Source organism: Oncorhynchus nerka, linkage group LG27 (assembly GCF_034236695.1).
Source record: "Oncorhynchus nerka isolate Pitt River linkage group LG27, Oner_Uvic_2.0, whole genome shotgun sequence".
Taxonomy (NCBI): Eukaryota; Metazoa; Chordata; class Actinopteri; order Salmoniformes; family Salmonidae; genus Oncorhynchus; species Oncorhynchus nerka.
In genome coordinates this window covers 78,689,656-78,761,744 of record NC_088422.1, presented here as the reverse complement: position 1 = coordinate 78,761,744, position 72,089 = coordinate 78,689,656, and the positions used below count along the sequence as shown (strand labels likewise).

Below are 72,089 nucleotides of genomic sequence, written 5' to 3'. Positions count from 1 at the left end.
ATGGGTAGGAAGGAGCACAGCAGATAATCCACACAAGGGCGGCGAGAGAAGAGCACGGACACACGACACAACCTCAGGGAAGTAACAACGATCTGACAACAAGAAACACTGGTTACAGAACATATAAAGGGAAGATAAGTGATTCCAGCTGGCGCAGACAATCAGGCCGAGATTGGGAACCACGCCCACACAAACACGGGAGAGAGAGAGAGAGAGAGAGAGAGAGAGAGAGAGAGAAAGAGAAAGAGAGAAGGAGGCAGTGAATTCATGAACCGTGACATGGTCTGTGTCCTTTTGGTACCTTTTGGCAAACTCCAAGTGGGCTGTCATGGGCCTTTTTACTTAGGATTGGCTTCTGTCTGGCCACCATAAAGGCCTGATTGTTGGTGTGATACAGAGATAGTTGTCCTTCTGGAAGGTTCTACCATCTTCACAGAGGAACTCTGGAGCTCTATCAGAGTGACCATCGCGTTCTTGGTCACCTCCCTGACCAAGGCCCTTCTCCCCCGATTGTTCAGTTTGGCCGGATGGCCAGCTCAAGGAAAAGCCTTGGTGGTTCCAAACTTATTTCATTTAAGAATGGAGGCCACTGTGTTCTTGGGGACCTTCAATTCTGCAGAAATGTTTTGGTACCCTGCCCCAGATCTGTGCCTCGACACAATCCTGTCTCAGAGCTCTACGGACAATTCCTTCGCCCTCATGGCTTGGTTTTTGCTCTGACATGAACTGTAAACTGTGGGACCTTATATATGATTTGGAAAGTGTGTGCGCTATTTCGGCCACACCTGTTGCTGACAGCTGTAGAAAATCGAGCACACCGCCATGCAATCTCCATAGACAAACATTGACAGTAGAATGGCCTTATTGAAGAGCTCACTGACTTTCAACGTTGCATCGTCATATGATTCCACTTTCGAAGTCAGTTCGTCTAATTTTCGGCCCTGTTTGAGCTGTCCGTCAACAGTAAGTGATGTTAATTTGAAGTGGAAATATCTAGGAGCAACAACGGCTCAGCCGCAAAGTGGTAGGCTACACAAGCTCACAGAATGGGACCGCCAAGTGATGAAGCACGCAGTGGGTAAAAAAATAATCTGTCCACAGTTGCAACACTCACTGCAGAGTTCCAAACTGCCTCTAGAATCAACATCAGCACGAGAACTGTTCATCGTGCTGACGAGCATCCGCACACAAGCCTAAGATCGCGACGTACAATGCCAAGCGTCGGCTGGAGTGGTTAAAGCTCACTGCCGTTGGACTCTGGAGCAGTGGAAACGCGTTCTCTTGAGTGATGAATCACACTTCACCATCTGGCAGTCCGACGAACGAATTTGGGTTTGGTGGATGCCAGGAGAATGCTACCTGCCCCAATGCATAGTGTAATGTTTAGTGGAGGAGGAATAATGGTCTGGGTCTGTTTTTCATTGTTTGGGCTAGGCCTCTTAGTTCCAGTGAAGGGACATTTAACACTATAGAATACAATTACATTCTAGACTAATCTGTTCGTCTAACTTTGTGGCATAAGTTTGGGGAAAGCCCTTTTCTGTTTCAGGATGACAATGCCCCCATGCACAAAGCAAGGTCCATACAGAAGTGGTTTGTCGAGATCGGTGTGGAAGAACTTTATTGGCCTGCAAAGAGCCCTGACCTCAACCCCATCGAACTCCTTTGGGATGAATTGGAATGCCAACTGCAAGTCAGGTCTAATCTCCTAACATCAGTGCCCAACCTCACTAATGCTCTTGTGGTTGAATGGATGCAAGTCCCCGCAGCAATGTTCCAACATCTAGTTGAAAGCCTTCCCAGAAGAGTGGAGGCTGTTATAGCAGCAAAGGGTGACCAACTCCATATTAATGCCTATGATTTTGGAATGAGATGTTCGACGAGCAGATATCCACATACTTTTGGTCATGTAGTGCATGTCGTACAATGGGGAAAAAAACATAAAAGAAAGTACACAATGCTCCAATTCTTGTCAACAGAATTCTGCTACTCATTACTTTGCTGAGTTGATCCTGATACAAACTGCTCTCATCGCTATCTCTGTCACGCTGGCTGCCTACTGCTGTAAGGTGGTCAACTGCTGCTCCCCGGGACCACGAATGGTGAGTCAGTGTGGAAATGGAACCTCTAGAATCAGAATAAAACTGTCCATAGTCAGATCTGGCAAATGCCAGACGAGTCCATTGGCAAATGGTCCAGTCTAAATTGGGATTTTAGTGCAGAATTATCATAATTTGGCTAATGATGAGGATAACAAGGGGAAGAAATTGTCCAATTTCATGCAGTCCATCCCTGCCTACAACAGACATCAACTTGAAATGCAAAGTTAGGTTGGAGGCCTACCAATACTATGCCTGTGGTGTGTCTAGAATGGGCTGAGTGGCCTGTTCTCATCATTGAAATATTGTATTTGACCAGATAATCTGTGTTGTTATAACATGACTGTTATAACGTCTTAATTGAGTGTGTGAGTTCTCTCTTCTAGCCGGTGATCACAGTCCAAGTCCCTACTGCTCAGCAATGAGGAGAGATACCGTGTGAGGACCTGTCGAGACAAGCAATCCAACCCCTTAATCAACCAGCAAAAACATTCTTCCATCAACTGACATATTATAGGCTTATATGCCTACACGTATGTCAGACCGATGGATTAAATAAAAAACTGCTTGGCATGATGTAACCTAATGTGAGTTATATTTTATTAGGGGTCCTAGCAGGTTGGTAGAACTGTGATGGAAAACATTTTGTTGGTGCTTTTCTATTTACCAATTTCTGTGTTCTATGTTCGTGCTTTTCTATAAACTCATTTCTATGTTCATGCAAGTGACTGATTAAACGAATCCTCACTGTCAGTATCTGCAATTTGGCAGTATGCCCAGATCATTGTTTAGGGAAAGGGATATCTCAGTGTCAAGGTCTCGTGAGGTATTGGTCTGTCACATGCATGACCCAGTTTTGGTTGTCACATGAATGAAGCAAACATTAATTAAACATTAATTATGAATGATGAATAAGCTAAATCATGCAAATCTAACTTTTCAGTATATAAGGGAACTAACGGGACTGCCCGTTAGAGCTCACTTCAGACCGGTACTTTATGCATCTAAGTTTGACTGTGACCTCTCCAGCTTGCTGACAATAAAGAGTGATTCATTGATAATTGACTTTGAGTGTCCCTGTGTAAGAATTTACACAACAGAACTTATACATTATGATCTATGGAGGGTTTCTAAATGGCTTACAAGTTCTAAATAAAGGATATCCTATAGGGGGTTTGAACAGGCTATGTGCGTGAGAGCATGGTGCTGGCAACACTAGGGGGTTGCAGTTGATTCCCACATGGGCCACATATTGAATGTATGTATCACTGGCAATTGTAATATAAGTAGCTTTAGATACAGTGCCTTCAGAAAGTATTCAGACTCCTTGACTTTTTCTGCATTTTGCATGACATATCATTGCCTTATTCTAAAAAACGAATTAGCAGAAATGTCTAATAACCTGTTTTTGCTTTGTCATGAGGATGATTTTTCTTATTTGATCTATTTTAGAATAAGGCTGTAATGTAATGAAATGTGGAAAACATCAAGGGGTCTAAATACTTTCTAAAGACACTGTATGTGTCACTGGCAATTGTAATATAAGTAGTTTTAGATGAAAGCGTCTACCAATGACCATATCATTATCATATGGTATCACAATGTAAAGAACCCAATTCAATATCATTCCCATTATTTCAATGTGCAAATACAGTGGAAAAAGTAGAAGTAGCTGGAACGTGAAAGTTATTGTATTGTTTCTATTCAGTGAGCAACTAGCTGTCACAGTCCATGTTTCTCAAACTTCCAATTTAAAAGTTGCTGAAAATGTCAAATGTATAAGTATTTAAGGTTAAATTGAGCCATTAACTCTGAATTTTTAAGGTTAGGTATCAGGTTTCAGGTAAGACCAAAGTGCAGACTGTGTTGAAGTAACAATGTTTATTGCAGGCAAACGACAGGTCAAGGCAGGCAGGGGTCGATAATCCAGAGGAGTGGCAAAGGTACAGGACGGCAGGAAGCAGGTGGGCTCAGAGTTAGGCCAGGCAAGGTTCAACACCAGGAGGATGAGAAAAGAGAGACTGGGAAAAAACAGGAGCTGAGAAAACTCTGGTTGACTTGAACAAACAAGATGAACTCGCACAGACAGAGAGAACACAGGTTTGAATTCCCCATGGGATAAGTGGGGAAGATGGGCGACACCTGGAAGGGGGTGGAGACAAGCAGAAGGACAGGTGAAACAGATCAGGGTGTGACAGTACCCACCCTCTAGGAACACCACCTGGCGTCCTACCTGGGCGCATTCCTGGTTGAGCGGGGTGCCAGCGCTGGAAGTCAGAGATGACGCCTGGTTCCAGGATGTCCCCAGCACCTCCCCTCCGGGCCTTAACCCTCCCAGTCAACCAGGTATTGGAATCCCCTGTCCCGAGGTCGAACCTTCAGGAGGCGTCTCACCATGTACGCCGGTCGGCCATTGATGAGACGGGGGAGAGGGGAAACAGGAGACAAGGGGCAGTCAGACATGGTTTTAATTCTAGACACAGAAAAGGTAGGAAAAATATGGAAGTTACTAGGCAACAGAGGGGCTAATGATCTTGGAGCGGGGGGGGGTCTCAGCTTCCGGGGTAGTAGCCGCGGCACTATAATGGTGTGCCAGCGCCTCGGGCTTGACCTTTTTAGATACCAGTCGGTGCTGCGGAAGCGAAGAGGCCCGGGCCTTACTAAACCCCTCCCGGAGGTCCTGGTACTCTGCGGAGCTGGCGGAGAGGTCCGGGGCAATTTCCAAGCCCCCAGGAAGATGTCCCAGGGCAGGCAGAGCTGATTCTAAGAAATCAGTGTGGCAGGACAGGCTCCAGCCCACGTTGGCGCCAGTAGCCCAGTCAATGGAGGGATTGTGTTGCTGGAGCCAAGAGAATGCCAATACCACGGGAACCTGCGGAGACTCAACCAGCAGAAATGTGATAATCTCGCTGTGGTTCCCCGACACTCGTAGGTTGATGGGTGTGGTCTGGTGGGTGACCTGTCCTACAGTGCACCAGTCCCACGCTCTAACATCCATGGGAATGGAAAGGGATTGAGTAGGGATGCCCAGCTTGGACGCCAGGGTAACGTCCATGAGACTCAAATCGGCCCCCGAGTCGATGAGTACCTGGAGAGACTTAGACTGGTCGCCCCACCACAGGATGGCACGGAGAGAGGGGCGAGCAAGAGGCGACAAAAAATATATATTTAAGGCCCACCAGAGTACTCACTCCAACGAATGAGCTAGGTCTCTTGAATCAAATCAAATCAGATTTATTTATATAGCCCTACGTACATCAGCTGATATCTCAAAGTAATGTACAGAAACCCAGCCTAAAACCCCAAACAGCAAGAAATGCAGGTGTAGAAGCACGGTGGCTAGGAAAAACTCCCTAGAAAGGCCAAAACCTAGGAAGAAACCTAGAGAGGAACCAGGCTATGTGGGGTGGCCAATCCTCTTCTGGCTGTGCCGGGTGGAGATTATAACAGAACATGGCCAAGATGTTCAAATGTTCATAAATGACCAGCATGGTCAAATAATAATAATCACAGGCAGAACAGTTAAAACTGGAGCAGCAGCACGGCCAGGTGGACTGGGGACAGCAAGGAGTCATCATGTCAGGTAGTCCTGAGACATGGTCCTAGTGTTATGCAGGTGAGTGAGGACCCAAAAGCGGTTTAACAGAAACAGAGTCTTTTAATGTCAAAACACAGGGAAGACATAGATCCTCTTCAGATGTATCGATTGACAAAATAGACAACCCGCAGAGAGGGCGACAAATAAATCATAAAGTCCTCTGATCTTTACAGGAGAGTCCCCTTCTTGCAGCAGAGGAGAATAGCAGGGTTAGCGGCGACAGACTGCTGGTCTCTTCGGGTAGGCGCGGGTTGTAGAGGACAGAGGTACCTGATCACACGTAGCATCTGATGAAGAGGCAGATTACGACAGGACGGGACAAGGGTGAAGCAAACGAGAATCTGACAAAGACAGAAGCAGAAACAGAGAGAGAAATAGAGACCTAATCAGAGGGAAAAAAGGAACAGGTGGGAGAGGGTAAACGAGGTAGTTAGAGGAGATGAGGAACAGCTGGGGGAAGGAAAGGAAGAGAAGGTAACCTAATACGACCAGCAGGGGGAAACGGAGTGAAGAGAAAGAACAGGAACAAGACATAACATGACAATACATGACACCTAGGGCTCAGGTCCTCCGAGAGAGAGAAAGAACGAGAGAATTAGAGAGAGCATACTTAAATTCACACAGGACACCGGATAGGACAGGAGAAGTACTCCAGATATATTTCAAACTGACCCTAGCCCCCCGACACATAAACTACTGCAGCATAAAGGGGACAGGTAGACACATAATGACTGGCAGTACCGCAATACAGACAACTCTGGGTCTCAAGTCTGCGTATGCGTACGGCTGGAGACAGCCTAGCTCTGCCGAGCTGCATCGGCTCGGGAAGAGGGGGAACGGCAGTCTCCGGAGGCTCTTGGAGGGACTTGGCTAAGCTCGGGGACGTAGACGCTGGGGACTTCTGGAGTTAATCAGATGCAAGGTGGGATCCCTGAGTGAACGATTGGGACCGCATTTGGACCTCTTTTCCCTCCTACATTCCTGTAGACGGCCATCAATCCGGATGGTTAATGTTGTAAATGACTATTGTAGCTGGAAACGGCAGATTTTTTTATGGAATATCTACATAGGCGTACATAGGCCAATTATCAGCAACCATCACAATTGATCATTAGAAAACCCTTTTGCAATTATGTTAGCACAGCTGAAAACTGTTGTGCTAATTAAAAAAGCAATAAAACTTTCCTTCTTTAGACTAGTTGAGTATCTGGAACATCAGCATTTGTGGATTCGATTACAGGCTCAAAATGTCCAGAAACAAAGTATTTTCTTCTGAAACTCATCAGTCTATTCTTGTTCTGAGGAATGAATGAAGGCTATTCCACGCAAGAAATTGCCAAGAAACTGAAGATCTCATACACCGCTGTGTACTACTCCCTTCACAGAACAGCCCAAATTGGCTCTAACCATAATAGAAAGAGGAGTGGGAGGCCCCGGTGCACAATTGAGCAAGAGGACAAGTACATTAGTGTCTAGTTTGAGAAACAGACGCCTCACAAGTCCTGGCAGCTTTATTAAATAGTACCCGCAAAACACCAGTCTCAACGTCAACAGTGAAGAGGCCACTCCGGGATGCTGGTAGATTTGGAGTAATGATAAATGGATAACTGTAGTGTTATGAGCAGGGGTTAGAGGTAAGCCTAAAGAGCTGTCATTAAGTCCACAAGCGGCTCCCATTGTTGTGACACTGATGGTTTCTCGAAATGGATGTTTTCTACAGTTGTGGCTAAATGAAGTACATCATTTTAGCTTGGCCTAACCCTTTTCCTAACCTTAACCTAATTCTCCTAACATGCCACTATAATCGAGCCACAACCGTAGACTTCATCAGTTCCGAGAAACCATCAGTGTCAACACACCGCCAAAACATCAGCAATGAGGGTGTCGGCTTGCGAGGGTTTACACTTGATCTGATGGAATCTAGGCCTTAACTGCTGTACATTTGATTTGACAGGTGAGCATTGCTCATTCAAGAGACTGGCCTACAGTTTCAAGTTTGATTTAAAGCTTGCTTGTTTCAGTCTTTGCTGACATTGATTCAATACATTTTTGTGAGTTCCCCTCATACTGAATGCCCCATACTGTAAGAGGACATCACTGCTGGTATTCTGAACCATGCATATAGGAAAGGCATTAGCTCAGACTAGAGGCCACATCCTCTTTGAAGGTCGTTTTGGGAATGTGTTCCTCAAAAAAGAGCTGTTATGAAGAGGAAATGTCTAACAATAAAAACAGAGTTAGTACCCAAATGATCATTGAGTAGCTAAAGTAGTTTTGAAATGCATAATGTGAAGGACCTCACATAATTCTGCTAGGTCCTGGGAAATGTGTAGCACAGATAAGGGCGCCAGTCAAATTGTCATACACAAAAATATATGCTGTAGTGGTCTAATGCAACCACTTGAGGGAACTGTTGTGTAAATTAGAGCATGCTATCTGTTGACGAGACTGGACTGTGGGGCCCCATCTCTTACCGTTTTCCTATGACACATTTGCTTTAGATTCCCCTGACACTAACCTTTCATCCATCACTTTCATCTCAGTTTTCCAAGACGGCGCAGCAGTAAGACGTGTTTTTTTTGTCCCATGTAAATATTCAGTCTTTTTCAGTTTTTTTGTATACATTTAATTATATTTCAATCTCTTTTTTCCTTTTTCGAATTAAATATACCTTCCTGTGGTACGGATCTGCTATTTTTAGACCTTATAACTGGAACCTCCATCAGAATCTAGCCAGCTAATTAGCTACTAGCTATTTAGTCATTGTTAGCGGTCTTTACCTTTAGCTCAGACACCAGCCGATTTAGTCCGGATAGCCCAGATAATACCTGCCGGTCTGCACGACTCTGTCAATCACCGTATTCTTATCGGCAGACTCAATAGCCTTGGTTTTTCTAATGACTGCCTCGCCTGGTTCACCAACTACTTTGCAGACAGAGTTCAGTGTGTCAAATAGGAGGGCATGTTGTCCGGACATCTGGCAGTCTCTATGGGGGTACCACAGGGTTCAATTCTCGGGCCAACTCTTTTCTCTGTATACATCAAGGATGTCGCTCTTGCTGCGGGCGATTCCCTGATCCACCTCTACGCAGACAATACCATTCTGTATACTTCTGGCCCTTCCTTGGACACTGTGCTAACTAACCTCCAAACAAGCTTCAATGCCATACAACACTCCTTCCGTGGCCTCCAACTGCTCTTAAACGCTAGTAAAATCAAATGCATGCTTTTCAACCGTTCGCTGCCCGACTAGCATCACCACCCTGGAAGTTCCGACCTAGAATATGTGGACAACTTTAAATACCTAGGTGTCTGGTTAGACTGTAAACTCTCCTTCCAGACTCATATTAAACATCTCCAATGAAAAATCAAATCTAGAATCGGCTTCCTATTTCGCAAAAACAAAGCCTCTTCACTTATGCTGCCAAACATACCCTCGTAAAACTGACTATCCTACCGATCCTCGACTTCGGCGATGTCATTTACAAAATAGCCTCCAACACTCCACTCAGCAGATTGGATGCAGTCTATCACAGTGCCATCCGTTTTGTCACCTAAGCTACAAGACCATGGTGCTTGCCTACGGAGCTGTGAGGGGAACGGCACCTCAGTACCTCCAGGCTCTGATCAGGCCCTACACCCAAACAAGGGCACTGCGTTCATCCACCTCTGGCCTGCTCGCCTCCCTACCACTGAGGAAGTACAGTTCCCGCTCAGCCCAGTCAAAACTGTTCGCTGCTCTGGCCCCCCAATGGTGGAACAAACTCCCTCACGACGCCAGGACAGCGGAGTCAATCACCACCTTCCGGAGACACCTGAAACCCCACCTCTTTAAGGAATACCTAGGATAGGATAAAGTAATCCCTCTCACCCCCTCCCCTGAAAAGATTTAGATGCACTACTGTTCCACTGGAGGTCATAAGGTGAATGCACCAATTTGTAAGTCGCTCTGGATAAGAGCGTCTGCTAAATGACTTAAATGTAAATGTAAATGTAAGCCCCATATACTACCCACCACTGCAACCTGTATGATCTAGTCGGCTAGCCCTCGCTACATATTCGTCGCCAGACCCACTGGCTCCAGGTCATCTATAATTCTTTGCTAGGTAAAGCTCCGCCTTATCTCAGCTCACTGGTCACCATAGCAACACCCACCCGTAGCATGCGCTACAGCAGGTATATTTCACTGGTCATCCCCAAAGCCAAAATTTCTTTGGCCGCCTTTCCTTCCAGGTCTCTGCTGCCAATGACTGGAGTGAATTGAAAAAAATCACTGAAGTTGGAGACTTATATCTCCCTCACTTACTTTAAGCGTCAGCTGTCAGAGCAGCTTACCGATCGCTGCAGCTGTACACAGCCCATCTGTAAGTAGCCCATCCAATCAACTACCTACCTCATCCCCATTCCTAGGCCGTCATTGAAAATAAGAATTTGTTCTTAACTGACTTGCCTGGTAAAATAAAGGTCACTCTAGTGTAAATGGCTAAATTGTAATTACTTTGCCACTATTGGTCTATTTATTGCCTTACCTCCTTACTAAATTTAGCACACACTGTATACAGATTTCTTTATTGTGTTATTGACTATATGTTTGTTTATTCCATGTGTAACTCTGTGTTGTTGTTTTTGCCGCACTGATTTGCTTTATCTTGGCCAGGTCGCAGTTGTAAATGAGAACTGGCCTACCTGGTTAAATAAAGGTGAAATATATATTTTTTTATCTATAAGCTTTAAACATTCTACAGAACTCAATCACAGAAATGACTGATGCACAAACTACCAGAAATAGGGATGATTTTTTCACCCACATCACAACTGTCTGCAGCATGCGCTGTTATCATTTACCAAGACATTTAGCCAGTTAATTGCCATTCATCTAAATTGGGAAATCATTTGACTTGAGACAATGATTAATTGACTTTGTTTTGACAACTCATTCTAAATAAAACAGCTCAGGTAGACATTTTAATGCTGTTTCCTCCAACAACAATAAAATACTACAATTCTTATGAATACTAACAGTATGCAGTGGAGGTGTGGGAGAAATAAATAGTTTAGCCATTGGGAGCATGTATCTATTCATCATGCTCACATGCTGTGTTTCTGATGTAATCTCATAAAAACACAACCATGGAAACAGCAGCATTCTGATTGCCATCTACTCCTCATGCATTCTTTTATCTTAGAAATAAAATATCAGCGGAACATTTTTTGGGGGGAATGTATGTTGTTTTATTATTATTATATTATTATTGTTTCCTCCTGTGTGCCATGATTAGTTCATTGTCTTTTTCATTATGTTCTGAGGGCGAGATCTTCAAAAGTCAGACAAAGGAAGTATGTAATGAAAGGCAGACTGGGTGATTTTAAAGTCAGTTTCTTCCTAAATATGACAAGGAGGCAATCCTACCACAGGGAGTAGCAGTGTCACACATGCATTGTCACACAATTGTCTTTATCCAACCAGCACAGCATAGTTATTGCTCTATTTAATGTTCTGTGATATGAACTAGGGGTTGTGGCCTGGTCTGAGTCTATTTCAATTCAATTTTACACTGTGCTTTTGTAGCCATTCATTTAACCCCGTCTGACCATGGGCATGAATATCTTTGACCATTTAATGAGAAGTTGTTTATTGTGAATTCCTGGATGTGGTACGTACAGATGTTACTGTGTTGTTCATACACAGTCTTTGCATTTTCTAAATGATGCACTGTGACTGTAGACACAGCTTTATGATTTGTGTCAAATTTAGAATTTATAAAGCAGACAAAATACATATTGTAGAGTAATATACAGCATTTGGCAGACATCACTGATTTATTTCTTCTTTTCTCATAGCTGAAACCATAACCATTCCAGGTGCAATGATGCGAGCCAAGTCTCTACAGAGTACAGACCATTCCTACTAATTTCCTACCCCAGTGATGAGGTGATTCTTGGGTCTATATGGGTCTCCAACAGTGCGGGACAACTTCTTGAATCTTGCTCAGACGTATAATAATGTATTTCACAGATATGTTACAGAAGGTTTGGCTGCATTGTGTGTCTGATGCTTATGGGGTAGGGGAAAAAAATCCCAAAATTGTTTGCAATGGAGGGTAATATATCTTGTTAACTCCTGGAGTCTATACAGTCCTGCTGATATCATCTAGGAGCTAATTGTATCTCTCATGCCAATTACAAATCTCTGAACAAACAAACAGGGAGTCAGATGACAGAAGAGCTAGGATCAAGCGGTCACTGTTATGCTTGTACTTTAGTGTAAAAAGATAGTAGGGACTAGTGTCTGGGTGCAAATGTCTTGACACACCAGCCACCACCAAGCTCCTATGCTCTGGGTCATTGGTTGAAATGAAAGGTTGATTGGTTGATCTGACAATGTGGTGCAGGCCTGTGAGCTCTGCAACCACACTGTCTATGTATCCAGCTACGTACAGATCCCTGGACCTGAGCAATGGACCAGTAAAGGGGAATCAAGACAGCGATGGGACTCCAAGTTTCTATGGTCCTCCAGATCACCCTGTGAAAGAGAAGGAGAGAGAGGAAGAGGGGGATTTTAGAGGGAGATAATGTTCATTTCTCCACAATACCCACAGAGAGCCCCAGCCAAACCCGACATGGCGGAAATGTTCATCAGCATGTGGTTTATTGGACATTAAAGTAAGGTCCTGCTCCATATGGACTCAATTCAGCTCCCCGAGCTGCACTAAAGCAGCTGCAAAGCACTAAATAACTTAACTCCACACAGCCATTTGAACCTGATGGCTATGAATAATATAGCCCAGCCCAGCCATTGCAGGCCTATGGCAGGGAATAATGTAGTTCAGCACAGTCGTTTCATCATCATGCATTTTTCTGCTCTTAAGATATCAAAAACATGTGGTGAGCTTGACGTTAGGCCAGGTGCATCGAGTGTGCATGTAATGTGGAAGAGAAAATGTAGGCTAGGAGTTGTTTTCAATACTAAGATACTGTAATGCAAGATGTATGATTGTGAATGTGCCTTCAAAATACATCTGGACCGCTCTTGCTTTGTGCTTGGTGTTAGATCAGTCAAACAAGGATAGGGCTGGAAGGGTAGAGTAGGTCCATCCAGAACCTGATAGGATCAGTCACAGAGACATTCTCTATTTCCTTATCAGTGTTTGGACAGGAATGTACTGTAGGCTATCTCTGACTGGTACCTATTACTACCGGTCTGTAAATTGGTTCCATGGTTCCTTAGCCATCATCAGTAGCTGTAAATGTCAAGCGGCCATCTTTCTTTTATTTTCTTTCTCCCCAGACATACAATAAAACCGAGTGCACTGTCAGGTCAGAGTATGCATCATCATTTTAAACTTTATGGACTGCTGAAATTCATTGGTTCTTTAAATCACTGCACTGAGAACTTGTGGTGCGTTGATAAAAATTAAATCATTAAATGCAGTGTAGAGGTTCCTCACTCAAAAAATAAAGTTCATGGACATCTGGAAGATTAAATCCAAAGTGTATGTGTTAATCAAAATGATAACAGCTTCCCTAAACAGACTAACTAAGCCACTCTAATGAGAGTGAATGGGGGGATGGAAGATACAGGTGGGTACATTAATCTGCCACTTAAATTATGGAGAGGTTAATTGGCAACAGGCTTTGCTGTCATAATGGTAAGAATGGGAGACTGGTTTTATGTCTCTTATTGACTCATATGTCCAATTAGTCAGTTTTCTCCAAGGCCGGTGAGCGAGGAACTTAAAAGAAGAACTGGATAAAACGTATTTTAAAGGGAACAGAGCAAGGATGTGTGTGTGGCCGCAAGTGTGGGTGTCAATTGGGATTTAATTGACAGGAAGATTAAAGCTCACATCTGAGAGACGAAGGAGCTTTTTTCGGGTGCCAGCAAAGTCGAAAACAGAAGGAGAGTCTGGTCTCCTCTCCAGTGCCTGCCTGCCTGGCCGAGGTTTGGGGTGCGGAGGGCACGGCCGCTCAAGGTTAGCGCTGGGGACCCCGCTGAGCGCGTGCTGTCTGAGATGGGTCCTACTTGTTGGACATTCATTATCAAACTCTGTTTGCTCCTTTCATCTGCAGCACTCAACGTAAACTACAGAGGCACCTTGCAGCTTGACATCTCTCCATTCATGCTGTACCTTTAACAGCATGCTGCCACTTCAAAGAGGAAGAACTGCCTTTGATGTTACAAAAAGAAAGAACCTCAATGATCTACTAAAACCAATGCAGCAACTTTTTGGAGGGAGCAGGCTGGCTGCTATTCATCTCCAAGTAGCTCACTGTCTTTGAGTTTGAGAAGGGTTCTTCTTCTTAATGTCCAACCTCTGTTCTGTTCTTCCTGTCCATGGCAAGTCCTTCCTTTGCAAATCCAGCAAACACAGAAAACCCAAGTTAACATTCTTTAGAGACAAGACACCAGAGCAGGTGGTTAATTCAATGCAAAGGGCTTTATTGGCATGGGAAACATATATTTACATTGCCAAAGCAAGTGAAATGGATAATGAAATATCAAAAATAAACAGTAAACATCAGACTCACAAAAGATCCAAAGTAATAGAGACATTTCAAATGTCATAGTGTCTATGTACAGTGTCTCTGTCTGTTCCTCCCATAATCGAAGCTCTTTCCTCGTCACGCTGCTGTAATGAGATTGGTGTCTCCCCTACAACTTAACCTACACAATTTGATCGTTTCATTTTATTCAAACTTAAACAAACAGTCACAAAGCAGACTATTTCAATCATCATACTCAGTCATAAAATAGTTACATGCAATGCCAGCTTGCGGTATATAATATGTGGCTCCAGAATCCAGTAATGATGCCATGTAACAGGAAATACACATGGCGTGCACAGACACACACACTCGTCCATCTGGGACCAATCTAAACCAGTTGTTTCCTTTGACTCCAATGTTGCAGTAATTTGCAGTTTTTTCAAAGGATCTGTAAGCTTGTGGAAATGACAAATGTGTTTTTGTTTTTCCTGTTTGTGACAGAGGAGGAGCCTTTAAATCTGGTGCAGAAATCACAGATATAAAAGGAGAAAGTAGGCGTTCTTCTTGACTGGCTTGGCCATCTTTAATCTAAAACATTGCTGGGAAATTGGCAAAAGGCCAGTTTGTTGACCATGTGTGTAGACTGCAGACCCTCACTCCTTGGGAAGATGGAGCAGGGAGGCAGGGCAGGCTGGATTACTAGAGGCTGGGGTTGTGAAGGCTAGGCCGCCCCTCCACCCCTCCCACCAGCCAACCACACCTCAACACACAGACAACAAGTGCATCTACATTGATTTTCCGCTTTGATCTGTGTGCTGAGATCTGTTGATTTTTTTCCTTTTCAAATCAAGAGTAATTTCCAATCTAAAAGCGGCAATTACAGTCTGTTGGATATAAAAGGCCTGAAGCTACTGGCACCCTTCATCCTCCATCCACCCAGACACTGAATAATTCACCACAGCAGAGTTCATTAGCAATCAGGCTTCCTCCATTACAAACATATCCTTAGTGGCTGGAAAATCCAATGGCAAGCAAACCTGTGGAAATGTTGTTATTACTGTACTGACTCACTGACAGTCTCCTGGCAAGAGAACACCTGGACCATTTAGTTAGTACTGTGACGATTGGGCGCTTAATTTTCATACTGATTAAACATCCATCATCCTCTTGCATCAACATTTTATGAATTTAGAGAAAAGTGTATTCTGATTGTTTAAAGGTGTAAAACTCATTGTGATTTGTAAACGTTCACATACTGCACCTTTGGTCCAAAGACATTAAGAAATGACTTCACCTCCCTTTCTGAGTGACAGCTAAGCGTGTGCTCGGAGCAGGAGAACAGGTCCCGGCTAACCTTGTCCCTGGCTAATTGCTAACGAGCCGGCTGGTGGATGAGGCTAGGTCAGGGCTAACAGTGATGACCCACGATCAACACTGTAGGATCAGAGATGAGGGGGCGATGCCGCTTCTTTACCACACACATACACACCACCCACCGAGTGATTACAGGGACGGCTGTTTAATCCATCCAATTGTCATCTCATCAAATTTTTAACAAGCGAGTCCCCTTGCAAATGTCAACAGACAGCGAAAAGTGATATTCAGTGCCAGTGACTGATTACAGGGGCAGACGGATTTAACTTTAGCACTTTGTCAGCTCCTTAATTCAATGAACTTGACAATTATTGAAGTGACTTTATTTTTACCCTTTCTTTTCTACACATGAAAGGCTGCCACACTAATTAGCTTTCATTCTTTTTTCTCTCTTTTTTCATGCTCTTGAATCGGCAGACATCGGCGTATTCCAATAATTTGCATTATCCTGTGAATCTGGGCTTTGAAGTTCTGATATGCTGTAAGAAATAGGGGCCCACTTATCCCGCATGAAAAACATTTCAAAGCCCATAAATACGCTGGAACAGATGTACATTATCATTGGATTAGCTTTTTTCTCTTTGCTCCTGTATTGGTAATAGACTACCTCGTGTCCTTCTCATCCTTAGCGTTTAGCATCTCGTCTCTACAGAAGCTAGCACCCCACTGGGCCAATCCGCACTTCAAAGCTCTCACTGCCTATCTGCTGGAGACAAAGAGAACACATATGGCAGCCTCTCATTTTCCACAATATCATTGCTCTCCTGATTTTGGCAACAACAAGACAGGGTTCATCTCCACCCTCTCCCCAACACCCCCACCACCTCTCACCCGACTGCCACTCCTATCGCTCAACAACACACAATCTAAGGGTGTTCTCACATAGTGTCATCTTTAAAATAACTGATCTCAGTACTTTTTCAATTGCACTCTGGGGTCAAAAAAAGCAAGAGAGGTTTTCTTTGTATTCACACTGCTCTTGGATTTGAATGAGGACTCTTTTGCAGGTTCACTTCACCTATTTTGTGGTCCGAGTCCCCTAAGCATATCATTCACATTGCTATGTTTAGAAAGGAACTAAGATATTTTTCCAACATTCACTCAATGCATTCTGGGTTTTTACAAAGTGCAGGACAAGCATGTGTTAATCAGACAGCTAGATATACATACCTACTTATATTTTGGAAGCTAACGGATTGCATTTAGTTGAAAGATGACAATTATAATCAGAAAATAATAACAGAATAAATAGCAGAAGAATACTTGCAGTTTGTAACTAAATGTAATCTATGTAATCCTCCAAAGTAATTATTTATCATGAGAGCATACTAATGCTGCATATCTAAGAAAGGTTCAAATCTGACTTCTCTGGTAGCAAATAGGTGTGAATAGCTGAGGTGGAATCACTTGAGGACACAAGCTCAAGTACACAGTACAAATATGATACAAATATGAAATATGTTATGATGTATTTCCTATTCAACAAAACTGTATGAATAAAGCTTGACATAACTTACATGCTTTCTAAATATAGTATAATCAAATTATACAATGACTAACTATAAGAGTTCACCTTCCTTATTACTGTAAAATACATAAAAATGTGCATATTTTCTAAAGGTCTCTCGATCAAAACATCTGCCCCCATCCCTGTGAACGTCTCACAGAGCTTTAGTTTGACTTCCTGACAAAGTGTTTTTTGTTTCAAATCTATTCATTATTTTAGATTACTGGCTATAAATCAATCTCTGAATGTGATACAGTGACGGAACCACTCTCACCTGCTGTGCTACAATGTAAGGATTCCAGGCATATGCGTTGTTAGTGGCTGTGATGTACGGTTCAGCCAGGAACCCTACATCACAGACTGTCGGACGATCGTAAAACCAAATTAAATGGTAGGAGGGACATCACAGCTTCAAGTGGTGTCAGATTTGACACCCTGCTTTACACAGGCAAGAGAGACATACTCCTGTGTCTGTGACAATCAGGGCTACCGCTTAATGCAAGCCATTTCCATCAACAGTATGGTGTCAACAGATCGATTTATAAGCGAAAATGTTGGTCGGAACCATTACCAGAAGGACACAGGTCCCCAAAACAGGGGACTTTACATTTAAGAGGTATAATGCTGTAAATTAAAATTGTACACCCAATGTAGGCTAGTGCCCCATTGAGATAGGATACAAAATAAAATCCAATGTTGTGATTCTCATCACGTTGTCTTCTCACACTATTTAAACCCCACAATCGAATAAACAGCATATGAAGCTCTTAGACTAATAGATCATATATTTCAAACAAACGATCTGTATTAAAAACTACACATATTTTGGAATTTCTGTGACCAATTGATAATCAATATCCGAAAACAGCACACGTTTCTTCTGCAAACCTGCACATCATCATCTTCTCTCATTTGTGGCACCACTGTAGTCTAGCATGAGGGATTATAGGAGGGAAAACGGTGTTGCAGTAGTCTAGTGTGAGGGATTTAGAAGGGGAAACAGTGTTTCTGTAGTCTAGTGTGAGGGGTTATAGGAGGGAAAACGGTGTTGCAAGTAGTCTAGTGTGGGATTATAGGAGGGAAAACGGTGTTGCAGTAGTCTAGTGTGGGATTATAGGAGGTAAAACGGTGTTGCAGTCGTCTAGTGTGAGGGATTATGGGAGGGGAAATTGTGTTGCAGTAGTCTAGTGAGAGGGGTTATGGCATGGAAAACATTTTTGCAGTAGTCTAGTGAGGGGTTATGGCAGGGGAAACATTTTTGCAGTAGTGTGAGGGATTATGGCAGGGGAAACGGTGTTGCAGTAGTCTACTGTGAGGTTTACAGGAGGGGAAACGGTGTTGCTGTAGTCTAGTGTGAGGGGTTATGGCAGGAGAAACTGTGTTGCAGTAGTCTAGTGTGGGATTATAGGAGGGGAAACGGTGTTGCTGTAGTCTAGTGTGAGGGGTTATGGCAGGGGAAACTGTGTTGCAGCCGTCTAGTGTGAGGGATTATGAGAGGGGAAATTGTGTTGCAGTAGTCTAGTGAGGGGTTATGGCGTGGGAAACGGTATTGCAGTAGTCTAGTGTGAGGGGTTATGGCGTGGGAAACTGTGTTGCAGTAGTCTAGTGTGAGGGGTTATGGCAGGGGAAACGGTGTTGCAGTAGTCTAGTGTGAGGGGTTATGGCAGGGGAAACGGTGTTGCAGTAGTCTAGTGTGAGGGGTTATGGCAGGGGAAACGGTGTTGCAGTAGTCTAGTGTGAGGGGTTATGGCAGGGGAAACGGTGTTGCAGTAGTCTAGTGTGAGGGGTTATGGCAGGGGAAACAGTGTTGCAGTAGTCTAGTGTGAGGGGTTATGGCGTGGGAAACGGTGTTGCAGTAGTCTAGTATGAGGGATTATGGCAGGGGAAACGGTGTTGCAGTCGTCTAGTGTGAGGGATTATGGGAGGGGAAATTGTGTTGCAGTAGTCTAGTGAGAGGGGTTATGGCATGGAAAACATTTTTGCAGTAGTCTAGTGAGGGGTTATGGCAGGGGAAACATTTTTGCAGTAGTCTAGTGAGGGATTATGGCAGGGGAAACGGTGTTGCAGTAGTCTACTGTGAGGTTTACAGGAGGGGAAACGGTGTTGCTGTAGTCTAGTGTGAGGGGTTATGGCAGGAGAAACGTTTTTTCAGTAGTCTAGTGTGAGGGGTTATGGCAGGGGAAACGGTGTTGCAGTAGTCTAGTATGGGATTATGGAGGGAAACGGTGTTGCAGTAGTCTAGTGTGAGGGGTTATGGCATGGGAAACGGTGTTGCAGTGTGAGGGATTATAGGGGGAAATTGTGTTGCAGTAGTCTAGTGTGAGGGGTTATGGCGTGGGAAACGGTGTTGCAGTAGTCTAGTGTGAGGGGTTATGGCGTGGGAAACTGAAAGTCTAGTGTGTTGCAGTAGTCTAGTGTGAGGGGTTATGGCAGGGGAAACGGTGTTGCAGTAGTCTAGTGTGAGGGGTTATGGCAGGGGAAACGGTGTTGCAGTAGTCTAGTGTGAGGGGTTATGGCAGGGGAAACAGTGTTGCAGTAGTCTAGTGTGAGGGGTTATGGCGTGGGAAACGGTGTTGCAGTAGTCTAGTATGAGGGATTATGGCAGGGGAAACGGTGTTGCAGTAGTCTAGTGTGAGGGGTTGCAGTAGTCTAGTGTGAGGGGTTATGGCATGGGAAACGGTGTTGTCAGTAGTCTAGTGTGAGGGGTTATGGCAGGGGAAACGGTGTTGCAGTAGTCTAGGGGTGTGAGGGGTTATGGCAGGGGAAACGGTGTTGCAGTAGTCTAGTGTGAGGGGTTATGGCAGGGGAAACGGTGTTGCAGTAGTCTAGTGTGAGGGGTTATGGCAGGGAAACGGTGTTGCAGTAGTCTAGTGTGAGGGGTTATGGCAGGGGAAACGGTGTTGCAGTAGTCTAGTGTGAGGGGTTATGGCAGGGGAAGTAGTCTAGTGTGAGGGGTTATGGCAGGGGAAACGGTGTTGCAGTAGTCTAGTGTGAGGGGTTATGGCAGGGGAAACGGTGTTGCAGTAGTCTAGTGTGAGGGGTTATGGCAGGGGAAACGGTGTTGCAGTAGTCTAGTGTGAGGGGTTATGGCAGGGGAAACGGTGTTGCAGTAGTCTAGTGTGAGGGGTTATGGCAGGGAAACGGTGGCAGAGTGTGAGGGGTTATGGCAGGGGAAACGGTGTTGCAGTAGTCTAGTGTGAGGGGTTATGGCAGGGGAAACGGTGTTGCAGTAGTCTAGTGTGTGGTGTGGGAATAATGACAAGCGAACCTGATGAGCTTTTTGTTCATATTGCCCTAAAAAGGGAACCGAACTACAGTATTCAAGCGAACCGAACTCAGACCACCTCTCAAGATGGTCTCAGTTCGGTTAGTTTCTGAGCTCTTTGAGGGGTTTGGGGGGTTTGAGGGGTTTGGGGGTTTGAGGGGTTTGGGGGTTTGAGGGGTTTGAGGGGTTTGGGGGTTTGGGGGTTTGGGGTGTTTGAGGGGTTTGTTTGAGGGGTTTGGGGGTTTGAGGGTTTGGGGGTTTGAGGGGTTTGGGGGGTTTGAGGGGTTTGGGGGGTTTGGGGGGTTTGAGGGGATTTGAGGGGTTTGGAATGTTCACACTGCACAAGAAATTAAGCAAACTGCACTGAGTTCACAAAAATATATTATAAAATATTTTTTCCACAAATTAGTATTTTGACAAATTGCATCAGATCTTTTCTCCTCAGATCTTTTTCAGGGCTAATCTGATTGGTCAAAAAACCAATTAGTTAAAAAAAACATTTGAATTTGGCTTCCTGTAAAAACGCAGCCTTAGAGTAACCAGAGGTGTATATATGAATGAGTAATGATTTGATATTGTAGCTTTAAATATCCACTGTGTGATGGGAATGGAGCTCTTCCTCAGCTGAGTGAACAGAGCACCATCCTAACTGCCTTCTTTCCAACGTGTTCTCCCCATGTCTCTCAGGGGCCATCACAGAGTAATGGCTGTATTACAGTGGAGTTTGGGCTCATCTATAAATGACCAGGGCTCTATAATAACCCTCTGACCTGGGTTCATCTGAATGCTCACACACAGAGACAGACAGAGAAAGAGCCAAAGCAAGCAACTGAGCCAGATATTGATCTGAGGTCAGTCTAATTATTCCTGTGGTGATATCTCTCTTGTGCTCATCATGCTAAACCAACCTGCCTGCTCCACTCTGCTTTGCTCTGAGAGGATTAACAGGACAGGACACATACATTAGACGGCAAAAAGGAGAACAGAAATTCAGCAGAGCAGATACTTAGACAGTACAGGGCAAATCAAACACCTTAGAAATTATAGCAGTGCAATTTCCAATTTCTGCATTAGTTAATGAACATAATACCAGTGAGTTCAAAAAGACATGTCAAAATCAAACGATTCCAGAAATCAAAGAATTACTTTGAAAGACTGATCTTAGGTATTGCTGTGGTTTCTATACCCACTCCTGGCTAACATATATCTATGTAGACCCTGCAGTGGGCTGAGAATACAATTGATGTACTAAAAGATTAAATGAAGAAATGGAGCTTTGGAAATGGCTTGATGTGTCAGTGTCGGAGGGATAGATACTGTTTATCATGATGGCGACTTCTCCGGACACACAAACGTGGCTGATTTAAATGGGCTGTATTTGGGAGAGAATGGCAGGTCAGGTTGCCGAGAGACACGTTGCCGTGGACACTCTGTGCTCGTCCCAATGAGAGATAAGAGCTTAAGCTGCATATCAAAGGGTGTGCATGTAGAGAGGGTGGCACGGAGGACAGCTGTTGGCAGCCAGATCTGGGAGCCCACAGAGGCTCCATGGGGTGGGATGGAAAGGATCCTCCCCCCTCCCCTGCCCTGCCCTCTGACTCTCTCATCCCCACATGTTCCCACATACAGCCACATCAAACAAACACATACACGGCACATCAAAACACACACACACACACACACAGCGGATAAAACGACCCGCAATAAACCCAAATGCACAAACACCACAATGAGGAAATGTGTGCATACAAAACACCACAGGAACAGAGGTCCAGCAGAAACAGATTCCAAGACACACAGATAGACCTGTGGTGGTTTAGATCTCTCTCACACACATTCCCTCCCTCATCCAACACATATACGCACAGCACAAAGCCACACAAAGGAGTCAGCAGACGTATTCTAGGGAACAGGTTCATACTTTAATGAAAGGGTTTCTCCCTTGGCACAGTTCTGTTATCAAATAAATAAAGCAATTAATCAAAAACCGTCTATATAAACTAAACAAAGTCATGAAAAAGCCATTAGGGAAAAGAGAGAAAGGGTCTGGTCTGCTATTGAGGAACTGAACAGCAAGTTTTAGACATGTTTCATTTACAACAGCCACCAAGAAGAAGTGAAGGAAGTGAGAAAAAGAGAGAACTATCCTTCCCTGCTAGCACTGATTGGCACAGCAGACTCTGTAGAGAAGTGACAAAATAGCAGGCAAGTGTGATAGCTTGGCAGAAATACTGTATATTCGCTCAGTCATTCAATTATTATAAATACGTTTATTCCTTCTACACGATACTGGTATAACCTTTCTGCAGTCCATATACTATTTACATTAGTTTAACATGTAGATACATTAATTTGACAAAACATAACTTAGTGATGGAATACAATGAGAACATTTCATTCAGTCTTGTCTGTAAATACCAAAACTGAATACATTTACAGATGAAGATACAGTGGAGCATTCTGGAGCAGAACTTTAGATGCCGGTGAAGCTGGAGAGTCCCTTTAAAGAGGCACAGTGCACTACTTTTGACCAGACCCTGGGCCCTGTTCAGAAGTTGTACATTATATAGGGAATAGGGCTCCATTTCAGACACACCACAGAGATATCTGTTCCAGCGGCTGCCCCACTAATACCACAGTACTCTAGAGGCACATGGCACCATTCATCTAGTGTCTGTGGTGTTGGGGGGAGGGAGTTTAACTGAGGATGAGAACCCAAGCAGATCCCTGCCTATTACCCACAGTGTCTGTCTGAGGGGATCACTGCAGACACCTTCTCTCTCTCTCACACACACACACACTGTTTAGCTGTGGTGTGAAGACTACAACATGAGTTATAGTGTTGAGATGGGCCCTGTCAGATAGGGTGCTGCCATGCTAGGCCAGACAGATGCCAGCGCCAAGCAGATCGCAGAGCGGGGCTGAGGATTGGGGTGCAGCTGCGTTCCCCTTGGGGGTGGCTGAGGTGGGTGACTGTGTCCCGTGGTGAGGCCAGCTTGACTGGTGCCTCTGCTAATGGACAGTCTGCAGCTATGTGAGAGAAGGAAGCACTGGAGCTCAGGACAAGACTGGAATGCACCAGATTCCCTCAACTGACCCAAAACACACACTAACAGAAACTTGTAGTAAAAGCTCTAAACCTAGACATGACCCAGAGTGGAAAGTTGGCTTTGATGTCTACACACCTGGTGTGAGGTTCAACACACCTGTAGGGGAATTCATGAACTCTTCACACCTGCTCACAACGCATAGCCAGTAGCGAGGTCTATTAGCTCATACCGACTACCAATGTTCCCTCTAAGATGTGCGAGAGAGCGGGCGTACAGCTCCCCCAGGACTGCCATGCAGAAGAAATATCTGCCCACACAGAGAAGCACAAACTTTCTAGAGTTTTCCCCATTAGTTAACGTTTCTGTTTACTGTGGGAATTGTGATCGAATCAACGCAATATTAGCTACATGTAGCAACGCGTGTACGTGTTCATATCCTTCGCTAGTTAGTCAGTTATTAGCCCAGTTATAGATCATTTGTAGTCAGTAATGGGGGAGTGATTGCTTCCTACAAGGGCACAAAACGTGTGGATTTCTAGACATATTTGACAAGTCCGGTAAATTGCTTATTTGTCTTAAAGGAGCAGTGTAGCCAATAGGCAGAGGGTAGCATATTTTGCCGGATTCCCTGTAATAATGGTATGTGAATAACGATGCCTCAGTGTTCACATTAAACACGCTTAGAATGTTGTGCTCAGCAGACCTGAAATGTGCTCAGTAATGAAAAAAATAGAGGGAACATTGCTGATTACAGTATTGTCCTCTTTACCCTGACCAGATGATACTCAGTCAGGAGCTCCTGGACTAGATGCAGGCATACCATAGTAACCTGTCCTAAACAGTGGTGTAGGGCTCTGATGGTTCACCTAGGGTGGGAGAGGATCTGAGAGGTCTTGCATGGTTTGAGCTGCCTACCCGACAGCAGGCCTTCAGCAGGGTGAGTTATGGTCATGGTGGAGCCTTGGGGCTGGGCCTGGTGTCACCTCTCACCAGAGGAATGAGACAGACAGCTGAGAGCCTCCACCCCGGCCCAGCCCACCCAGCCAGCATCATAAACAGAGCCTTGTTGCCTGAGTGCTGGGGACACATGGCGTGAGGGCGGCCTGGTGAAACAGGTGCTGACAGCTGGGGACAGGGGGATGCCTCATGAGGGGACAGCGGTTAGGGTCATGTGTTATGATCAGACCTGGAGGATCATGGGACTGCTGTGGATTGTCAACCACCACATACTTATGATTCAGCTAATGAGAAAGAGCCTTACTGTGAACTGCTGACCACAACGATTAGACAGACACTGTTCAGAAGGCAGAGATGTACTTGAGAAGGTGTACACTGACCATTGGTGTGAAAGAACTGTGTGTGGTGATATTAGGGGGAGTCAGAGTTGTATCTTTGATGGTCTAAATTGTATATATAGTGGGCATTCAACAGGGTACATCGGGAAAATGGGGTTGAGTGAGAAATAAATGTAGATTGTTGATACAAACATCACATTATAAATAAAGATTATAATGTTGATAATATATGTCCATACAATATGTAGGTAAAACATGTAGGAGCGTTTCAACACTACATTACTGCAGATTGTATCATCTTTAAAAAATACAACAAAATGTAACTGAAAAATAGCATCTGATTAATAACAATAATAATAACACCATTAATAACACTAGAGGTAGCAGCTGATTACAGTCTTCTATTCTCACTGAACATTTCAACATCGTTCTCTCAGGGAGGGTCCTGTATTGCATGTGAGATTCAGGAGCTGGATGATCTTGTCTTCATCATATCCAGCCGATGCCTGTCAGCCCTCTGTTCTGACAGCCCAAAGTGTCTCCAATGCAACTGCACCCACAAGTGCTTTTCAAGTGGTTTTCAGTGGCGACAGGGGTGTCACAGCAGACAGGTAATACATGCACACAGACACACACACACACACACACACACACACACACAAATATTCATATGAACCAATGCACACATGCTCACACACACACTGTATATTCAGACACACAAATGTGTGTACATTTTTTTCTTTCGCACACACACACACGCGCGCACACACACGCAGTCTCTCCCTCGAACACAAACTCACTGGACACTGAGCATCATATATTTGATCTTTTTACATCAGTCTTTCCATCCAAACCAGCCCTTCACCTCCGAATCCCCTTCCCCAAAACGTAGAGGTCTGTGAGGATGGCAGTGCCTGTGTGGCTTCGTAAAGTCACCTAGTCCATCAGAGTAGGGGGTTTCAGAGAACCAGACAGACAGAGAGGGATGAGAGGAGTCCTCTGGAGGACTACAGCCAAGTCTCGTTTCTCCTTCTGTTCCTCTCAGGCTCCCCTGTTACATCCCTCTGCCGTGTCCTGCTCCTGGTTCCTGGCACACCTGAAGACCAAGACACTGTCCCGCTGCCTCACAGGGACTCTTTATGCCTGGACAGCCCCATAATAACCCTCTTCACCCCGCACCTCTCCCTGTCTGTCCAACTCCTCTTGATGTCCTGTCCTCTTAGCCCACAGGGCCATTTAAGACCCAACTCCCCCTGACAGTGACACACTTCTAGCTGTGCTGCTGCTGTGCTGTGTGGGAGGGGCCTGTCTATCTGTAGAGTACTGGGCTGGCAGTGGAGCCAGGTTGAGGTGGGACTGTGAGAAGGTGCTCAGGGGCCAGGGGCAGCAGGGCAGGGAGCTGGCTGGCTCAGGACTGGTAGAAGTGGTGGTAGTGGTGGTGGTGTTCATGGTGGTGATGATGCTCGTGCCTCTGAACCATCGGGGCCAGTCCTCCTTCATAGAGGAGCACACTGGGTAGGACCCTCACCTGCTCCTTCTCCACCACAGGCCCCACTGGAGCCCCCAGGGCCCGGGACTGCTGCTGGCCCTCCTTGGCCCTCTGCTTGTGCCTGCGGTAGGGGGCTGAGGACTGGTGAGGGGGGGCCTGGCTGGGTAGGGCCGGGGGAGGTGGGGCCCCTCTGCTCCTCATCACCCTGCCCGTGGTGGTCTGTGTGGGGTGTGTCCGGCTGTGGGTCTTGGGGGAGCGCAGGGCGTGTTTACCTGAGTCTTTACTCGGTCGTGGGGGACAAAGGGTGTCAGGGCCTGGGGCGGCGCTGCTCTCCATGGCCACCTGTGAGCGACGGTGGTGGGAGTAGGTGTGGCCATTCTCTGGTTCATGAGAGCGAGACCTGGTCTGGTTCGATGGTCGGGTCTGTGGCTCTGCTTTCACAGGCTCTGTGGTGGGGGCTGGAGAGGGGAGAAATATAAGTCAGGATAAATAACCCATAATGGGTCAATTGATACATCAATAACTTCACTGAAAGACAGAGGTTTGTAACTCATAAACGTTAAAATTACCAGTTCCAATACTTTTGTAATACCTCTTCATTTTTTTCTGCTTTCTTTTTTTCACAGGACAAAGTGTATTTTTCTAGAGGGGGGGGGGGGGGGGGGGTCACACTAAAAAATAATCCCGTCAACACAGACATTTAAACAAAAGCAGCCCCATATTAAACATAATTGAATTCACTTCATGATGAGGCTTGGCCCCTAAAGACATCGCATTGTGCCCTGGTGGGTCCAGATGTTTTACTGGCCAAGCAGGTGCTGGGGTAATGAAGACCTCTATGTTTTACTGGCCAGACCTATCTGCCTGCCTCCAAGCGGGTGCTGGGGTAATGAAGGCCTCTATGTTTTACTGGCCAGACCTACCTGCCTGCCTCCAAGCGGGTGCTGGGGTAATGAAGACCTCTATGTTTTACTGGCCAGACCTACCTGCCTGCCTCCAAGCAGGTGCTGGGGTAATGAAGACCTCTATGTTTTACTGGCCAGACCTACCTGCCTGCCTCCAAGCAGGTGCTGGGGTAATGAAGGCCTCTATCTGGACACAGCTTCAAAGTACCGCGGTGCTGTGATCAGTCAGTGCCTCTAGTCTCCAATCTCTCCATCATCGCCCCCGGCCCTAGCCCCACCTCCCCCATCCTTCTGGCTTTGTACCCCCCCCCGGACCAGCCCACCTGCGCCAGCTCACCTGCTCCAAAGCGGGATGTGTAATTCTCGATGCCGGCCAGGTCTAGGTAGTGGTTCCTGCGCTCCAGGTTCTCATCCACACAGTGGCGCTGGCAGCCCTGACTCTGACCCTGCTGGATCAGAACCTGGTGCTGGATAGTGTGGTGGTCACTGTGATGGCGCCTGGAGGGGAGAGAGATTGTTATTAGTGTCAAAGATGTACAGATGTACATTATTGTCTTGTAAAACCTTAATGCAGGCTGTAGAACATATGTTACCTGAGGAGGGCTCGAGACTTCTTCTCTGCACTTTTAAGGTCTTCAATGCACTTGTCAGTCTTCGTTCTGGGGTGGGGCATGTCTGTGAGAGAGCAGGACATTATCAAAAAGAGCAGCCACACACACACACACACACAATTTCTCTCAGAAGAAAGAAACCTTTGTTCACTGCCTTTTACTTTGAAGATCTATAAAAGACAAAAAAACAACAATGCTTCATTTATTTACTCCAGGTCTCATAAGACACAAAGAAAAAATATATACAGTACCAGTCAAAAGTTTGGACACATCTACTCATTCAAGGGTTTTTCTTAATTTGTACTATTTTCTACATTGTAGAATAATAGTGAAGACATTTTAAAACTATGAAATAACACATATGGAATCATATAGTAACCAAAAAAAAGTGTTAAACAAATCTAAATATATTTGAGATTCTTCAAAGTGGCAACCCTTTGCTTTGATGACAGCTTTGCACATCCCTGGCATTCTCTCAACCAGCTTCACCTGGAATGCTTTTCCAACAGTCTTGACGGAGTTCCCACATATGCTGAGCACTTGTTGGCTGCTTTTCCTTCACTCTGCAGTCCAACTCATCCCAAACCATCTCAATTAGGTCAGGTGATTGTGGAGGCCAGGTCATCTGATGCAGCACTCCATCACTCTCCTTCTTGGACAAATGGCCCTTACACAGCCTGGAGGTGTGTTGGGTCATTGTCCTGTTGAAAAACAAATGATAGTCCCACTAAGCGCAAACCAGATGGGATGGTGTAATGCTGCAGAATACTATGGTAGCCATGCTGGTTAAGTGTGCCTTGAATTCAAAATAAATCACAGACAGTGTCACCAACATAGCACCCCCACACATCTTCCTCCATGCTTCACGGTGGGAACCACACATGCAGAGATAATCTGTTCACTCTGCATCTCACAAAGACATGGCGGTTGGAACCAAAAATCTAAAATTTGGACTCATCAGACCAAAGGACATGTTTCCACCAGTTTAATGTCAATTGCTCATTTTTCTTTGACCAAGCAAGCCTCTTGTTCTTATTGGTGTCCTTTATTAGTGGTTTCTTTGCAACAATTCAACCAAGATGACCTGATTCACGCAGTCTCCTCTGAACAGTTGATGTTGAGATGTGTCTGTTACTTGAACTCTTTCTGAAGCTGGTAACTCTAAATGAACTTATCCTCTGCAGCTGAGGTAACTCTGCGTCTTCCATTCCTGTGGCGGTCCTCATGAGAGCCAGTTTCATCATAGCGCTTGATGTTTTTTGCGACTGCACTTAAAGAAACTTTCTTGACATTTTCCCGGGTTGACTGACCTTCATGTCCTAAAGTAATGATGGACTGTTGTTTCTCTTTCCTTATTTGTAGTTAACCTGCTAGACAGATTCTAACAGCCTTTTCTCATTCGCTCCAACTTCCGGGTTGGAGCGAGCGGTCGCATCTGCACTCGGTCCGCAGGTAGTATTACATTTCATTACATTTCATTATAGTACAACGGTTTGATTTGTCTAATCTTAGCAATTTCTTCTTAGCTAGCTACATAGCCGGCTTTGTATCATAGATAATTGCGTAATTATCGTATTTCGTCGTCCTAACGCAGTCTACACTGCCCTGCAGCTAGCCAGCTAGCTAACGTCCACCGTTAGCTAGTCCACCGTCTACCGATTAGCAGCACAACTATTACACTCAACTGAACGACTTGATTAGTGTAGTGCTAGCTAGCTACATAGTTGTCTTTGCTGTCTTCGTATCCAAGATAATTGTGTAGTTTAGAGTGTGTAGTTTTAGAGTGATTATCTTAATTTACCGAGGTTAGCTAGCCAGCTATTTGTCGTCCTTAACGTAGGAGACACTGCTAGCTAGCCAACAGCTAGCCAACGTCTACCGAACAGAACTTCCGCACTCAACAATCCGGTCGCATTTCGCTTCGCTCCACAGGTAGTATCACATTTTTCATTTCATTTCATTACAGTACAACGGCTTGATTTGTTTGATCGTAGCTAGCTACATAGCCGTCTTTGTATCAAAGATAATTGTGTAGTCTAGAGCGATTTCCTAGGTTAGCTAGCCAGCTATTGTCGTTCTTTTAACGCAACGTAACGTAATCAACACTGATAGCTAGCCAGCTAGCCCCGAATAGCAGCACAGTAGAAACTATTACACTCAACGGAACGACTTGATTAGTGTAGTGTCAACAACGCAGCCACTGCCAGCTAGCCTACATAGTCAACAACGCAGCCTCTGCCAGCTAGCCTACTTCAGCAGTACTGTATCATTTTAATCATTTTAGTCAATAAGATTCTTGCTACGTAAGCTTAACTTTCTGAACACTCGAGACGTGTAGTCCACTTGTCATTCCAATCTCCTTTGCATTAGCGTAGCCTCTTGTGTAGCCTGTCAACTATGTGTCTGTCTATCCCTGTTCTCTCCTCTCTGCACAGACCATACAAACACTCCACACCGCGTGGCCGCGGCCACCCTAATCTGGTGGTCCCAGCGCGCACGACCCACGTGGAGTTCCAGGTCTCCGGTAGCCTCTGGAACTGCCGATCTGCGGCCAACAAGGCAGAGTTCATCTCAGCCTATGCCTCCCTCCAGTCCCTCAACTTCTTGGCACTGACGGAAACATGGATCACCACAGACAACACTGCTACTCCTACTGCTCTCTCTTCGTCTGCCCACGTGTTCTCGCACACCCCGAGAGCTTCTGGTCAGCGGGGTGGTGGCACCGGGATCCTCATCTCTCTCAAGTGGTCATTCTCTCTTTCTCCCCTTACCCATCTGTCTATCGCCTCCTTTGAATTCCATGCTGTCACAGTTACCAGCCCTTTCAAGCTTAACATCCTTATCATTTATCGCCCTCCAGGTTCCCTCGGAGAGTTCATCAATGAGCTTGATGCCTTGATAAGCTCCTTTCCTGAGGACGGCTCACCTCTCACAGTTCTGGGCGACTTTAACCTCCCCACGTCTACCTTTGACTCATTCCTCTCTGCCTCCTTCTTTCCACTCCTCTCCTCTTTTGACCTCACCCTCTCACCTTCCCCCCTACTCACAAGGCAGGAAATACGCTCGACCTCATCTTTACTAGATGCTGTTCTTCCACAAACCTCATTGCAACTCCCCTCCAAGTCTCCGACCACTACCTTGTATCCTTTTCCCTCTCGCTCTCATCCAACACTTCCCACACTGCCCCTACTCGGATGGTATCGCGCCGTCCCAACCTTCGCTCTCTCTCCCCGCTACTCTCTCCTCTTCCATCCTATCATCTCTTCCCTCTGCTCAAATCTTCTCCAACCTATCTCCTGATTCTGCCTCCTCAACCCTCCTCTCCTCCCTTTCTGCATCCTTTGACTCTCTATGTCCCCTATCCTCCAGGCCGGCTCAGTCCTCCCCTCCCGCTCCGTGGCTCGACGACTCATTGCGAGCTCACAGAACAGGGCTCCGGGCAGCCGAGCGGAAATGGAGGAAAACTCGCCTCCCTGCGGACCTGGCATCCTTTCACTCCCTCCTCTCTACATTTTCCTCTTCTCTCTCTGCTGCTAAAGCCACTTTCTACCACTCTAAATTCCAAGCATCTGCCTCTAACCCTAGGAAGCTCTCCCTTGCAACCTTCTCCCTCCCCCTCCTCCCTCTCTGCAGATGACTTCGTCAACCATTTTGAAAAGAAGGTCGACGACATCCGATCCTCGTTTGCTAAGTCAAACGACACCGCTGGTTCTGCTCACACTGCCCTACCCTGTGCTCTGACCTCTTTCTCCCTCTCTCTCCAGATGAAATCTCGCGTCTTGTGACGGCCGGCCGCCCAACAACCTGCCCGCTTGACCCTATCCCCTCCTCTCTTCTCCAGACCATTTCCGGAGACCTTCTCCCTTACCTCACCTCACTCATCAACTCATCCCTGACCGCTGGCTACGTCCCTTCCGTCTTCAAGAGAGCGAGAGTTGCACCCCTTCTGAAAAAACCTACACTCGATCCCTCCGATGTCAACAACTACAGACCAGTATCCCTTCTTTCTTTTCTCTCCAAAACTCTTGAACGTGCCGTCCTTGGCCAGCTCTCCCGCTATCTCTCTCAGAATGACCTTCTTGATCCAAATCAGTCAGGTTTCAAGACTAGTCATTCAACTGAGACTGCTCTTCTCTGTATCACGGAGGCGCTCCGCACTGCTAAAGCTAACTCTCTCTCCTCTGCTCTCATCCTTCTAGACCTATCGTCTGCCTTCGATACTGTGAACCATCAGATCCTCCTCTCCACCCTCTCCGAGTTGGGCATCTCCGGCGCGGCCCACGCTTGGATTGCGTCCTACCTGACAGGTCGCTCCTACCAGGTGGCGTGGCGAGAATCCGTCTCCACACCACGTGCTCTCACCACTGGTGTCCCCCAGGGCTCTGTTCTAGGCCCTCTCCTATTCTCGCTATACACCAAGTCACTTGGCTCTGTCATAACCTCACATGGTCTCTCCTATCATTGCTATGCAGATGACACACAATTAATCTTCTCCTTTCCCCCTTCTGATGACCAGGTGGCGAATCGCATGTCTGCATGTCTGGCAGACATATCAGTGTGGATGACGGATCACCACCTCAAGCTGAACCTCGGCAAGACGGAGCTGCTCTTCCTCCCGGGGAAGGACTGCCCGTTCCATGATCTCGCCATCACGGTTGACAACTCCATTGTGTCCTCCTCCCAGAGCGCTAAGAACCTTGGCGTGATCCTGGACAACACCCTGTCGTTCTCAAATAACATCAAGGCGGTGGCCCGTTCCTGTAGGTTCATGCTCTACAACATCCGCAGAGTACGACCCTGCCTCACACAGGAAGCGGCGCAGGTCCTAATCCAGGCACTTGTCATCTCCCGTCTGGATTACTGCAACTCGCTGTTGGCTGGGCTCCCTGCCTGTGCCATTAAACCCCTACAACTCATCCAGAACGTCGCAGCCCGTCTGGTGTTCAACCTTCCCAAGTTCTCTCACGTCACCCCGCTCCTCCGCTCTCTCCACTGGCTTCCAGTTGAAGCTCGCATCCGCTACAAGACCATGGTGCTTGCCTACGGAGCTGTGAGGGGAACGGCACCTCAGTACCTCCAGGCTCTGATCAGGCCCTACACCCAAACAAGGGCACTGCGTTCATCCACCTCTGGCCTGCTCGCCTCCCTACCACTGAGGAAGTACAGTTCCCGCTCAGCCCAGTCAAAACTGTTCGCTGCTCTGGCCCCCCAATGGTGGAACAAACTCCCTCACGACGCCAGGACAGCGGAGTCAATCACCACCTTCCGGAGACACCTGAAACCCCACCTCTTTAAGGAATACCTAGGATAGGATAAAGTAATCCCTCTCACCCCCCCCCCCCCTTAAAAGATTTAGATGCACTACTGTTCCACTGGATGTCATAAGGTGAACGCACCAATTTGTAAGTCGCTCTGGATAAGAGCGTCTGCTAAATGACTTAAATGTAATGTAAATGTATTTGAGCTGTTCTTGCCATAATTTGGACTTGGTCTTTTACCAAATAGGGCTATCTTCTGCTTACCACCCCACCCCTACCTTGTCACAACACAACTGATTGGCTCAAACGCATTAATTAAGGAAAGAAATTCCACAAATTAACTTTTAACAAGGCACACCTGTTAATTGAAAAGCATTCCAGGTGACTACCTCATGAAGCTGGTTGAGAGAATGTGCAAAGCTGTCAAGGCAAAGGGTGGCTATTTGAAGAATCTCAAATATAAACTATATTTAGATTTGTTTAACACTTTTTTGGTGACTACATGATTCCATATGTTATTTCATAGTTTTGATGTCTTCGCTATTATTCTACAATGTAGAAATAGTCAAAAGAAAGAAAAAGAAAGAAAGAAAAACCCTGGAATGAGTAGTTGTGTCCAAACTTTTGACTGGTACTGTATATATAACCCAGAGTTTATTAATGAAGTAAGATATGTTGTGGTTTGACATTAGCATGAAGACAGCCAGCTAATGGTTCGTTTTCAAAGCCTGCTTCTTTTGAATCACTTGACGTTATAAATAGCCCCAACAACAGGAAGTAAACAAACAGGGCATCATATTTTGTAGCAATTTTTTATTTATTCTCAATACTTGTTTACCAGTCGTCAGTTAGAAAAGTTACATTGAATGTAGCTATATTTTACCGACAGCTCTGAGAAGTGGGGGGTGAGGGAGAAGAAGAAACACTTTGGAGAAAAATAAAATGGTTGTGGTTATCAAGAGGAGTTGGTGCATCTCTTAAGGTTTCTTTCAGAGTATTTGAAGGCACTGGGGGGTTCTCAGCTCTGTCACTACTCCCATCATTAAAAATGAACCCCATTGTGCCGGAGAGATGGAGAGACAGGCAGAGAGAGAGAGAGAGAGAGAGAGAGTGAGAGAGAGGAGTCTGACATGCCTGAAGCAGGTGCCTTTCCGCATGACAATAAACAAGACTCTGGATGTGCTGACAGCAGAACAGTCAAGTAGGGGAGCTCAAAGAACACCGCTCTCTCTCCTCCCCCTCCATCTCCCCCTTCTGGTCCCCCGTCTGCCCCATCCTCCCTCCCTCCCAGCCCTGTGATCCTCCCCCAGACTGGTGGTTACCTGCGGGGCCCTGAGTGCAGCTCCGCCAGCGCTGGCTGGAGTCGGGGGCCACGGAGAGCTTGACCCGCAGTGTCTTGCTGCTGCTGGGGGAATGGTTGACCGATGTGTCCACCACCTCATAGATGGTGTGGAGCAGGCTGGTGATGTCCTGAGGGGAGGGGGGGGGGGGGTGTCTGAGTTAGTGCACAGCCAACAACTCAGTTACTGTAGTCTGTCTAACATGTTACAGGAAAACAGGAGAGATGAAGAGAACACGCAGAGTTGTCAGTTGTTTTATTTCAGTGTTCCACCTGTAAAGTGATCAGGCAGGGAGAACAAAGATGGGATAAATGCATGACAAGATATGTCTGGGAGGTGGGAGGAGAAGTGCTAAAAGATGAACTGATGCACAACCCACTCTATAGCAGCTCTGCTCTTAATAGATAGAGCCTTCATAACCCTTTCTCTCTGTAGGCTTTTAATGGTGGTTAGTGTAACTTTGGCAGTGGTTCAATTAAGAGCTTTTAAAAGTATTATCTCCCTCTCAGTATCTCTCTCTTTCTCGCTCTTTGAAAGAGTTGAGTAGCTGAAGGCCATAGCACAGACCTTTGCCCCAGGGCTAAGAGTCAGACATAGACAGAATAAGAAAGAAAGAAAATAAGAGGGAAAGTCCTGTAGGAGAGACAGAAAGGCCGAATAACATCCATACACAAAGTCAGTGAGCAGAGCAGACATCTGAAATCTGCACTCGCGTAAGTCTTTCTCTCTTGCCTGTTTGGGAAGAGAGCAACATGAACATCCACAGATGGATCAATAGCATAGTATGTTTAATTATACATATTTCAAGTCTTGTTAGCATTTTCCCTCTGAAGGTAATTACTGCATTTCTACTATTGTTCCATGGACTGTCACTGCTGAGAAAAGGGGCTTACAAAACCACTCAGAAATAGGGACCTTTTTGGGCCTGTTAGCCTAGCTTCTGCTCTCGCTCCTCTAAAACGTCCAAATGCCTGCATTCCTATTGCCTTGCCTCTCTCTCAATGCAACATAAAGGCCTATTATGAGCTCTTTGGGGACTGGCTCCAGATACCGTTTCAAACGCTAAGACATTTAAAAAAAAGCCTCCTATGTCATTTTTAGTTTTCCATTTTTTCATATGTCTGAAGAAATAAAGAAAGGGAGCTGGAGAAGAAAGCTATTTCCTTCTTCTTTTTGTGTGAGCTGCCGCCTGCCGTCTCATGTGCCGCGGGGCCATGGGCGATGCCAGAGAAACTGGAGATCCAACCATCCCACCACACAGAGGACGGCTTCTGTCTCTTCACACCGTTTCAACTCAGCTCTCCAAAAATACAGGCCTCTCTGACTGCACTGCTCAGATCTTTACAAGGCAGCAGCCAGCCACTAGGTATCTATCGCTGGGAAGGAAAAGGTCTCTTTGGTTCCTAGTGGCTGTATTATTGAAATGGATGAATGTAACTTCATCTGGTTGTGTCTCCCTTAGTCTATGTATGTGTGTGTGTGTGTGTGTGTGTGTGTGTGTGTGTGTGTGTGTGTGTGTGTTAGTTTGAAAGAGGAAAAGATCATGGGCGGGGAAAGGAAAGTGCCCTGTTATGTGTTAGAGTCTGTTTGAATATAAAATGTGTTTGAACCCTCACCTCTCTGGTGACCTTGCCATTGTTGTCAAAATCATACAGCGTGAATGTCCACTCCTGTCTGTTGTCTTCCTCTACAGAGACGGCACACTCAAGCTCCTGAAACGAATCGCATTGCCATATAAGTATCAATACATTCACGACTGTGTGCAAGTGTGCCTCCTTCCATCCCCGAAAGAGTATTATATTGTCGCTCTAGTTCTTCCCAGAAGCACTAATAAATGGTCCATGTTGGTGGTTCACAGTTCAACTTCACACTCACTTCAAACTGGAGCTGTTTCTGTGTGCCTGTGGGCGCCTGGTTCGCTCTCCCCTGCATCTTCTCCTCCACACAGCAACTGTCCACCGTCTTCTCCGGGGGCAGAGCCACTGTAAGAACAGACACGCAACCAAATGATCAAATACAAGTTTACTGATGTTGTAGCAGGTGCAGCAAAATGCTAATGCTACTAGCTCCTAACAATGCAGTAAAATGTTAAAAAAAATGTAAGGAAAGAAAATACAAAAAAGACAAATCATTAACGGCGGGGCGAATCTGATTAACAACCCAAATAGCACTGTAGCAGTAATCAAATGCAAACTATAGGTATGTACACCGGGAGAATGTACACAAGATCAACTAAGAATGATATGTACAGCAGTAGATATGTACAACAGTAGATATGTACAACAGTAGATATGTATAGCAGTAGATATGTATAGCAGTAGATATATTACAGTAAGCTACATCAAGAATCCAGTGTATAAATAAGCATAAGGCACAGACACAAAATACTCCTGGGCTTGGATGCACATCATTGCCATGGGAAAGTGCTAGCATAGCCCCAGGAATGGGAGAGGAGGTGGAGGAATAGAACATGGAACTGAACAGACATAACATGCCCTACATGCCAACAACAGGACATGATGCTACTGTATAATGTGGCTTAAGATATTACATTCTAAAGTGGGAACATCATCTGATCTGAACATCAAAGAACCCCGTGGGAGCCCTGCCTCGGTCTCTGTGCCCACTGTAGCTGAGCTCATAATGCTGGATGTTTCACTGAGTATTATAGCTTCCAGACATATAGCCCAGACAGACAGCGTCCATAGGGAGGACTCACCTCGTCTGTCACACACACATCCTATTCCACCGCTATGCACATCCTCATCAACAGTAGGCCCAAACTACAGTATCAAACCTGTATAGTGCACGTCAGCCCACCATCTCCTACTGTAACATGTCACAGTCCTTTCATATCCTCTCATCACATCCGAATCCAACTAAAACCTCTGAGATGTTTCAGACCTGGGTACTACAAATTAAAAAGAGACTGATAGGCCAAGGGCAGAGGCCATGAATACACAGAGTCACTCCATGGGTCCAAGTAGTGCACTATTTACAGAATAGGGTGGCATTTCATTGGGAAGCAGTTGGTGGCCATTTGGTTTTGCTTGTGCTCCTGCCCAACCAATCAGGAGATGGCTGGGTTACTGAGCATGCACGCGCGCGCACACACGCACGCACACACACACACACACACACACACACACCACAGCTCCCCCCCAAACCCCTCCCCCCTGTTGCACTTTGAAGTTCCATTCTCAAACCTTTTGGCCGAGGATCAGACCAGCCGGCTGTAAAACAGAATCACTAATTAATTAAGCCAAGTCAAATCTGAAACAGCGTTTGTTGTGGTCGCCAAAGGAGCAGACAGACAGACACAACAGCCTCGTTCTCTTTCCTCCGTATCCAAGCAGATCAAAGAGAGAGGAACATGTCTGTCCAGTCTCCTGTCCCCTCGGCTGCAGGCACAATAAAAGGCAGCGTCCTGGGGAGCAAAAACTTTTTGGAGGAGGAAAAAATAACCCTGTCTTTTGATCATCACAGATGCTCAAAGGTACCATTGTGCCGTGCGGGGGGGGTGGGGGGAATCTGTTGCATAACAAGCCCAATGTGGAGATGGTGATGCTTATCGCCAGGCTAATGAAAAGACCCAGAGGAATAGGCTATGTCCCAGAGGGCACCCTATTCCCTATGTCGACATAATATGCTATCTCCCTCTCAGACTGACCCCCTCATCACTGAAATACAGTCAGCCTGCTCTTTAGAGGGGAACTAAATGCTGGTGATCTGAAGGGAGGGGGAGGAGGGACTCGCACTATGCCATCATGCCTGATCCAACAGCCCTGACATCACAAACACGACCGCTGTCACACACGGCCGCTGTCACACACGGCCGCTGTCACACACTCTCAGCTTTCAACTCTGTGTGGTTGGTCTGAGAGTCAAGCAAGTGTGACCTGACACAAAGATACAGGTTTATACAGCTGATTGGGACTTCTAAGCCTCACTTAATGGCCTTGTGAAAACTACATTTGAAAAGGCACGGAGGATGTATCTGCAAGATCCAAAGAGTCAAAACACACTACCATCTTGGATCCCTTATGCTTCATCCTGCTTTGCAATTTTTCCAGCAAGCTATTTTTTAATCCTCACAAAATGTATTTGAAAATACTTACTGAAGCCCTGAGGAAAGACAAGCTTCCATATGTGCTTTGGCCTAACGATCATCTGTAACCTCTCTCTGGCTCTCTATGTCTGTCCCTTTCCCCTTCAACAAACCACTTTCTTTCCAGGGTTATAAAGAATCAAGAAGCCGGAATGCTCCATAAAGGCTTTCCTTCATGTTTAAATGTGATTTAAGCAATGAACCCCCAGGTCTGAAGAAGAATTGCACCAAACGGTAATCAAGACCTACTTTGGTAATAAGTTGTCTCTCAAACGTTCTGACTGAAATGTACCACAAATAGTACTTACAGAGTCTGTAAGAAAACCATGGTGTCTACTCTTCTGAGAATGAGGGGAGGAGAAAGGAAGCAAGATACAAGCAGACACAGGGAGGGATTTTGACATGAACAAGGTGTGGTGTGAATGGTCATCTAACGGCACCATAATTACATGTTCTATAATAGGTTTATTTATATCACTTTTCACCAGGTCTTAAGGTACTTGTATATGGTGATTTTTATTTTACCTTTATTTAACTAGTCAAGTCAGTTAAGAACAAATTCTTATTTCCAATGACAGCCTAGGAACAGTGGGTTAACTGCCTTGTTCAGGGGCAGAACGATAGATTTTTACCTTGTCAGCTCGGGAACTCGATATTGCAACGTTATGAGGACCAAAGCATACCTGGCCCACTCCTTAAAATAAACTCAACGACAAATCTAGCCAGCCGAGACACCCTGACCCACATATCTGGCCTGGTCCCATCCCAGTCTCCCCTGCTGCCAGTTAGGTAGCACAACAGAGCTCTGGGCTAGTCCCATCCCACTCTCCCCTGCTGCCAGTTAGGAAGCACAACAGAGCTCTGGGCTGGTCCCATCCCACTCTCCCCTGCTGCCAGTTAGGTAGCACAACAGAGCTCTGGGCTGGTCCCATCCCACTCTCCCCTGCTGCCAGTTAGGTAGCACAACAGAGCTCTGGGCTGGTCCCATCCCAGTCTCCCCTGCTGCCAGTTAGGTAGCACAACAGAGCTCTGGGCTGGTCCCATCCCACTCTCCCCTGCTGCCAGTTAGGAAGCACAACAAAGCTCTGGCCTGGTCCCATCCCAGTCTCCCCTGCTGCCAGTTAGGTAGCACAACAGAGCTCTGGGCTGGTCCCATCCCACTCTCCCCTGCTGCCAGTTAGGTAGCAAAACAGAGCTCTGGGCTGGTCCCATCCCAGTCTCCCCTGCTGCCAGTTAGGTAGCACAACAGAGCTCTGGGCTGGTCCCATCCCAGTCTCCCCTGCTGCCAGTTAGGTAGCAAAACAGAGCTCTGGGCTGGTCCCATCCCAGTCTCCCCTGCTGCCAGTTAGGTAGCACAACAGAGCTCTGGGCTGGTCCCATCCCACTCTCCCCTGCTGCCAGTTAGGAAGCACAACAGAGCTCTGGGCTGGTCCCATCCTACTCTCCCCTGCTGCCAGTTAGGAAGCACAACAGAGCTCTGGGCTGGTCCCATCCCACTCTCCCCTGCTGCCAGTTAGGTAGCACAACAGAGCTCTGGGCTGGTCCCATCCCAGTCTCCCCTGCTGCCAGTTAGGTAGCACAACAGAGCTCTGGGCTGGTCCCATCCCACTCTCCCCTGCTGCCAGTTAGGAAGCACAACAAAGCTCTGGGCTGGTCCCATCCCAGTCTCCCCTGCTGCCAGTTAGGTAGCACAACAGAGCTCTGGTGCTCTTTTCCAGCTCAGTTCAGATGAAGGGGGATGCCTTTCCTCCCCGATTCCTTAATCAAGGATCACACCACACAGGGGGAAAACAGAATAGATGAAGGTGGATTGCAAAGCACAGAGGGGGAGGGGAGGGCCAGGTGAGAGAAAGGGGGGAGGAAGGTAAAGGGGGAGAGGGGGAGGGGTTCCATACATCCCCCTCATCAGCACATTTGAGGAGCTTAGTGGGGGGGGTGTCCTACCTTCTAAACGGTAATGTTCATCACTGATCCCCTCTGCACACGCCTTGTCCAACACATCCTGGAGAAAGAGAAACATAGAGACACATTTATTTTAGTGTATTTGTCACGGACCAAGCACAACAAATATATATTCCACCAGATTTAGCTACAGAGTTTATTTCCATGTTTGTTGTCATACATACAGTAAAGAGGAAGAGTAGTCACCATATAAACAAACTATTCTAGATGGACACTGGAGATCTACATTAGAGCCGCCAATACATACTGACATGGCTAAATCCAAATGACACTATCCAGCTCTATATACACTGTATATGCTTGACAACTGTGAGTTGAAGCTGAGCAGAACCATAAAGTTAGAGAAGACAGTACTGTAATTGAAGAATCTAAACAGAGTGAGCGTATGACTGACTGTCACTGACACACAGTACTGGAGTTGGTCAAAGAACGGCCTCAAATCACTGGTCACAATCACACTCTTCCCTGTGGGGAATTGTGGGTTGTCTGTGAGGTTATTTCCGTGACGGGGTCTATCGTCATTGGGGGTAGCGATACGCTGGTGGGATTGTTTTTTCAGTCCACCCGACCCGAGCCCCTCCTGGCAGCCGTGTCTGTGAGTGCATACCAATGGGACTGCGTGATATGTGAGCACAGGGCTTCACCATGGAAAATGCCAACTCAGGTGTCTCTGTGGCATTACAGTCATCTGGCCCAATAACCATTACACATACACACACCCCTGATCTGAGAGTTCTCTTTCACACACACATCAGAAAAAGCTCTCTCTCTGGCATTGACACATATACTACTGAAAACACTCTCATACCATAAGACTACACAGATATAAACCTAGACATACACTAACTACATGATAAACACAGCAATCAACTCAAAAACCACTAAAACAACACCTGAGCTGCTTGATCTAGTCCATGTGAAGCTACTAGCTCTGTGTCTCCCCCTCTCTCTCTGTAGATCTCTCCCCCTCTCTGTATCGCTCTCAGTGTAGATCTCTCCCCCTCTCTGTATCGCTCTCTCAGTGTCTCCCCCTCTCTCTGTGTAGATCTCTCCCCCTCTCAGTGTCACCCCCTCTCTCTGTATCGCTCTCTGTGTCTCCCCCTCTCTGTGTAGATCTCTCCCCCTCTCTGTATCGCTCTGTGTCTCCCCCTCTCTCTCTGTAGGTCTCTCCCCCTCTCTGTGTCTCCCCCTCTCTCTGTAGGCCCCCCTCTGTATCGCTCTGTGTCTCCCCCTCTCTCCCCCCCTCTCCATGTCGCTCTCTGTCTCCCCCTCTCTCTCTCTGCAGATCTCTCTCCCCTCTCTGTATCGCTCTCTGTGTCTCCCCCTCTCTTTCTGTAGATCTCTCCCCCTCTCTGTATCGCTCTCTGTGTCTCCCCCTCTCTCTGTGTAGATCTCCCCCTCTCTGTATCGCTCTCTGTGTCTCCCTTCTCTCTGTGTAGATCTCTCCCCCTCTCTGTATCGCTCTCTGTGTCTCCCCCTCTCTCTCTGTAGATCTCTCCCCCTCTCTGTATCACTCTCTGTGTAGATCTCTCCCCCCTCTCTGTATCGCTCTCTGTGTCTCTGCCCTCTCTCTCCCCCTCTCTGTATCACTCTCTGTGTCTCCCCCTCTCTCTGTGTAGATCTCTCCCCCTCTCTGTATCGCTCTCTGTGTAGATCTCTCCCCCTCTCTGTATCGCTCTCTGTGTCTCTGCCCACTCTCTGTGTAGATCTCTCCCCCTCTCTGTATCGCTCTCTGTGTAGATCTCTCCCCCTCTCTGTATCGCTCTCTGTGTAGATCTCTCCCCCTCTCTGTATCTCTGCCCTCTCTCTCTGTGTAGATCTCTCCCCCTCTCTGTATCGCTCTCTGTGTAGATCTCTCCCCCTCTCTGTGTCTCCCCCTCTCTCTCTGTGTAGATCTCTCCCCCTCTCTGTATCGCTCTCTGTGTAGATCTCTCCCCCTCTCTGTGTCTCCCCCTCTCTCTCTGTGTAGATCTCTCCCCCCTCTCTGTATCACTCTCTGTGTCTCTCCCCTCTCTCTGTGTTAAAGAGGGTGATTTATGACAGTGAGAACGTGTAGGAGAGATTTGTGTTTAATCCAGTAGAGAGGTAGAGTTCAGCTGGTGTGATCCTAGCCCAGTCAGCCTAGTAGAGCAGCTCTGCAGTGTACCCAGTGAGGTGGCACCTCAGGAGTATACACCACATCACTGACTGACTGACTGACTGACTGACTACAGTGCACTAAATATGGAGTAGGGTGCCATTTGGGACACAGGTTGACTGAGGCTGTCTGAATCATTAAAACCTCCTCAGGATGTAGCCAGGTTCCTCTCTCCCCCACGGAGCTGAAACCTTACCAGCCTGCTATTTAAACTAGGCCCAGACTAATATGGTCAGGCCCAAAAGAAGCCAGCCCAGGAGATAAAAATCAGACACTGACTGTGTGGAAGAATTGAGAGTAGAGATGGAGATAGGAGGGAGTGGGCGGTGGGGCGGTGGGGAGAGAGTTATATGAAGTAGTGTTGTGTTGCTGCTTAGGCACTCAGCCCCTGCTTTGCCTTTGCGAGGCAGCCAGCAGAGCAGTCTGCAGCAGACAGGGTAAGTAACAGGAGAGGCTCTCCATGTGTACGCTGCTTTAAAAGATATCCCTGGCCAACATAAGAACACACTCAGAGACCTCAATATCTCAACGCTGCTGAAATCCTGCTGCCAGCACACATCTGTAGCGCATTTCTGAATGCCTCGTACTTACAGGTCCTCAGCAGGGGGCTCTGAATCTTGTACAGATTAAGCTGTACTGTGTAGCGCGTGTGTGTGCCAGTGTGAGAGAGAGACGGAGACAGAGAGAGAGAGCTGCAGTCGGATGGCTGTCCCTGAGTGGCGTCAGGACTGTCTCTGCAGGTCAGGCAGAGTTCTTCAGGTCAGAGGAGGAGGGCTCTGGAGCACCAGCTGACAACTTAATTGTCAGTAGTACTGCAGCCAACATTGGCACCACAGCCACAGAGCTCCATGTCTACAGTACTCTTCACAATTAAGGTCCAGGCCTGTACAGTAACTACAGCCTCCTTCTATAAACCCCCAGAAAAATCACCCCTCAATCAACATTCCTCCAGCCTCTCTCTCACCAGGGTTTGTGCTCTGAAATTAAACAATGAAGGCGGCTGGGTTTTAGATACAATGAGCAACATCCCTCCAACCAAACTCTCAAAGTACATACTCTCTCTCTCTATCTATCACACGCACAGTATTGAGTCCAGCACATTTTCTGTTTTTGATGAATGACACAAAATGAAGGGATTAGCCAAGAACATGAGAACAGGGGAAAGAGGAATGTGCTAATTGGTTGTTGTCTGTGATGATGGATGTCAGCAGTATTATTAGTATGCTGGGGTTACTCCGGGATCTGCTCTTGGCATCTCTGCTTAATGTTTTTATACATTCAGTAAAAAACCCAGATTATTTTCAGCGCTCTCACCTCCTCACTCTCACTCCTTAGTTTCTCTCTCCCTCTCCCTCGTTTCTCCCTCTCCCCTCCCTCGTTTCTCCCTCTCCCTCTCCCTCGTTTCTCCCTCTCCCTCTCCCTCGTTTCTCCCTCTCCTCGTTTCTCCCTCTCCCCCTCGTTTCTCCCTCTCCCACTCCCTCGTTTCTCCCTCTCCCACTCCCTCGTTTCTCCCTCTCCCACTCCCTCGTTTCTCTCCCCCACTCCCTCGTTTCTCTCCCCCACTCCCTCGTTTCTCTCCCCCCACTCCCTCGTTTCTCTCTCTCACTCCCTCCCTCCCTCGTTTCTCTCTCTCTCTCACTCCCTCCCTCCCTCGTTTCTCTCTCTCTCTCACTCCCTCCTTCGTTTCTCACTCGTTTCTCACTCCCTCGTTTCTCACTCCCTCTCTCACTCCCTCACTCCCTCGTTTCTCTCTCTCTCTCACTCCCTCCCTCCCTCGTTTCTCTCTCTCTCTCACTCCCTCCTTCGTTTCTCACTCGTTTCTCACTCCCTCGTTTCTCACTCCCTCTCTCACTCCCTCCCTCTCTCCCTCGTTTCTCTCTCTCGTTTCTCTCACTCCCTCCCTCCCTCGTTTCTCTCTCTCACTCCCTCCCTCGTTTCTCTCACTCACTCGTTTCTCTCTCTCTCTCCCTCCCTCCCTTCTCTCTCTCTCTCTCACTCGTTTCTCTCTCTCTCTCTCCCTCCCTCGTTTCTCTCTCTCTCACTCGTTTCTCTCTCACTCTCCCTCCCTCCCTTCTCTCTCTCTCTCTCACTCCCTCCTCCCTCGTTTCTCTCTCACTCCTTCCCTCCCTCGTTTCTCTCTCACTCCTTCCCTCCCTCCCTCGTTTCTCTCTCTCACTCTCTCCCTCCCTCCCTTGTTTCTCTCTCTCACTCTCTCCCTCCCTCCCTCGTTTCTCTCTCTCACTCTCTCCCTCCCTCCCTCGTTTCTCTCTCTCTCTCCCTCCCTCCCTCGTTTCTCTCTCTCTCCCTCCCTCCCTCGTTTCTCTCTCTCTTCACTCTCTCCCTCCCTCCCTCGTTTCTCTCTCTCACTCTCCCTCCCTCGTTTCTCTCTCTCTTCACTCTCTCCCTCCCTCCCTCGTTTCTCTCTCTCACTCTCCCTCCCTCGTTTCTCTCTCACTCTCCCCCTCCCTCGTTTCTCTCTCTCACTCTCTCCCTCCCTCGTTTCTCTCTCTCTCTCACTCTCTCCCTCCCTCGTTTCTCTCTCTCACTCTCTCCCTCCCTCGTTTCTCTCTCTCACTCTCTCCCTCCCTCGTTTCTCTCTCTATGCTGGGGTTACTCCGGGATCTGCTCTTGGCATCTCTGCTTAATGTTTTTATACATTCAGTAAAAAACCCAGATTATTTTCAGCGCTCTCACCTCCTCACTCTCACTCCTTAGTTTCTCTCTCCCTCTCCCTCGTTTCTCCCTCTCCCCCTCGTTTCTCCCTCTCCCTCGTTTCTCCCTCTCCCTCTCCCTCGTTTCTCCCTCCCTCTCCCTCGTTTCTCCCTCTCCCCCTCCCTCGTTTCTCCCTCTCCCACTCCCTCGTTTCTCCCTCTCCCACTCCCTCGTTTCTCCCTCTCCCACTCCCTCGTTTCTCTCCCCCCACTCCCTCGTTTCTCTCCCCCACTCCCTCGTTTCTTCCCCCCACTCCCTCGTTTCTCTCTCCCTCCCTCCCTCCCTCGTTTCTCTCTCTCTCTCACTCCCTCCCTCCCTCGTTTCTCTCTCTCTCTCACTCCCTCCCTCCCTCCCTCGTTTCTCTCTCTCTCTCACTCCCTCCTTCGTTTCTCACTCCCTCTCTCACTCCCTCCCTCTCTCACTCCCTCTCTCACTCTCTCCCTCGTTTCTCTCTCTCGTTTCTCTCACTCCCTCCCTCCCTCGTTTCTCTCTCTCTCTCTCCCTCCCTCGTTTCTCTCTCACTCTCTCCCTCCCTCCCTCGTTTCTCTCTCTCTCACTCGTTTCTCTCTCTCCCTCCCTCGTTTCTCTCTCTCTCACTCGTTTGTTTCTCTCTCTCTCTCACTCCCTCCCTCCCTCGTTTCTCTCTCACTCCTTCCCTCCTTTGTTTCTCTCACTCCCTCCCTCCCTCGTTTCTCTCTCTCACTCCTTCCCTCCCTCGTTTTCTCTCTCCCTCCCTCCCGTTTCTCTCTCTCTCCTTCCCTCCCTCGTTTCTCTCTCACTCCTCCCTCCCTCGTTTCTCTCTCTCACTCTCTCCCTCCCTCCCTCGTTTCTCTCTCTCTCACTCACTCCCTCCCTCGTTTCTCTCTCTCCCTCGTTTCTCTCTCTCTCTCCCTCCCTCGTTTCTCTCTCTCTCTCCCTCCCTCGTTTCTCTCTCTCTCCCTCCCTCGTTTCTCTCTCTCTCCCTCCCTCGTTTCTCTCACTCTCTCCCTCCCTCGTTTTCTCTCTCTCTCTCTCCCTCCCTCGTTTCTCTCTCTCTCTCTCTCCCTCCCTCGTTTCTCTCTCTCACTCTCTCTCCCTCCCTCGTTTTCTCTCTCTCCCTCCTCGTTTCTCTCCTCTCTCCTCCTCGTTTCTCTCTCTCTCCCTCCCTCGTTTCTCTCACTCTCTCCCTCCCTCATTTCTCTCTCTCACTCTCTCCCTCCCTCATTTCTCTCTCTCACTCTCTCCCTCCCTCCCTCGTTTCTCTCTCTCACTCTCTCCCTCCCTCCCTCGTTTCTCTCTCTCACTCTCTCCCTCCCTCCCTCGTTTCTCTCTCTCACTCTCTCCCTCCCTCCCTCGTTTCTCTCTCACTCTCCCCCTCCTCGTTTCTCTCTCACTCTCTCCCTCCCTCGTTTCTCTCTCTCACTCTCTCCCTCCCTCGTTTCTCTCTCTCACTCTCTCCCTCCCTCGTTTCTCTCTCACTCTCTCCCTCCCTCGTTTCTCTCTCTCCCTCCCTCCCTCCCTCGTTTCTCTCTCTCCCTCCCTCCCTCGTTTCTCTCTCTCTCTCTCCCTCCCTCCCTCGTTTCTCTCTCTCCCTCCCTCCCTCCCTCGTTTCTCTCTCTCTCTCTCCTCCCTCCCTCGTTTCTCTCTCCCTCCCTCTCCCTCCCCTCCCTCAGTCTCCCTCCCTCAGTCTCCCTCCCTCGTCTCCCTCCCACGTCTCCCTCCCTCCCTCGTCTCCCTCCCTCGTCTCCCTCCCCGTCTCCCTCCCACGTCTCCCTCCCACTCCCTCAGTCCCACTCCCTCGTCTCCCTCCCACTCCCTCGTCTCCCTCCCTCGTCTCCCTCCCTCGTCTCCCTCCCTCTCCCTCGTCTCCCTCCCCCTCCTCGTCTCCCTCCCACTCCCGTCTCCCTCCCTCGTCTCCCTCCCTCCCTCGTCTCCCTCCCACTCCCTCGTCTCCCCTCCCTCGTCTCCCTCCCACTCCCTCGTCTCCCTCCCACTCCCTCGTCTCCCTCCCACTCCCTCCCCCCATCAAAAGACCTGACCGCTAAATGGCAGGAGGAATATGATAAGAGAAACAACAAAACTAGGCAGAAAGAATCATTTGAAGTTTATTTTCTCTCCTACCTTTTAGAATGTCGAATTGCCCAGTTCCCCCGAACGGCACAAACACTCAAAATGTTTAAACTCAGACCAGAACTGCCCAAAATTCCCCATTTTAAGATTCCTCTGGTCCTGGCAGTGAAGTGACAATGTCTCTCGTTCTTTCTTTCAGGGCCTTGTCCCAAAGGAACAATAAGGCCACTCTCTTTGTTCAGCAGCTCCAGGGCCTGTTGTGGCCCAGTCAGCAGGCTTTAATGGAGCTACAATAACACTTTCAGTGAGGCTCAGGTCCTCGCCTCCTCACCAGGCAGGCAGAGGGCTTGACCAGCTTTATTCAGCGCTATGAGAATTAAGTTTAATCCCCTGAACCTCACTTCTGACTCTGGTGGTGACACACTGAGCACTCCATTGTCTTCATCCCCTCCCTGCCACCTCAACATCTCCATTTAGATCAATGGAGGACCTGGCCCAGGCCCGCACCCCTCAGGCCCGCACCCCTCTCTACTGTGGGACTGACTGCTCTTTTCTTCCTGGGGAGCTCATAGGGACCCCACAGCTCCCAGGTTTGAGGATTAGGGAATGGGGATACTGACTAGTGACCTCTGTCCTCTTTAAGGGGGTTCTAAAAACGTTTAGGACTTGTTTTTGTTCATTGGTGGATTCTTGGCTGATTCTTGGCTGGCTCGATAGATTTCACACAGGATGCTTACTGATTTTTTAAAATTCACACTTCAAAGTTGTTTCATCCTCTCAGCTTCAGGGCCAATGTGGGCTTCAATACACAAGTGACGTTACCAAAGAAGAATTTATACTATTGTTAAAATGTTTTTCAGTGATTGCATCCTCTGTTCATCCAACCTTTATTCTTTATCCTCAATGACCGTGTTTTCCACTGGCTATAAGCATGGTAATCAGCTGACCTTAAAAGAGCCATCCATCTTGACCTGTCGTGTCAGGCCAATGAGCCAATCACAGGCCTGCCTGGTGACCTTTGTCCTATGTGGGGTCAAGGGTCACAATAGGAGTGCAGCTTAAGGCAAACAGAGTCAGGGACAAGGCCAAGAGCTGCACCACTGATCATCTCAAGTAGACCTCAATGAACACTGCCTCTTCCTGTATCGTTCATACCTTCAGTAACAGTCTTCCATACTATATATGCTAATCAAATGTGCTTCCCTGGTCTACCTCTATACAAAACAAAAAAATTGAAGGCCCAGCTGCTCATTTGAGAAATAGTCGAGGAGAATGAATTGCTCAGATGAACATTGCGTGATACTGTACGTGTAAAAGGTCTTTTGGCTTTTTGTCTGTGTGTTCACGACTGGTGTTATGGAGTGTTTATGAAGGTTTTACGAAGACTACAGTGAAGTGTCACTTTCCCAGCTCTGCAGAACGTATTTGGGCGCTACTCCAGAGCATCGTGAAACGCTGTAAGCAAAATGAACAAGCCTCTTTCCTCCAACACTTGGGACCACCAAAAACACTTTTCCAGACATGATGTTTAATGTTCTGTGGAATCCAAACTTTAAAGCATTTTGCTTTCAACAGGAGCCAGACCCTTCAGAGCGTTTTCTCTTCTGGGCTTGGAGGATGGAGGATTGTATGGCCCCAGTGTGTTTTAAAGTTGTTAAAGCCCCTTCACAGAAAGTGATTTATTCCTAGAGCAGCACAAGACAGGAACACAGTGTGACTATGCTGCATTACAGCGTCCCAGCTAGCTACATCAGTACTGGACAGGCTGCCCGCTCTGTCTACTAGGGTTGTTTGATTTGGCCTTTGAATCAAAATGGCGGACCCACGTCAATGAGACACATTAATATGGATTTGAAAAAGGGAAAATAAAGGAAAACCCAGATTTGCGTATTTACAAATAATAATATTTAAGAAATAACATTGGTTATATTGAGAGTTTAAGTGAGCCAAGAGATCCAAGGAACCACTGACTGCAGGGGTGAAGAGCAAATCATAGACTGACTGAAGTTTGGCAAGTTATGGCATGAGGTTGCCATGGGGGCCCGCCAGCCTTACCCAGGCACTGTGTTCACAGACAGACTGTGTGTGTGTGTGTGCGCGCATAAGTTCGTGTGTAATTGCATGTGCGTGTGTGTTTGTTTGTGTGTGTGACCGTGTGGTTGTGAGCGCATTCAGTGTATGAGTGCGTGTGTAACTACCATGTGTGTTTACGTGTGTAAGTGTGGGGTTGTGGAAAGTCCTACAAGGCACTGGTCTCAACGCTGTCTAACTGACCATTTAAGCGGGGGGCCGACGACAGCTCCCCCTGATCGTGCGCCAGCCAGCCAGGGCGCAGGGCTCGGTGGAGGCAAGCCGGAGGCCTCGGGAGCAGTGTTACTAGTTACTGGCACTCCTTCAAAACCCAGGAAAAATGTCATGATGAGAGTGAAGCGTTGGGTTGGGAGCCTCCCGCTGCGCTCTGCTCTGCTCTGCTCTGCTCTGCTCTGCTCTGCTCTCTGCTCTGCTCTCCCAGGCAGTGCTGGAACTGGAGAACACCTTCAGGTCTGACATTTAGGCTGGAGCAAGACAGGCCCACCATGCCGAGCAGGGAGGGAAACAACACATGGAAGGCCATTTAGGGAATGTGAGGAAGACAACAGAGTGAGGAAGACGAGAGAGGGGAGAACGAGGGAATGGTTGGTAGCCATATCGTTCTTGTTGTCTGTCAGATCGGCCTGCTTGGTCCTTTTGACAGAGAGACACAGAGGATCACAGCCCATAGGCCTCACTCAAAACCAAGAGGAAATGTAACCTTTATTTAATTAGGCAAGTCAGTTAAGAACAAATTCTTATTTACAATGATGGCCTACACCAGCCAAACCCAGACGACGCTGGGCAAATTGTGAGCCGCCCTATGGGACTCTAGATCACGGCCGGTTGTTATACAGCCTGGATATGAACCAGGGTGTCTGTAGTGACACCTCTAGCACTGGGATGCAGTGCCTTAGACTGCTGCAACATTTGGGAGCCCAGGTTTTAAAAAAGGAAAGGGGTTTTAAGTGTAAAAATTGTCCGGGTGATATCGGTCTGCAGAAACTAAGCTCCTCTCACCAATGGCCACAGGTCAGAGTCAAGACAGGGTTATGAATAACCTAAAGAAAAACACACCATTGCTAACATCTGAAATATAGATATATATATATATATATATATATATATAAATTAAATTCATAAATGAAAGAAATCAACTAAAAATGCTTGTTTTTAAAGCCAAGACATTGCCGAACTAAAACAACAAAACGTATATTGGTTTTAGGGCTACACATGAGCTTAAGGTTTAGTGTTACAGAAGCAGGACCTGGAGAGCAAATGCCCCTCCCCTCTCCGCCCCCAACAGAGTAAGCTGAGACTCTCCGGAGGCTGGTTCAAAGGTTTGGGTCTGGTGCTGTGACTATATCCTTGAGAAGGAGGATCTGGATCAGAGAGTTAGAAGTGCAGTTACCCTTTTAATTGTTGTGGTACTGTTTGGAAAAACAGAAGGCATCAGCAGACACCAGAGAGCAGGTTGAAAACTGAGTCAAATGGGGTGGAACTACATGGACTTGTCCTATAATAAATGCAAATTTGTGTTTTCTGCTGCCATAATGAACATGACCCAAGACTCAGCTTTAGTTCTTCATGTGAACCGCTCCTCCTCCTCACTCGTCTCTACCCGACATTTAACAGTCAGTCAGACTGGGCGGCACGTACCGACAAAACACGACGCCTTGAGATCGTTCCAAGATAGAAAGTGTTGTTGTGAGGTAGTGAACGGAGCACTGCCTCTAAGCATGGCTTCGAAAAGGATCGGTTTGCACACCTGAAATTAAGAACTCAGATAATCATATACCGTAGCGAACCTGGCAGGAGACAAAGACACATCTACCAGGGAGGAGAAAGCAGACAGACAATTATTGTGCAACACATCTGTTAGATCAACAGCCATCTCTGTGTGCATGTGTGTTTTGAGTAAACATAATGTAGGTGTCTGCATGTAGAACTATGAGCCAGAACCAGAGAGACCTGTTCTGTTGTTCAACTGTGAAGAGCCTATCCTCTCGGGCAAAAACATCTGATACAACTTTGAGGTATTTCTTGGGTTCCCTCCAAAATCATAGATACTTGGACGGACTCCCAACATCATAGATCTTTATTATGCATAACTGCATAAAATCAGAGAGGCCGTTTGACATGCCAAAAAAAGAGACATATCTGTTTTCTTTTACAATGCTATTTGATACACAACTAAACGTTTTTGCTGAGATCAAAGCATGTCAAGGCAATCAGAGGTTTGATCTTGAGGTCCTTTTCAACTTGTGAGCCAAGTCCAGTCTGATCAGATAAAACCCTCAAGGAAACAAAGAATGTTTCCTTGAACTCTAACTGGACCATAACAACTCACTGACTGAACTCCAGGTCGCCGGTTTGAAACACCATGCCAGATGGTCGGAGGATGCCGGTGGCTCATTGGACACTTCTGAAGGAGCAGAGTGGACCAGACACCTTCATTGCAGTCGGCGAGGTTACGGTGCAGACTCTGCAGCCCCATGCCTGACACTGCTTACTCACAGCACACCCACGTGTCTTCCCTTCCTGCCTGTGACCCAGGAAGGAAATTATAGACACAGGCTGGGGATTCGTCAGCAGTCAGTCAGCCAGTCCGGTTGGAGGAAGCTGCCTTATAATGTGTATGGTATGCAGTACCAGGGCTCGGTGATGGCTACACTGGGCTGGATAGGAGAGGTGGAGGGGCCTGGAAGGATGCATGCCAGCGGGCTTACCATCTTATCTCTAGTTAACTGGACAGGTCACACAGACAGCTCGCTCCTCTCGCAAACACTGGGAAGGGGGAAAAAGTTATGTGATTGGAGGAGCTGTGGTGTCCAACCTCATGGATTCATGCTGGTATGTTTAGTGACATTTGGTGTGTCTGTGCAGACCAACTGCATAACGAATGTGATGCCTTTGGATCCCAGATTTAACTCATGGGCATGGAGAGAGAAAATTGTGTGCATGTGCGTTGGCGTGCCTGCTTGCATGTGTGCATGTCTACATGAATCCAGCTCTGTTGACAGCCCCCCAGAAGACACCTCCCCTAATGACTGGCTCTGGCTTTTATAGTCCGATTGTACACGACCTGCCAATCATTCATTTTCACCAAGTCAGATTAACATTGCAAACATTGCTGATCACATTACCTCATCCACATCAAAGGCTTCCCCCTAAAAGACTCAGTAGAATATTAGTGGAGATTTACAGCCCTCATTTCTGTACTTCAGAAACATGCTGATTTGAGCTAATCTCCCTCCTTCCCTCTTCGTGGTTCATGTGTGAAGTTAGCCAACGCTTTAATAACCCATTTACAAAACCTTTACACCTGCAAAGATAATCTTTTACAGCTCTGCTAGCTTGCTAACCCCTTCAGCAACACACACCACTGTAACCTGCCTGTTTCTCAAGGCATAAAGCAAGGTATTTATTAGGGCTTTGAAAAATATGTAACCACACCAATTAGCTTTTATCAGGCTGTTTATCAAACGAGTGTCTCACAGAGAGGAGAAAATGGCTGCTTGATCAAGGGTCTTTAAAGCTCATATTATTCTGTGGTTGGTTCCCCCCAGCCCAGCAGCAGAGAAGGTGTTCATGGAGATACAGTAGATAGACCATATGAACTCCAGGTGGACTGCTCTCAATTCAATGGGCTTTATTGGCATGGGAAACATATGTTTACATTGCCAAAGCATGTGAAATAGATGAACAGTAAACATTACACAAACGTTTCAAAGGATCAGAGACAATTCAAATGTCATATTAGCGCTATGTACAGTGTTGTAACGATGTGCAAATAGTACAAAAGGGAAAATAAATAAACATAAATATGGGTTGTATTTACAATGTTGTTTGTTCTTCACTCTCTCGAACACATTCTCCGCCAGCCAGCCCAGCCATGATGAACCCGCTGGGAGAAAGCCTCCATTCCCAAGGGGAGCCGGGATTGGAAAGGAATGGCGACTGCTTGTCACTTGGCCTTGATTTACAGGTGGCCCAGTCTGCCGAGAGTAACAAATCACTATGTTATAGCCCTTGTCTTTGAATGCAGAGTGAAGTGGAGCACATTTCTTAAGAATGGAAGAGATGAGGGGAGAGGAGCCGTATAGGCAGCAGAGACGGTGTTACACCTCATCTCTGTTTGAAGGTCGTTTGGGGGATAAAACTGCAATCACATACCTCTCATCTCCACACTGGAAATGATGGAGCTCTTTGGAACCATCTAGCTATCCTGCCAAGCAGCAGCAGAGAGCGAGAGCTGTATGCGTTCCAGAGGGCTTGACACAGTGTGTCTAGGAGGTCTGGGTAATTAGTTGAAGTATCATGAGTTGGTTTAGGAGACGGTGCTGTAGGGGTATGTGTGGGTTCAGACGCCGGTTCAGAATGTGGGAGGGAGGGAGGGGGTCTACAGCCCTCAGGGGAAGTAGAAAGTGACAGGCACTTCAGCCTCTCACCACAGACAGAGCACTGGGGAGATATCCATCTAAACACACCTCTGTTCTCTACCTTGTCAGGAAATGACATCTGGGCCTACACCTGCACTGACTGCCCTTCAGACTGCCCTTCTTTCAATGTCCCAAGCCATTATCTAAAGGGACCATTCACAGCCACTTCCAGATAGAGGTGTCTTGTTTTTAAACCTAGGACATAGGTGGAATGAGGTTTAGGTGAACACTTCTTTCTAAGGTTGACATGAGAAGGAACCCAGAGACCTGGAAGACAGAGTCACCACACCCTAGACCACACAGACTTTATTAGAGCCTATAGGAGGACTTTTTCAGCCCAGTCCAGACAGACACCCTCCCTAGTCCACGTCATATGTAACTACATAAAAACCCATCTCTCACATGTTGAACTTAAAAAAAACTTTACACAAACATTATGTCTAATTACAGACAACTTCTCAACTTAGCAAATAAACACAGGGGCAGAAATAAGCACTTCCAACTCCAGAGAGCACTCTGGTGCCAGTGGCAGGTTTAAGGGTTTCTATTCATAGCTCTAACCAGAACTAGTGGTCAGGGTTAGCTGTCAGTCATGATAATGAACTTTGGTGGAGCATGTTGTTCACGCTCGTGCTTGACTGAATCCCCTGCAAGCACACAGTGACAAACCAATCAGGAAACCGGCACTCAAACAGGAAGGAACAAAACTAAATCTCTGAGCACCCCACTCACAGAATCCAGAACTGTCATTGAACCTCTCACTTTTGTTGGTTTCAAAGATCTTGGGAAATGTGTAGCATTAGCAGTGGCTTCATAATCTCAAGTGAAAGTATCACACCGACGGCATACAGGCGGATTGGCTTTGAAGCATCAAATATGAATCGGCACCGTCAGTTTGTTCCACTTCCACCCCCTTCAGGCAACCCCTGTATTTCACTCACAGATTTCAAAATCTGTGAGGTTCCACTGGTAGTGCAGCAGAAAGTTAAAGCAGAACCGTTTCACATAGATAGCGCACTCAGGAGGTGGTGAACGACACACTGCATTTGAAACAGTATTTCCATCTGCCCCAGGTGTACCTCAGAAAGGGATGCAACATCAGCTAAGCCCACCACAGTCCAATGTCTGGGAACACCTAAGCTAGGCCCACCACAGTCCGATGTCTGGGAACACTTAAGCTAGGCCCACCACAGTCCGATGTCTGGGAACACTTAAGCTAGGCCCACCACAGTCCGATGTCTGGGAACACTTAAGCTAGGCCCACCACAGTCCAATGTCTGGGAACACTTAAGCTAGGCCCACCACAGTCCAATGGCTGGGAACACTTAAGCTAGGCCCACCACAGTCCAATGGCTGGGTACACTTAAGCTAGGCCCACCACAGTCCAATGGCTGGGTACACTTAAGCTAGGCCCACCACAGTCCAATGGCTGGGAACACTTAAGCTAGGTCCACCACAGTCCAATGGCTGGGTACACCTAAGCTAGGCCCACCACAGTCCAATGTCTGGGCAGACGTCAGCTAGAAGAACACAAGCTTCTGGAACGGAAATGACCCATAGATGTTACAGTGTTTAGTAATTACAGTTGTGCTATTAGAGTTGAAATGGGGTAGCAGAGGCAAGACAGTGAGGCATGTGTTAACATCTGCCTGGTGGGGAGGCCTACAGCTCAGGCCCCTGGATGTTCCTACACACTCATCCCTGTCCCCTGAGCACTGGCATTAGCCCTCAGGAGATTCCCCCAGCTGCCCTCATCATCCACACAGGTACACCACATGCATACACAAAACAACAAAAACAAATCTGGGCAATATAATCAGAGACCATGGATGAAGAACCAACCAGCCCACGCACCCCCACCAACCAGTAGTCACAGTTAAACGCTTGATAGCCTGTGGCCACTTCACACTGTTCCATTCAGAGTTCACACAGACCAACTCCATCTCTGGTTAAGCACTCTTCCGGTTGAGGTTCCTCTGCCTGTGTTGAGCATGAGTAATGGGTTTAAGGTTAACAGCCAGGTCAAATGGGCCTTCAGGGACTCCTCCCTGGTCGTCCTGACCCAGTGACAGGCTGTGATGTGGGGTAAAGTCCTCTCCTCTCTGGGCCTCCCTCAGGCACCTGTGGAGCATAAACACACCGGAGAGCAGCAGGGAACAGGGCCTTCCTTTACAGCTGGGCCCCCTGCCCCTGTCCTGTGTTTGGGTTTCTCTCAACCGAAAACATCCCCCTAACAGACAATCCAGGCCACCTCTAACCCATGCCAGCTCCCTCCAGCCCAGACCGAAAACATCCCCTAACAGACAATCCAGGCCACCTCTAACCCATGCCAGCTCCCTCCAGCCCAGACCGAAAACATCCCCTAACAGACGATCCAGGCCCAAATACACACCCTGGGTCCCAGGCGCCATGGGAAGGGCCTACCCCCCTCCCCCCTGGCTGTCAGGAGGAGGCCACAATGGTCCCAGAGCTGTTTAATGTTTATCTATGCCCCACTTCCTCTGTTCCAACTCAGTCTGTCACTCAAGTGACCACAGGATTCTAGTGGTCATCCTGTGTCTGAAGCAGAGAGTAACGACTCCAAGAGTTGTAGACTGGAGACCATCATTGGCGTCATCCTACTAATGAAAACATGCAAATGTGGAGGTAGACTAAATTAGTATTTGGCGGTTACTAATCCTAAATCAACAAGTAAATGAATATTTTGAGAGAGTGTGTGCCTGACTGTGTGTCTGTGCCTGTCTGTGTGTCTGTGCCTGTCTGTGTGTCTGTGCCTGTCTGTGTGTCTGTGCCTGTCTGTGTGTCTGTGCCTGTCTGTGTGTCTGTGCCTGTCTGTGTGTGTGTGTGATTGCAGTTTTATTCAGATGATGATCTTGTCCTATTTATAAGAGCTGTATACATGCAGCAACTTTGACTGCTCAGTCAAATTATTCAGTGCTTACTACATGGGCCGGAGCGCAACCCACTGGGGGACCACAAACAAATGAGAGAATTATTCAGGGTTTAAAACGCTTAAAACGCCCACTTCAGCAGAGCCTTTTAAGTGTGTGATTAAAACGGGCACTGAGCTTCACATGGAATGCTCAGCGGAACCCAACGCCACTACAGGAGTTTCTGTCCCTCTCAATCTCCCCCTCTCCTTCTCTCCCACTCCTATACATGGTCCTGCCTCACACGCGCCGTCTTTACCAAGTCTTCCTGTCCCATATAACATCCATTACTACCAACACTCTCTGTGACCATCCCTTTTCAATCAGCCAGTGTAAAACAAAAATGGGGATATAGCTTACAGATAGATCAGATGTAGGATCTGAATTTGATCACTTTTGCAAAGCAGGAAATGCAAACTTGTAGTGCATTTGAGTTTTTAAAATGCTTCTAAAAAGTTTGTCATTTCCAATTTGAAATTTCAGACTTGATTTTCCCGAACGAAAAATATATCAACTCCTAAAAAAAAATCCATTAATTATATTCCACATTTCATTTTGCTGCAAGATTATTTTCCTGCTGTAGGAAACTGGCTCAAATTAAGATCCTACATCTACAATTACTTTCTAGATCTGTTGTTCTGTGTCTGATGCATCCACACATCAAAAGGATAAAGAGAAGCGAGCATCTCATCTCAGCGTGATTAGCTCTATATTTAGATGGTTAATCTGCTAAATTAGGCCTTTCACTGATACTTAATATGCACACACTCATCAATTCGAAAAGCTATCTCAAAACCGGAAACTATAAACTCTGTTACAAACCAAATGGCAAAGAGAAAAAAGCACTAATATCTACCAGTGGTCCATAGTGTTAAAATTACACAAAAAAAAGTCTCTATTGGCATACTGAACATACAAACAACTCCTACTGAAAGCCAAGCATCATAAGAGAACAGAGAGGAGAAGATAAACACTTACAATTGATCCTGGGATATTTGTAGCTCCACAGTGAGCAGATATTTGGAGAAACAAAGCCCAAATCTCAGCTGCTAATCCTTGGGGATTCAGAGCACATTCCAGGGACTGCTTTGATCTCCTGAGTGCATCCGGACAGCCCATCCTAGACACACACGCATCCTCATACACGTCTCATGCCGTCCCCCCTGCAACACCCCCATAACTCACATGCTCAATCACTATTTTTACACGTATAAAGAATCAGATCAAAACATCACACAGACATGGAACCCAACAATAAACTGAGAAAAATGAACAATATTGTGAAGATACTCAACCTAAAATGAATGGCGAACCATGTGAGATGTATCATAACACACAACAGAAAGTTGTAAACAGGACCAACAGTTCTATTGTCTGTGTATCATGTATTATTATTATTATTTCTACCTCATTTAGCATATCATTATCATCTCCTTTCACCAAAACCATTTCCGGCAGTCCCATTCACAACACCCAATGAGGGTTATCTGCTTCACATTGTCACATAGGGTGAAATTCCTCCAGCTATATAATCTGTGACACACGATCGGGGAAGTGACATTAATGACACCTGCATCTCCTCTCCCTCCCAGTCCCCCAGATACGTAAACGACAACCCAAGACTTCCTCTTCCCTCTTCTATCCTCATTGGAATAACACAGAGCCAGGTGCATGTACCCCTACTCCCCAGCCCTCTCCCCAAAGGCAAACACTTTATTTTCTTAAACCACAACTCCAAACTTCTCCCAGCCTTTCCAAAGGCCAACACCAGGGGGGTGTGGAGACGTACAGCCTATTGGGAGAGGGGCATATGACACACTGTCACTCACAGCACGCAGGGAGACAGCTGGTGGGAACAGCACGGGCATGGGGAGAGGACAGAAAGCGAGAGAGAGAGGACATAAAGCGAGAAAGGAAGAGAGGAGTCTGCATTTGAAAGGTGCATCCAGCACTGAGACAAGGACCTTGTGCTTTTGCGAAGACAATAAAAAAAACACTACAGGAGAAGAAGTAAGAAAAGAAGCCCAGCCATGTCTTTTATCAGACTCAGAGGCTGAGGGTAGCACATTTAAAAGCTTTACTTCAAAAATCAGAGCGCTGGCACCCAGTGAGAAACACAGGGATTTGGGCAGAAGTTCTACTCTGAGATTCATTTCGGAATGCTGTTAGTTGTCAGATGTACCTTAAGATATTTTGTCCCAGTTTTGTATGGGTTTAGAACCTAAGCCTTAGATGGAAGGTTTTGAAAATGTGCTTTGGAATTGTCAGCTCAGAGCAGGAGTTTGGCGACTCCAGCAGTAGCATCACTGGGGGCTTCCTTTTACTACACAGAGGGTTAGGTCTCACAGAGGGGGCCTCTATATATCCACCTCCCTGGCACACTTCAAATGCAGTCTAATTTCATCAGCAACAACCAGGCAAGGCCACAGGGTAAACACAAGAAACAGATGGAGCCTGAGAGGGAAAATAGGAAAGGAGAGAGCTGAGATGGGGGGAGGGGGCTTTAGGGAGGAGGAAAGTTACTTGGCAAGGGTGTGGGGGAAAAAGCCTTAACAAATCATCAAATGAATTCTTTGCAACTTGCTTTCAGCACATTGCAAATTCCCTAGACAGACCGCTGGCTTAGGGTACAACTCATAACACTGCCTGAAGAGGACAGGAGAAGACCGGGGAGGGCAGGAGACCTTCAACACCCGGGCTAAGAGACTTGTTAAGACCCAACAAACCAGACCAGACAGGCATTGGAACTGCCAAATCATAAACTGTTGACTTCTCTACTTCTTCTTAATCATCTAAATTACAAAACGTTATGGGAGATATAAAAACAGCATAGTAAAAAACAAACTGTGCTTAGAGTCAGAATTAAAGCTGGAATCCTTAGTGGTGAAAATGACATCTGTTTGGAATAACACAGCAACAAAGAAGTTACTGCGAAGAACAAACAGTTTTTTCCCCCTCAGACATTATTGCACGTGCGATAGAACTGCAGATTAAGTACTGCAATTTTTCCCCCCAAACTGCTCATTTCATTTGGATGCTGCTCACCTCCGGTTGTCAACAAAACAAAAAGAATAACAAAGGCACTGGGGCAAACAGTGGCGCTGTTTCCCCTAATGTGGATTATATCTTTAAAGGGCCATAGTCTGGAGAGAACATGTACCCAGCTCACCTGTTGTGGACCTCACATTACAATACCAGCTGTCCTTACTGCTCAGTTCCAAATAAAATAGCTCTGTTAACTTACATTGGGATTTCAAATAATACATACGAACGAGTTAAAATCATCTATATGCAAGAAAAGTTATCTTGACTCTGGAGTCTCTCCTCTTCCTATCTCTCCCCCTACCACATAACACAACTCAATGCATATATACCTCAACCAATGATAACAGCCGTGCTAATATAATCAGCTCTACAAAACAAACATGTTCCATATATGGGCATTTCATTTTAACGGAGGTAGGCTATGGCAGTAATCCCCTCTCTCCCTTCAAGAATATGATAGTTTGGTTTGGGAGGTTTCAGATCAAAAGGATTCCAGTCTCAGACTCCCCACTGCTGCCACCATCTGACCCACATTCTCCGGGACCCCAGTTCAGCCGGGAGGCAAAAAGAACGGCCTATAAAGTATATGTATCCTATACAACATGGGCTGCTTTTAAAAGAGGGTTGTTTGCATTGCATTCTCACCTAGCTAAGGTTTTAGCCCCTTTTCATTTGACAATGCTATGGGGTTAGGGTATTTACTATGACTTATGGAAAGCAGTAACTTCCACAAACTTCCTGTCAAGTTTTGTAATGCTAACGCTTCATAATAAGGTTAAGTTATAGATCATTTATAAAGACATATGCTAGTAAATATCTCACCATTTAAAAAAATATAATGTAATTTCAAGCATTGTCATACTTAGCTGTTTTAAAATTTAAAAGAAATCTACAATGCCAAATGGTCCCTAAATAAACAACACATGAACTGCCATGTCAAAGCAAGCAAACAAAATATTCAAAACTTTACAATGAAATATTTCAGGGTCGAAAGACAACTTTGTTGAAGGGGAAAAAACAAAGGGAAAAGCATCCAAATAAATATTGATGTCTTGGAACACATTTCGCCTTATTCTATCAATTTTCCCGCAGCGCTGTGAAAGCCATTAGGCACATAGAATTAAATCATTTATAAAACAGAAAACTCTGCGAGCCCAAATTGTTCAAAACCATCCAACTTTTTCAGTGGGGTTCCTTTTCCATCCGTGCCAAATATCACTTCACACCATCTGGGGAATGAAAAAGAGCTCCACAAAACAATCCCACCCTTTCACATGTATCCCACAATTCCCTCTGGTGAGTCTGCTGAACTGAAGAGGGCCCATAGATACCCTAACTGTGCTCAGAGGGCTGCTACACTACACGGAACAGAACACCGAACCCCATCCTACCCCGATGATGATGTCATAAGGAGGGTCCGATTACAATATGAAGATGTTTATTAGAGGCCTGACAGCATGTCAGGCTTAGTGGCTTTGACACCATGTGCATGCAACAAGCAGACCTGAGGCTGACCCCATCACGGCACTCAGTGCTACACTTGATCACTCGCACTTCAATACAAACTGGGCATAAGTCATAAAAATCTCAGCCCGCTGCTTTTCTCGTAGCCCTCCCTGGGCTAACAGAGCCTCTCACCTTCACAGCCCGCTGCTTTTCTCGTAGCCCTCCCTGGGCTAACAGAGCCTCACACCTTCACAGCCCGCTGCTTTTCTCGTAGCCCTCCCTGGGCTAACAGAGCCTCACACCTTCACAGCCCGCTGCTTTTCTCGTAGCCCTCCCTGGGCTAATAGAGCCTCTCACCTTCACAGCCCGCTGCTTTTCTCGTAGCCCTCCCTGGGCTAACAGAGCCTCACACCTTCACAGCCCGCTGCTTTTCTCGTAGCCCTCCCTGGGCTAACAGAGCCTCTCACCTTCACAGCCCGCTGCTTTTCTCGTAGCCCTCCCTGGGCTAACAGAGCCTCACACCTTCACAGCCCGCTGCTTTTCTCGTAGCCCTCCCTGGGCTAACAGAGCCTCACACCTTCACAGCCCGCTGCTTTTCTCGTAGCCCTCCTGGGCTAACAGAGCCTCACACCTTCACAGCCCGCTGCTTTTCTCGTAGCCCTCCCTGGGCTAACAGAGCCTCTCACCTTCACAGCCCGCTGCTTTTCTCGTAGCCCTCCCTGGGCTCACAACAGAGCCTCTCACCTTCACAGCCCGCTGCTTTTCTCGTAGCCCTCCCTGGGCTAACAGAGCCTCTCACCTTCACAGCCCGCTGCTTTTCTCGTAGCCCTCCCTGGGCTAACAGAGCCTCACACCTTCACAGCCCGCTGCTTTTCTCGTAGCCCTCCCTGGGCTAACAGAGCCTCACACCTTCACAGCCCGCTGCTTTTCTCGTAGCCCTCCCTGGGCTAACAGAGCCTCTCACCTTCACAGCCCGCTGCTTTTCTCGTAGCCCTCCCTGGGCTAACAGAGCCTCTCACCTTCACAGCCCGCTGCTTTTCTCGTAGCCCTCCCTGGGCTAACAGAGCCTCACACCTTCACAGCCCGCTGCTTTTCTCGTAGCCCTCCCTGGGCTAACAGAGCCTCACACCTTCACAGCCCGCTGCTTTTCTCGTAGCCCTCCCTGGGCTAACAGAGCCTCACACCTTCACAGCCCGCTGCTTTTCTCGTAGCCCTCCCTGGGCTAACAGAGCCTCTCACCTCACACACCTTCACAGCCCGCTGCTTTTCTCGTAGCCCTCCCTGGGCTAACAGAGCCTCTCACCTTCACAGCCCGCTGCTTTTCTCGTAGCCCTCCCTGGGCTAACAGAGCCTCTCACCTTCACAGCCCGCTGCTTTTCTCGTAGCCCTCCCTGGGCTAACAGAGCCTCTCACCTTCACAGCCCGCTGCTTTTCTTTCTCCCTGGGCTAACAGAGCCCTCCCTGGGCTAACAGAGCCTCTCACCTTCACAGCCCGCTGCTTTTCTCGTAGCCCTCCCTGGGCTAACAGAGCCTCACACCTTCACAGCCCGCTGCTTTTCTCGTAGCCCTCCCTGGGCTAACAGAGCCTCACACCTTCACAGCCCGCTGCTTTTCTCGTAGCCCTCCCTGGGCTAACAGAGCCTCACACCTTCACAGCCCGCTGCTTTTCTCGTAGCCCTCCCTGGGCTAACAGAGCCTCACACCTTCACAGCCCGCTGCTTTTCTCGTAGCCCTCCCTGGGCTAACAGAGCCTCACACCTTCACAGCCCGCTGCTTTTCTCGTAGCCCTCCCTGGGCTAACAGAGCCCTCACACCTTCACAGCCCGCTGCTTTTCTCGTAGCCCTCCCTGGGCTAACAGAGCCTCACACCTTCACAGCCCGCTGCTTTTCTCGTAGCCCTCCCTGGGCTAACAGAGCCTCACACCTTCACAGCCCGCTGCTTTTCTCGTAGCCCTCCCTGGGCTAACAGAGCCTCTCACCTTCACAGCCCGCTGCTTTTTTCCCTGGGCTAACAGAGCCTCTCACCTTCACAGCCCCTGCTTTTCCCTGGGCTAACAGAGCCTCACACCTTCACAGCCCGCTGCTTTTCTCGTAGCCCTCCCTGGGCTAACAGAGCCGCTCACCTTCACAGCCCGCTGCTTTTCTCGTAGCCCTCCCTGGGCTAATAGAGCCTCACACCTTCACAGCCCGCTGCTTTTCTCGTAGCCCTCACTGGGCTAATAGAGCCTCACACCTTCACAGCCCGCTGCTTTTCTCGTAGCCCTCCCTGGGCTAATAGAGCCTCACACCTTCACAGCCCGCTGCTTTTCTCGTAGCCCTCCCTGGGCTAACAGAGCCTCACACCTTCACAGCCCGCTGCTTTTCTCGTAGCCCTCCCTGGGCTAACAGAGCCTCTCACCTTCACAGCCCGCTGCTTTTCTCGTAGCCCTCCCTGGGCTAACAGAGCCCTCACACCTTCACAGCCTCACACCTTCACAGCCCGCTGCTTTTCTCGTAGCCCTCCCTGGGCTAATAGAGCCTCACACCTTCACAGCCCGCTGCTTTTCTCGTAGCCCTCCCTGGGCTAACAGAGCCTCACACCTTCACAGCCCGCTGCTTTTCTCGTAGCCCTCCCTGGGCTAATAGAGCCTCACACCTTCACAGCCCGCTGCTTTTCTCGTAGCCCTCCCTGGGCTAACAGAGCCTCACACCTTCACAACAACTGTGTACTTTATTTTGCCAGTGTGATGATTGTCACTCCCTGAAGGAGTCCTTGACTTGGCTCCTCACCAGCATATCCCTGTGTCTTCCTCATACCAGAGACATTTAAATGAAATGAACCAGACTGGTCTGGTATGCGCTGCTATTGGTCACTTCCTTATGATAATGACAAAATAATGACAAATCAGAAGAAGCAACACAAAATGAGGCATATGCAATCACATAAAAGATTCAGTTTAGATACATTGCTTTGTGTGCATTGCCAAAGCGTCAAAGTGCTGAGGTAATACATGCTTGGGATAATCCAACCAGAGAAACAACGGCAAACGGTTAGAACCTCTCATTCAGTTAACACAAGGCTTTTCATGCACACAAGCATGAACAGCTCACTAGAAATGCAATGTCCATGAAATAGTGTGACATGATTCTCATTGAACGCAACTGCAGCATCAAATGTAGCATGTAAACATCCTAATGGTGGTATGTCTGTGGTCACAACATGATGGCCACTTTGCTGGACAGAGTGTATTAGCTTCCCTCTGTTCCAGTGGGCTGAGTGAGCTCAGTAGCTGAGAAGTGGAAAAGTCCTGGTGGATTTTTTGATGAGCTCTCAATCCTCAAAAATACTGCCTTTGAGAAGTGAGCATCCCTAACCAAAGAGGCTTACACCCAGCTCCTCTGAAGCTTTTCCAAAAAAGGATTTCTCCTCTCGACAACAACACAGGTTACGTGCCAAATGGCACCCTATTCACTATATAGTGCACTACTTTTGACCAGAGGGCTTTGGTTAAAAGTAGTGCACTATATAGGATATCGGGTGCCATTTGGGATACAACCACTGTGTGTTTACCGGGATGACAAATCTGAAACAGACATGACCTCCACCACCTCTATCCTAGCCTTACAATGCAGCCCTGTCACCGGTCTGTCAGACTGCAATGCTTTCAACTCAGCCGTGATCTATTGCCTAGAGTATAAACTTTAGCAGCATCTGTTCTTGGTGGTGTGACATTTGTTCCCATGCACCAAAGTGTCTGATGATAAGACAGTTACCAACGCAAGCAGTGTGTAGCAAGTCAGGGCTCCTTTTGTAAAAAGTTGTACCAGAATATGCTGTTTTGTACTGTATGTTGAAACAAACATGGCTGAAAGACTGAAAAGTGCTGTGGGAAAGATATTTGTTAATAGAGAGGTTTAAACACAATTCTACAAAGTTTTCCCTCTTAAATATTTGGTCTATCATGTATATGGGGCCAAGTGTGTACTGTCAACAGCCATGTCATTGTGATAACATGTCACACTTATTCTCCAGAATCACAAAACACACAACATCCTTACAAACTGTTTGCAATGGAATGAAATTAACACACTGATAAGAATTTCACAGATCACAAACGTCTTCCTCTTCTTGCACACTGAATAGCAGCTTTTATCTTTCTTGCCACTTTAAGAGACTTTAATGTGCCACTGCATTCAATGAGAGTCAAGAATGTCTATCTGTTGTCTAGCCAACAAAGCAAATAAAGATGATCTAAACAAAACAATACATATGCAAACTAGTCGTGTGATGTCAGCTTTATATTATCAATCATTTACCATTTTTTAATTGAGATTATTAGTCTAGCCTATAACTTTCCCTCAACTAGCCTATAACTAAACACACTGCTACTTTCTTTTTACAACATTTCTGGTTCTCTTTTCAACTTCTGCATGATGCACAGAAAAAATAGAAATAAGAAACATTTCTTGAGAATGTCATTGAATAAGTCTATGTCAACAGCAAAATTGAGAAAAATTAAGCAGGCAACATCTGAAGATTTGGTTGGCTATTTATCAGGTATTATCGTTCCATTGATGTATTGCAATAAGGTGACTGAGAATCTACCATTGTATTTTTTTTAATGAACTTAATTCGAAACAACCGATAAACTCAGTTAAACTTTAGACTAGTAAAAATAAATGCAGCCTTGGCTAAGCCTCGAAAGGGAACCTAAGAAAGTTAGGACCGTCCAGGCTTCATTGTATCAACATCAAACTGAGATTTTCAAAAATAAGATTGTTATCATAATAATTTATTTAAACTTTTTTTTTTTTTAACTTACCCGAGTAGACAAGCCGCACTTATTCGTGTGGTGACAGTCCTGTTGCTCAAGCCGCGAACCCGTGCAATAGTATTTCTGTTTCACGAGCCAATCGTCAATTCCTTTCCTTGCCAAACAGGCATTAACTACAAAACTGTCGCCTGAAATCAACAGAAAATGTGCGTTATTGCAATGTAAACAACATGTTACGGGTAGGTTACAATGTAACATATTTCTTCAGAATTGTGCTTTTTTCATAATTTTCTTGACTTCGTCTGATGTTGTCAACGAGTCGGTCATTATTGGTGCATGGATAAATGGAATGATAGACTGGACATACTTTTAACAATGTATATTTTCAACAAATATAATAAAATATAGACAAATGTATAGCCTGTCCTAAATCTAGGCCTGTGGGCTACTCACCCTCCGGACTTTCCCTCGGTTTACAAATCGCAGCTTTTCGGGACAATTGTCGAGAGAAACAGAGAACATAAAGATAGGCATTACTCAAAGGCATTACTCAAAAGTATTATCGCAAGTGAGCATTCAAATCAACGATTAGGGGTGACATGTTTCGGTAAAACATCATATCTTACCATGTTTCGAGTGAAGTTTACCCATTTCTCTGCATTGAGTTGGGATTGAAAAACATCAAATGTATTTATAATCCAGAAATCAGCGATATCCAGACGATACAAGAAGCGTCCGTAAAGAAAGCAGCAGGCTGCACTCTACACATCCTACGGCAACAGCGCCACACCAGCCTTTGATCCGAAGAAAGCTCCCTCCTTCGTCTCCCTTCCAAGCGTAAAGGAGGCGGTTACCAAAACCCGCACTTCAACCGCTGAATGAACATGATTGACACCTCGCCCAAGATTAGTCGATTTGCAGGCAGGCCCTCTTCTGTTTTATTGGACGAAGGCGGCACATGAAAGCCAGCTGAGATTCTTTCGGAGTTTCCAAATATAAAAAGAGCAGCAATGCAGCAGCCCCCGTCACCACTACCACCATTCCCAGCCAGCCAAGTAGGCGCAGTGGTCGAAGAGCAGCGCAATGGCGCTTTAAATGATATTTCGCAGGACGATAAAAAATAAACATAATATTTTATGAATCATACAAACGGTTGGATTAATTGCTACCTATAATAACTTGTTTACACATTTTTTTCATAGTTCACACGGTGGGAGAGAGTCCTGAAAAAACACAAACTAATATTTATAGAATACAACTTATAATATTTATGGCACTTATAGAACACTTTGTGATCCCAGTTTTAAAACTAAAATAAACACAAGACAAACTCATTTGGGGCATACATTTGATAAACCAGAAATGCCCTTCAGACATTTTACAACATACTATATGAGCCTCAAAAAGAAAGGAGGACCAAGGCACTCTTCATATAATTCATTAAAATGCCTTTATTAGTATGGCATGTTCAATAGAAACAACGTTTCTTTTTTAAACGACGCGTTTCGGCTGCATGGCCTTCGTCAAGGGAGTACAAAAAAACACAAAAATACTAGATGAGCCTGTTGACAGCACAGTTTTGAGACACATCACATTTTTTTATGTATATAATACTAGCTACATTTAAAATCTCATGAAGTCCCATACAACTTTGAAATTTGTTCAAGGTCTTACAAAAAAAAAGACAATTATTACTTTAACAAAAAAAGTGCACAATTTCACAGGATGGGTCCCACGTGGCCCAAGTGTAATGGCCCCTAAATGATCCCGGGCCTCTATAACAGTCAAGGCTATGTTTAAGTTTACAGGCCTGGTCAGCCTCCTGCAGAAGTTTAGATCTACCAAGCCATGCAGCCACCTGCACCACCAACCCACATGCCTGGACAGTGTGCGAATTACGGGAGGCAGGGGGGCTCAGACCCCCGAATGAGACATGAGCTCCCCTTAATGCAACAAAAGTCAAACTTTGGGGGGTCTCTAATTTAACCACTCTCCTACTTGTTTAAAATGCAATGTTGTATTGATGCAGTGGTAAATATGAAATTAAAAGCTTATTCCAAATTAAATCAACACCCCACACCTATGTTATGGTTTAAACAAGTGGCAGTTGGTTCAGGTTCTTTCAATCACATCTTTCTACTCCCCCTATCTGTCTGTCTTGAGCTTTCACAAGCAAACTTGCAACAGTATCAACTGGGTCCAGCAAACTTGCAACAGTATCAACTGGGTCCAGCAAACTTGCAACATTGTTTCAACTGGGCCCTCACAGTTTCCCACACAGATGGGCTCGGGACAGACACAGCTGTATTTGAGTCCCGTATTTCAGCAGATGAGCTCGGGACAGACCCAGCTGTATTTGAGTCCCGTATTTCAGCAGATGAGCTCGGGACAGACACAGCTGTATTTGAGTCCCGTATTGCAGCAGATGAGCTCGGGACAGACACAGCTGTATTTGAGTCCCGTATTTCAGCCCCTTTTCAGGACTCCCAACTTTTCTTTTCACAAAAAATATACATTTGTCAGCAAGACACATCAATTAATTCAGGCTACAAGAGTGTAGATCTGATGACAATAACTGAATGTCATCGTGCTACACTTTATGGTGTTTTGGAACATATGTCACTTTCCGAACGCACTAGACAGCCATTTCTTATAGCCTTTAGCCGTACACGTATCTTATTCCTCCTCTATTCCTCTGGTGATGTAGAGGTTAACCCAGGCCCTGCAGCCCCTAGCTCCACTCCCATTCCCCAGCCCTCTCATTTGTTGACTTATGTTTTTTTTTTTGTTTTTTTTGCCTTTATTTAACCAGGTAGGCTAGTTGAGAACAAGTTCTCATTTACAACTGCAACCTGGCCAAGAAAAAGCAAAGCAGTTCGAAACATACAACAACACAGAGTTACACATGGAGTAAACAAACATACAATCAATAATACAGTAGAAAAAGTCTATATACAGTGTGTGCAAATGAGGTAAGATAAGGGAGGTAAGGCAATATATAGGCCATGGTGGCGAAGTAATTACAGTTAAACAATCAATTAAACACTGGAGTGATAGATGTGCAGAAGATGAATGTGCAAGTAGAGTTACTGGTGTGCAAAGGAGCAAGATAAATTAATAAATACAATATGGGGATGAGGTTGTTGGATGGGCTATTTACAGATGGGCTATGGACAGGTGCAGTGATCTGTGAGCTGCTCTGACAGCTGGTGCTTAAAGTTAGGACTCCCAACTTTTCTTTTCACCAAAAATATACGTTTGTCAGCAAGACACATCAATTAATTCAGGCTTCAAGAGTGTAGATCTGATGACAATAACTGAAGGTCATCGTGCTACACTTTATGGTGTTTTGGAACATATGTCACTTTCCGAACGCACTAGACAGCCAGTTCTTATAGCCTTTAGCCGTACACTTATCTTATTCCTCCTCTATTCCTCTGGTGATGTAGAGGTTAACCCAGGCCCTGCAGCCCCTAGCTCCACTCCCATTCCCCAGCCCTCTCATTTGTTGACTTATGTTGTTTTTTTGCCTTTATTTAACCAAGTAGGCTAGTTGAGAACAAGTTCTCATTTACAACTGCAACCTGGCCAAGAAAAAGCAAAGCAGTTCGAAACATACAACAACACAGAGTTACACATGGAGTAAACAAACATACAATCAATAATACAGTAGAAAAAGTCTATATACAGTGTGTGCAAATGAGGTAAGATAAGGGAGGTAAGGCAATATATAGGCCATGGTGGCGAAGTAATTACAGTTAAAACAAGCAATTAAACACTGGAGTGATAGATGTGCAGAAGATGAATGTGCAAGTAGAGATACTGGTGTGCAAAGGAGCAAGATAAATTAATAAATACAGTATGGGGATGAGGTAGTTGGATGGGCTATTTACAGATGGGCTATGGACAGGTGCAGTGATCTGTGAGCTGCTCTGACAGCTGGTGCTTAAAGTTAGTGAGGGAGATATGAGTCTCCAGCTTCAGTGATTTTTGCAGTTCATTCCAGTCATTGGCAGCAGAGAACTGTAAGGAAAGGCGGCCAAAGGAGGAATTGGCTTTGGGGGTGACCAGTGAAATATACCTGCTGGAGCGCGTGCTATGGGTGGGTGCTGCTATGGTGACCAGTGAGCTGAGATAGGGCGGAGCTTTACCAAGCAAAGACTTGTAGATGACCTGGAGCCAGTGGGTTTGGCAACGAGTATGAAGCGAGGGCCAGCCAACGAGAGCTTACAGGTCGGAGTGGTGGGTAGTATATGGGGCTTTGGTGACAAAACGAATGGCACTATCATATACTGTATCCAATTTGTTGAGTGTTGGAGGCTATTTTGTAAATCACATCACCGAAATCGAGGATCGGTAGGATATTCAGTTTTACAAGGGTATGTTTGGCAGCATGAGTGAAGGATGCTTTGTTGCGAAATAGAAAGCTGATTCTAGATTTAATTTTGGATTGGAGATGCTTAATGTGAGTCTGGAAGGAGAGTTTACATTCTAACCAGACACCTAGGTATTTGTAGTTGTCCATATATTCTAAGTCAGAACCGTCCAGAGTAGTGATGCTGGGCGGGCGGGCAGGTGAAGGCAGCGATCGGTTGAAGAGCATGCATTTAGTTTTACTTGCATTTAAGAGCAGTTGGAGGCCCCGGAAGGAGAGTTGTATGCCATTGAAGCTCGTCTGGAGTTTTGTTAACATAGTGTCCAAAGAAGGGCCAGAAGTATACAGAATGGTGTCGTCTGCGTAGAGGTGGATCAGAGAATCACCAGCAGCAAGAGCAACATCATAGATGTATACAGAGAAGAGAGTCTGCCCGAGAATTGAACCCTGCGGCACCCCCATAGAGACTGCCAGAGGTCCGGACAACAGGCCCTCCGATTTGATATACTGAACTCTATCTGAGAAGTAGTTGGTGAAGCAGGCGAGGCAGTCATTTGAGAAACCAAGGCTGATGAGTCTGCCGATAAGAATGTGGTGATTGACAGAGTCGGAAGCCAGAGTCGAAATGGTCGGTAATCTGTTTGTTAACTTGGCTTTCGAAGACCTTAGAAAGGCAGGAGAATAATAGCACCTCCTCCCAGCTGCCCACTGCACTGAGGATTGGAAACATTGTCACCACTGATAAATCTAAGATAATTGATCATTTCAATAAGCATTTTTCTACGGCTGGCCATGCTTTCCAACTGGCTACCCCTACCCCAGCCAACATCTCAGTACCCCCTGCAGCAACTTGCCCAACTCAGCTCACTGGTCACCATAGCAACACCCACCCATAGCACGCACTCCAGCAGGTATATTTCACTGGTCATCCCCAAAGCCAACACTTCCTTTGGCAGCCTTTCCTTACAGTTCTCTGCTGCCAAAGACTGGAACAAGTTGCAAAAATCACTGAAGCTGGAGTCTTATATCTCCCTCTCTAACTTTAAGCATCAGCTGTCAGAGCAGCTTACCGATCACTGTACCTGTACACAGCCAGTCTGTAAATAGCACACCCAACTACCTCATCCCCATATTGTTTTATATCCTCTTGCTCTTTTGCACCCCAGTATCTCTACTTGCACATCTTCATCTACACATCTATCACTCCAGTGTTAATGCTAAATTGCAATTATTTCTCCTCTATGGCCTATTTATTGCCTTACCTCCCTACTCTTCTACATTGCACATGCTGTACATAGATTTTTGTATTGTGTAATTTGACTGTTCATTTGTTTATGTGTAACTCTGTTTTTTTTTTTTGCACTGCTTTGCTTTATCTTGGCCAGGTCGCAGTTGTAAATGAAAACTTACCTGGTTAAATAAAAAATAAAAAATCCATTAACCTAATGGCTGGTGCACAGTACACTGTTTGGAAGCTGGAATATTTTGGAGTGGACGAATATGCACAGGTAGTCTAGTTTTTGAAGTAATTTGTTTAACAATCAGATGAAAACCTCACGACTGGTTTTTGTTCATGCCACATTAAAAGTTAATACATGTTTACTGTTAAAATATATGTATTTTCTATTAGGCTCATTCGATTTTTAGTGCACGGCACAAATAGGAAGTCCCTTGAAAAAAAAAGAGACCGCCAAATGTCACAGTATAATTCTCACTCTGTGCCTGGGTGTGCAGCTCCACGGCCTGCTCTCTGCTAGTCCTTCCCTGGGGCTCAAGACTCC

At 46.6% G+C, this 72,089-nt stretch overlaps 1 protein-coding gene across 1 annotated transcript; it reads right to left on the bottom strand.

Annotated features, from left to right (window-relative positions):
* Nucleotides 1–22,236: 22,236 nt before the first annotated feature.
* On the bottom strand, nucleotides 22,237–66,961 carry nkd1 (NKD inhibitor of WNT signaling pathway 1). Its single transcript, XM_029639585.2, has 10 exons — nucleotides 66,560–66,961; nucleotides 66,387–66,419; nucleotides 65,982–66,121; nucleotides 40,331–40,388; nucleotides 36,154–36,260; nucleotides 35,895–35,990; nucleotides 34,261–34,408; nucleotides 27,663–27,744; nucleotides 27,407–27,567; nucleotides 22,237–26,622 (listed from the first exon to the last, which is right to left on the bottom strand). The coding sequence occupies exons 1-10, from the start codon at nucleotides 66,582–66,584 to the stop codon at nucleotides 26,084–26,086; spliced, it is 1,389 nt and encodes a 462-aa protein (XP_029495445.1). The 5' UTR covers nucleotides 66,585–66,961; the 3' UTR covers nucleotides 22,237–26,083.
* Nucleotides 66,962–72,089: the final 5,128 nt, after the last annotated feature.

Excerpts from the sequence above, each read along its gene's own strand:
- nkd1 (XM_029639585.2), bottom strand. The coding sequence starts at position 66,584 with ATGGGTAAACTTCACTCGAAACATG. Across the intron at positions 35,991-36,153 it reads AGAAACAGCTCCAGTTTGAA|GAGCTTGAGTGTGCCGTCTC; the intron begins GTGAGTGTGAAG and ends GATTCGTTTCAG. Across the intron at positions 27,745-34,260 it reads CTGCACTCAGGGCCCCGCAG|ACATGCCCCACCCCAGAACG; the intron begins GTAACCACCAGT and ends GCTCTCTCACAG.